At 52.7% G+C, this 67,443-nt stretch overlaps 4 protein-coding genes across 8 annotated transcripts; 2 read left to right on the top strand and 2 right to left on the bottom strand.

Annotated features, from left to right (window-relative positions):
• The first annotated feature begins 10,925 nt into the window (after positions 1–10,925).
• On the top strand, positions 10,926–20,536 carry NAT16 (N-acetyltransferase 16 (putative)). Its single transcript, XM_054560323.2, has 4 exons — positions 10,926–11,867; positions 16,149–16,554; positions 17,521–17,745; positions 18,384–20,536. Exons 1-4 carry the CDS (start codon positions 11,623–11,625, stop codon positions 18,954–18,956), a joined length of 1,449 nt encoding a protein of 482 aa, XP_054416298.2. The 5' UTR covers positions 10,926–11,622; the 3' UTR covers positions 18,957–20,536.
• Positions 20,537–20,852: 316 nt separating this feature from the next.
• Positions 20,853–28,881, top strand: VGF (VGF nerve growth factor inducible). Of its 3 annotated transcripts, XM_024250479.3 has the most exons (6): positions 21,070–21,446; positions 22,052–22,163; positions 22,253–22,391; positions 23,796–23,873; positions 25,425–25,644; positions 26,157–28,881. In XM_024250479.3, exon 6 carries the CDS (start codon positions 26,177–26,179, stop codon positions 28,022–28,024), a length of 1,848 nt encoding a protein of 615 aa, XP_024106247.2. In that variant the 5' UTR covers positions 21,070–21,446; positions 22,052–22,163; positions 22,253–22,391; positions 23,796–23,873; positions 25,425–25,644; positions 26,157–26,176; the 3' UTR covers positions 28,025–28,881. The 3 variants fall into 3 exon arrangements, with proteins under 3 accessions (XP_063581999.1, XP_024106247.2, XP_054416297.1); XM_063725929.1 differs by lacking the exon at positions 25,425–25,644 and having other exon boundaries at positions 20,853–21,446; XM_054560322.2 differs by lacking the exons at positions 21,070–21,446; positions 22,052–22,163; positions 22,253–22,391; positions 23,796–23,873; positions 25,425–25,644 and adding an exon at positions 25,652–26,039.
• An 860-nt stretch (positions 28,882–29,741) lies between these two features.
• Positions 29,742–36,651, bottom strand: AP1S1 (adaptor related protein complex 1 subunit sigma 1). Of its 3 annotated transcripts, none has more exons than XM_024250275.3 (5): positions 36,529–36,651; positions 34,256–34,434; positions 33,544–33,652; positions 31,821–31,958; positions 29,742–30,503 (listed from the first exon to the last, which is right to left on the bottom strand). In XM_024250275.3, exons 1-5 carry the CDS (start codon positions 36,529–36,531, stop codon positions 30,456–30,458), a joined length of 477 nt encoding a protein of 158 aa, XP_024106043.1. In that variant the 5' UTR covers positions 36,532–36,651; the 3' UTR covers positions 29,742–30,455. The 3 variants fall into 3 exon arrangements, with proteins under 3 accessions (XP_024106043.1, XP_054416303.1, XP_063582000.1); XM_054560328.2 differs by lacking the exon at positions 36,529–36,651 and adding an exon at positions 36,389–36,528; XM_063725930.1 differs by having other exon boundaries at positions 29,742–31,958; positions 36,529–36,644.
• Positions 36,652–51,135: 14,484 nt separating this feature from the next.
• Positions 51,136–63,293, bottom strand: SERPINE1 (serpin family E member 1). Its single transcript, XM_002817789.5, has 9 exons — positions 62,432–63,293; positions 61,000–61,271; positions 59,029–59,262; positions 57,322–57,516; positions 55,539–55,737; positions 53,843–53,943; positions 53,636–53,722; positions 52,355–52,438; positions 51,136–52,034 (listed from the first exon to the last, which is right to left on the bottom strand). The coding sequence occupies exons 2-9, from the start codon at positions 61,268–61,270 to the stop codon at positions 51,997–51,999; spliced, it is 1,209 nt and encodes a 402-aa protein (XP_002817835.3). The 5' UTR covers position 61,271; positions 62,432–63,293; the 3' UTR covers positions 51,136–51,996.
• Between the last annotated feature and the right edge of the window lie 4,150 nt (positions 63,294–67,443).

Below are 67,443 nucleotides of genomic sequence, written 5' to 3'. Positions count from 1 at the left end.
ACTGTGCTATTATCTATATATCCATTTATAGATCCTATATATAGGTCCGAGGTTCTTGGCTCATAACTCCCAAAGCCCTTGTTATTTCCTAAGTAACTAAAACAATCGGCCCTTCTCTTGTTAGAGTAGTTGGCCTATGTCCTCAATTCCCGAAGCAACTTCGGAACAGCTTCAGAGCGATAAAAGTGAAAGACGGTCTTTTGTTAGAACATGGGGGCACTTTTGGCCTCAGAAGCAGGCTTCAGAAAACACAATCTCTCTGTCTCTGACCTCCTCCTGGCCTCCTCTCTCCTGCTCCTTTTTCTCACCTAGGCAGGCCATAGAAACTAAAAATATACTGGAATCTTCTTCCCCTGCCGTTCTGTCTGAAGCTGGTTATTAAGAGATGCTCTGACCTACCTTGTCTGCTTGTGGGTCATGAGACCCTCATTTCAGAAGGGGTCCTGCCCCATCCCCTGGAGGAAGGAAAACTACACAGAGAGGCCGAGGGGAATCTGAACAGACAGGACTGGCTGGGCTTCCCCACTCGGTCTGTTAGTATTAGGTGGTACACTTTTTGTCCAATCACATTTCTTTCTTTTTTTTTTGAGACGGAGTTTTGCTCTTGTTGTCCAGGCTGGAGTGCAATGGCACGATCTCGGCTCACCACAACCTCTGCCTCCCAGGTTCAAGCAATTCTGCCTCAGCCTCCCGAGTAGCTGGGATTACAGGCATGCGCCACCACACCCGGCTAATTTTGTACTTTTAGTAGAGACGGGGTTTCTCCATGTTGGTCAGGCTGGTCTCGAACTCCCGACCTCTAGTGATCCGCCCACCTTGGCCTCCCAAAGTGCTGGGATTACAGGCGTGAGCCACCACGCCCCAGCTTCAAATCACACTTCTACACCGGTGTCAATCATCCCTATCCAACGAAGCCCCTGTAAAAGGCCCAAGGACTGGGTTTGGAAAACTTCTGGATAGGTGAGAATGTGGAGGTTCTTGGAGGGTGGCGCACTCTGGGAGGACATGGAGTTCCAAACCCCACTCCCCATGCCTCACCCTAGGCATGTCTTCATCTGTATAGTTTCGTTTTGTTTTCTTTTTTCTGAGACAGGGTCTCGCTCTGTCACCCAGGCTGAAATGCAGCCTCTGCCTCCCAGGTTCAAGCAATCCTCCTGCCTCAGCCTCCCAAGTAGCTGGGATTACAGGCATGTGCCAACATGCCTGGTTAATTTTTGTATTTTTAATACAAAATTTTTAATAGAGGTTTGGGGTTTGGCCATGTTGGCTAGGCTGGTCTTGAACTCCTGGCCTCAAGTGATCTTCCTGTCTTGGTCTCCCAAAGGGCTGGGATTACAGGCATGAGCCCAGCCCTGTTTTTGTTTGTTTGTTTGGTTTTGTTTTTGAGACAGGCTGTCACTCTGTCTCTCAGGCTGGAGTGCAGTGGCACCATCACAGCTCACTGCAACCTCCACCTCCCTGGCCCAGGTGATCCTCCTGCTTCAGCCTCTCAAGTAGCTGGGACTATAGGCTTGCACCACCATGCCCGGCTAATTTTTTTGTATTTTTTGTACAGACAGGGTTTCACCATGTTGTACAAGCTGGTCTCGAACTCCTGAGTTCAAGTAATCCTTCCTCCTTGGCCTCCCAAAGTGCTAGGATTACAGACTTCAGCCACTGCCTCCGACCAATCTGTATCCTTTGTTTTTGTTTGTTTGTTTGTTCATTTTATTTATTTATTTTTAGAGATGGAGTCTTGCTATGTTGCCCAGGCTGGTCTCAAACTCCTAGCCTCAAGCAGTCCTCCCACCTCAGCCTCCCAAAGTGCTGAGATTACAGGCATGAGTCACCACACCTGGCCCATCTGTATCCTTTGTAATATCCTTTATAATAAACAGGTGAATATAAGTGAGTGATTCTCTCTGCGTTCTGTGAGCCGTGCTAGCAAATTAATTGAACCCAACATGGGGTCATAGGACCCCAGTATATAGCCGGTCAGTCAGAAGTGCAGGTAGAATAACCTGAGGCTTGTGAGTGGCATTGGTAGTGGGGGACAGTCTTGTGGGACTGAGCCTCCACCTGTGGGATCTATCACTACCTCCAGGTAGTGTCCAGATTGAACTGGATTGAAAGACACCGGCTGCAGAATTGATTGCTTACTTGGTGTGTGGGGAAAAAAACCCCACACATTTGGCCACAAGATTCTTTTTTTTCTTTCCCTTCCTTCCTTTTTCCTTCCTTCCCTTCTTCCTCTCCCCCTCCCCTCCCTCTCTTTCTCTCTTTTCTTTTTTCCTTTCTTTCTCTCTTTTCACTGAATCTCGCTCTGTTACCCACGTTGGAGTGCAATGGTGGGATCTCGGCTCACTGCAACCTCCTCCTACTGAGTTCAAGCAATTCTTCTGTCTCAATTTCCCGAGTACCTGGGATTACAGTGTATGCCACCACGCCCAGCTAATGTTTTTTTGTTTTGTTTTGTTTTGTTTTGTTTTTGTTTTTGTTTTCTGAGATGGAGTCTCACTCTGTTGCCCAGGCTGGAGTGCAATGGCCCAAACTTGGCTCACTGCAACCTCCACCTCCCGGGTTCAAGCGATTCTCCTGCCTCAGCCTTCCGAGTAGCTGAAGCTATGGGCGCACACCACCACACCCAGCTAAATTTTGTATTTTTAGTAGAGACAGGGTTTCACCATGTTGGCCAAGATAGTCTTGAACTCCTGATCTCGTGATCCACCCGCCTTGGCCTCCCAAAGTGCTGGGATTACAGGTGTAAGCCACTGCACCCAGCCTGGCTAATTTTTGTAATTTTAATAGTGATGGGTTTTCACCATGTTGGCCAGGCTGGTCTCGTATTCTTGATCTCAAGCAATCTGCCTGCCTCAGCCTCCCAAAGTGCTGGGATTACAGGTGTGAGCCACTGTGCCCAGCCTTAATTTTCTTTTAATCTGTACATTTCGTCTCCATCTCTCTCTGTCTCTTCTTCCAACTTATTTGTGAAAGAAATGAGATTGTCCTGTAAATTTTCACTGCAACCTCCACCTCCCAGGTTTAGCTATTCTCCTGCCTCAGCCTCCCAATTAGCTGGGATTACAGGTGTGCCCCACCACGCTCAGCTAATTTTTGTATTTTTAGTAGAGACGGAGTTTTGCCATGTTGGCCAAGCTAGTCTCGAGTGATCCACCCGTCTCAGCCTCCCAAAGTGCTGGGATTACAGACATGAGCCACCACACCTGGCTAAAACTATATATATTTATCATATACGAAGTGATGCTTTGAAATATGTATTCTCGGGCCAGGCAAGGTGGCTCACGCCTGCAATCCCAGCATTTTGGGAGGCCGAGGCGGGCAGATCACAAGGTCAGGAGATCGAGACCATCCTGGCTAACACGGTGAAACCCCGTCTCTACTAAAAATACAAAAAATTAGCCGGGCATGGTGGCGGGCGCCTTGTAGTCCCAGCTACTCGAGAGGCTGAGGCAGGAGAATGGCGTGAACCCAGGAGGCATGAGCCACCGTGCCCAGCCCAAAACAGTGTATTTTTAATAGCCAGCTAAAGTGAGCTACTTGTAAGAAGAAGTGGAATTAACCAGGCCCTGAGAAGATGACAATAATGCTTGCTGAATAAATGAACAGACATTGTAGCTAGTATTGGTTTATGTGCATGAGAAAGAGGAAGCTGACGATTGGGGAGCACAGATGTGAAACTTCACGTACATCTAAGCACGCTAGTCACACTTCTAACCTTCAGAAGTATAGTGTGAGGCTGGGCTATGGATTGGTTTGGGATTAGGATACTAGGAATCAGGGTGCACAGTGGCTCATGCCTGTAATACCAGCATTTTGGGAGGCCCAGGTAGGTGGATCACTTGAGATCAGGTGATGATCAACATGATGAAACCCTGTCTCTACATAAAAAAAAAATAGAAAAAAAAAGCTGGGTGTGGTGGCGGGTGCCTGTAATCCCAGCTACCTGGGAAGCTAAGGCAGGAGAATTGCTTGAACCCGGGAGGCAGAGGTTGCCATGAACTGAGATCCCACCACCATGGCACTCCAGCCTGGGGGACAGAGGGACAGAGGGAGACTCTGTCTCAAAAAAAAAAAAAAAAAAAAAAAACGAAACAGGCCGAGAAGCCAAGGCAGGCAGATCACTTGAGGTCAGGAGTTTGAGACCAGCCTGGCCAACATGGTGAAACCCCATCTCTACTAAAAATACAAAAAAATTAGCTGGATGTGATCTCAGCTACTCAGAAACCTGAGGCAGGAGGATGGCTTGAACCTGGGAGGCAAAGGTTGCAGTGAGCCAAGATGGCACCACTGCACTCCAGCCCGGGCAACAGAGTGAGATTCCGTTTAAAAACAAAAACAAAACAAACAAACAAACAAAAAACAGGGATACCAGGAGTCAGGTTTTAACTTTACCTCAGGTCAACTGGGTGACCTGAGATAAGTGATCGGTCTGGTCTCACTGTCCCCAACTGCAGACATAGGCTGGAGGCATTCATGCATTCATAAATACGAATTGAGCACTTACTATGTGCCAAGAACTGAACTAAGTACCTAAGTACCAGCAGCATAAAAATAACTATGGCATCATCCCTGTTCTTAAAGAGGTTTATATAAAGCCTGGCGTGGTGGCTCACACCTGTAATCCCAGTACTTTGGGAGGTCAAGGTGGCTGGATAATCTGAGGTCAGGAGTTCGAGACCGGACTGACTAACATGGTGAAACCCCTTCTCTACTACAAAATACAAAATTAGCCAGGTGTGGTGGTGTATGCCTGTAATTTCAGCTACTTGGGAGGGTGAGGCAGGAGAATCTCTTGAACCTAGGAGGCAGAGGTTGTAGTGAGTCAAGATCGCGCCTGGGCAACAAGAATGAAGCCCTGTTCAATAAATAAATAAATAAGTAAATAGTTTATAGCCAGGTGTGGTGGCTAACACCTATAATCCCAGCACTTTGGGAGGCCAAGGCGGGAGGATCACTTGAGCCCAGGAGTTCAAGACCAGTCTGGGCAACGTGGTGAGACTCTGCATCTACAAAAAATTTTTTAAAAATTAGCAGGGCCTGGTGGTGCACGTCGGTGCTGCCAACTGCTTGGGAGGCTGAGACGGGAGGATCGCTTGAGCCCAGGAGTTTGAGGTTGCAGTGAGCTGTGTTTGTGCCACTGCATTCCAGCCTGGACAAAAGAGCAAGACCCTGTCTCCAAAAATCAAATAAAACAGTTCATGGTCACGCGTAGTGATTTTCCCTCTTTCTCTTGCCTGATTCCTGAAGTTCCTGTGGGTGTTCCTTGAGCCCTGACAGTCCTGACTGCAGAATAAACAAGAGGCTTCTGTTATGCCTGAATTCCAAAGTACAGGCTGTGATACACCCCATGTGAGGATTGCTGCTCCAGTTGGCTGGATAATAATACCTACCATCAGTTGAAATGTTGTGCCAGGAATGCTCTGCCAGGCACTTTACACACATTACCTTATTTCGTCCTTACTGGAAGTTGGGTGCTATGTCCTCTTTGAGGCTGAGGAAGCCGTGACTTCATGACTCACCAGGAGAGTGTGGCATCTCTGATATCTGCCTTGTGGGATGATCTAGATGATTCCTTTTAGTCTATCATTCTGAGCAAGCCTTTTAGGCGCTCACTGACTCTGTGACTTGGAGCCAATTACTTAACCCTTTCATCTCTGGTCTCCTTCCTCTGTCTGCAAGAGGAGCTGATTGTGAAGGTTGTAAAGCACGCAAGGTATTGGCCAGAGGTGGTGGCTCATGCCTGTTATCCCAGCACTTTGGGAGGCCAAGGTGAGCAGATCACTTGAAGCCAGGAGTTTGAGACCAGCCTGGGCAACGTAGCAAGACGCTGTGTCTACGAAAAATTTAAAAAATACAATAAAAAGAGAAAAAGCATATGAGGGATCCAGGTCACTTCCTGTAAATCATTCACATCTTTTATTTCACTGCTCTCATCACAACACAGATGTTCCATAGATAGTTGGAGACAGCCTGGAAGGTCGAGACTTGATTCATAGATTGGGGAATTGTCCAGATAGGTCAGTGGATGGGGTGTGATAAGGGGGATGGCAGAAGACTTGGCATTGATTTCACAGTGGGACAGGGAGAAGAGGGGTCTAAGAGGGAAACACTCAAAAGCAAAAATCCAGAGGAGGAAGTCTTGGTCACCAGAATCCTGAGATGCCAAGGCTTTCAGCTTGGTGAGTATGAAGATTCAAGGTGGCTTATTATGGCCTGGCGAGGTGGCTCATGTCTGTAATTCCAGCACTTTGGGAGGCCAAGGCAGGAGGATGGCTTGAGACCAGGAGTTCAAGACCAGCCTGGGCAACATAGCAAGACTCTGCCTCTACAAAAAATACAATAATTAGCTGGGTGTGGTGACATGTGCCTGTAGTCTCAGTTACTCAGGGGGTTGAGGTGGGAGATCTCTTGAGCCCAGGAGTTTGAGGTTGCAGCGAGCTATGATTGTGCCACTGCACTCCAATCTAGGCAAAAGAGCAAGACCCTGTCTCTTAAAAAAAAAAAAAAATTTTTTTTTTTGAGACCAAGTCTCGCTCTGTTGCCCAGGCTGGAGTGCAGTGGCACCATCTCGGCTCACTGCAACCTCCACATCCTGGGTTCAAGTGATTCTCTTGCCTCGGCCTCCAGAGTAGCTGGAATTACAGGCACATGCCACCATGCCCAGCTAATTTTTGTATTTTTAGTAAAGAAGGGGTTTTGCTGTGTTGGCCAGGCTGGTCTTGATCTCCGGACCTCAAGTGATCCACCCACCTCGGTCTCTCAAAATGCTGGGATTACATGTGTGAGCCACGGCGCCTGGCCTATCTCCATTATTAATGGCACTAATACTTGATTGGCGCTTTGTTCTCTCTCTCTCTCTCTCTCTCTCTATATATATATATATATATATATATACACACACATATATATGTATGTATATATGTATGTGTATATATACACACACATATATATGTATGTATATATGTATGTGTATATATACACACACATACACACACATAGATACACATATATATACATATATACATATATACATATATGTGTGTGTGTGTGTGTGTGTATAGAGAGAGAGACAAGGTCTCGCTCTGTCACCCAGGCTGGAGCACAGTGGCACCATCAGAACTCGTTGCAACTTCAAACTCCTGGGCTCTAGCAATCCTTCTACCTCCGCCTCCTGAGTAGCTGGGACCACAGGTGCACATCACTGTGCCCGGCCAATTCTTTTATTTTTGTTAGAGACAAGGTCTCACTATGTTGCCCAGACTGGTCTCAAACTCCTGGCCTCAAGAGATCCTCCTGCCTTGGCCTCCCAAAGTGTTGGCATTACAGGCCTGAGCCAGGAGGATCATTTGAGGTCAGGAGTTCGAGATCAGCCTGGCCAATATGGTGAAACCCTGTCTCTACTAAAAATACAAAAATTAGCTGGGCATGGCCGGGTGCGGTGGTTCATGCCTGTAATCACAGCACTTTGGGAGGCCGAGGCGGGTGGATCACCTGAGGTTGGGAGTTCAAAACCAGCCTGACCAACATGGAGAAACTCTGTCTCTAGTAAAAATACAAAAATTAGCTGGGCGTGGTGACACATGCCTGTAATCCCAGCTACTCGGGAGGCTGAGGCAGGAGAATCTCTTGATCCCGGGTGGCGGAGGTTGCGGTGAGCCGAGATCACGCGACCGCACTCCAGCCTGGGCAACAAGAGCGAAACTCCGTCTCAAAAAAAAAAAAAAAAAAATTAGCTGGGCGTGGTGGTGCAGCAGCTACTCAGGAGGCTGAGGCCGGAGAATCCCTTGAACCCGGGAGGCGGAGGCCGCAGGGTGCCGAGATCGCGCCACTGCACTCCAGCCTGGGCGACAGAGAGAGACTCTGTCTCAAAAAAAAAAAAAAAATTCCTATGGGATCTAGTCCATAGCTTTCTCAGAATCTACTTTGCTCTTCTGTAAAATGGCTAAACAATCTGCCCTCCCCTACAGCGTTATGGAGATTAAGCTACAGTGCTTAGTAAACATTGGGTGGTTCAGTGGTTCACACCACATCACCACCAGTACTGGGTAGAGGGTAGTCCTGGAACCTAGGCCAGCCACGCCAGGGTTGTCTCCTCTCAGCCAGATCTCTCCTCCATCCCAGAATAGGCCGCCTCCCTGCAACCTCTGAGCACTCAGGAAGCTGAAAGCCACTTGTTCTCTAGCTGAGAGGAAAACCGGCTCTCCTAGATGTCTGAGAATGAAGCCTGGAACAAGATGGCTTTCCATTGGCCCAGTGAGCGGTTTGGAGGCGGGACTTACAGTGACAACTTGCTTCTGAGTGGCTTGGACATAAGGGGAGGGGGCCGAAACATTGGGATACTTTTAATTCTGATTGGCTGATGGAACTGGAAGTGTGTGAGTGTTGGACCAATCCAAGAGTTTGTGTTGGTGGAAGGTATGGCTTCTGGCGAAAGGGGCGGGATTAGCATATGATGGTCTCTCCCTTTGGCCACTAGTGATTTTTTCCTTGAAACCTGTAACTTTTTGAAGTTCTTTCCCATCATGAGGCATATGGCACCTTAACTGCAATCTGCAGTTTGGTGAGACGCACAGTGTGTTAGCACTTTCAGAAATCAGAAATGGGGGGAAGTCCTATTAAAAAAATGTTGAATAACTTGTCAGTTGCATTTTGCCCTGCCTCAGCCTAGAAGTCCTGATTCTCATCCCTTTAACCCTTGGTGTTATTCCTGTTTAGCCCTTTAACCCTCGGTTAGAATTCCTGTATGTGGGATTCCAGGAACATGACCTTCCTTCTTATTGTATTGGCACATCCAATGGGATCAGTTTGCCTGATTATGAAGTTATCACCTCGGAAAGTAAAAAAAGAAAAAAATGGAATAAGATGGGTGAACAATGAATTTTGGGGTGGGGGAGAGGGTAGGGGGAGCATGAGAGCTGGGCAGCCCCTGGAGAGAGGACTCCAGCAGACCTTGAAAGGCCTTAACATTCATTATTCCCTGCATCGGCCGGGCGCGGTGGCTCACGCCTGTAATCCCAGCACTCTGGGAGGCCGAGGCGGGCAGATCACGAGGTCAGGAGATCGAGACCATCCTGGCTAACACGGTGAAACCCCGTCTCTACTAAAAATACAAAAAATTAGCCGGGTGTGGTGGCAAGCGCCTGTAGTCCCAGCTACTCGGGAGGCTGAGGCAGGAGAATGGCGTGAACCCGGGAGGCGGAGCTTGCAGTGAGCCGAGATCGCGCCACTGCACTCCAGCCTGGGCGACACAGTGAGACTCCTCTAAAAAAAAAAAAAAAAAAAATTATCCCTGCATCTCCAAAGCAGTTTACAGTTACTAAAGGGCTTTGTCCATCACTTTCCTGGCTCCTTACAAGGTAGAACTGAAGGTGTTCTGATCTCACTTTATTTATTATTTTATTTTATTTTGAATTGGATTTTCGCTCTGCCGCGCAGGCTGGAGTGCAGTGGCACGATCTCGGCGCACTGCAACCTCTGCCTCCCCGGTTCAAGCGATTCTCCTGCCTCAGCCTCCCAAGTAGCTGAGATTACAGGCGCAGGCCACTGTGCCTGGCTGATTTTTGTATTTTTAGTAGAAACGGGGCTTCGCCATGTTGGCCATGCTGGTCTTGAACTCCTGACCTCAGGTGATCCTCCCACCTCGGCCTCGAAGAGTGCTGGGATTACAGGCGTGAGCCACCGTGCCCGGCCAGGCCAGGCTAATTGTTGTATTTTTAGTAGAGACGGGGGTTTCACCATTTTGGCCAGGCTGGTCTCGAACTCCTGACCTCAAGTGATTCACCCGCCTCGGCCTCCCAAAGTGCTGGGATCACAGGCGTGAGCCACTACACCCAGCCTTGAGGTCACTTGATAGGTGGGTTGGAGAACCTTGTAGGAGTTAAGAGCCTGGGCCACCGGCTTATTAGAGCAGGGGCAGCGCTGCACCCACCCGGGTCCCAGCTCCACACTTCCCTCTTCCTCCCCAGCCACCAGGATCAGCGTGGGGTGCAGAGCCTCCTGCGTGCAGAGGTCTGTGTGAATGTGCCTGGGTGTGCGCTGTGTACCTGGAGGTCTTTCTGCCTGCTGTCCCGTGGGGTACATTGTGGATTTAGGGGCCTTGTGCACCCGGGGAACCAGGGTGCTCGGGCACCCACGCAGTGGTGAGAAGATGGAGAGGTCTTGGCCTCGCTCTGCCCTTTTTAGCCTTTCAACTTCTGTCTCTTGATGTCTCTTCGCCTTCCCGGTGTTCTAGGATTTCTGATTCCCTCTATCAGTTTCCGGGTACGAAGGCTCGGAGTCCCCTTCCCAGCCGCTCTTACAATGGAGAGAGGAGATTTCATTGAGGGGTGGCTCCTGGAGGAGGGGGACTTCAGGGCAGTGGGGGACCCCGGGACAGAGAACAGAGGTGCTGGGCATGGGGTGGGGAGATAACTAAGCCAGCAACACCAGCATCACCACCACCAAAACCCGAGACACCACCAGCCTCAGTCCCACTCCCCAGCCGGGACACAGGGCGGAGTCTCGCCAGTAGGACTTGAGGCCACCCAGCTGCCCAGGGCACACCCCGACCCCCGGCCCCGCCAGCAGGGCACGAGTCCGCTCCGGATCCGTCCCGGGTTTCTCCCGCGTCGCCGGGGTCTCCGCCCCTCGGAGCTGCCGCCGGAGCGTCGCCGCGGGAGCCACGCGTGCCACCCGAACCCCTGAACCGATGGGCGTCCCGGCCCGCGTCGCCAACGGAGCTGCGGCGCTGCCCCAGCGCTGACCTTCGACGTTCGGATCGGGCTCCGACAGCGCGGCCGAGTCCCCGCGCGTCATCCTCCTTTGACTCTTGGGGGATCCAAAGGGAACTCTCTCTTGGCACCGGGGGTGTCTGCGCCCGCCGCCCGCCCCGCTTGGCTTTGCGGCATCTCGGCCCTGGCTCCAGCTCCGGCTCCGGCGAGGTAGGGGGGCGGCCGGGCCTGGGGACTGGGGAGGGGGCTAGCGTGCTCCTCCACCGCAGAATGGGGCAGCAGAAGGCCACCGCCCCCCAGGGGGACCAAGCGGCTGCGCCCCCTTCTGCCCAGCCCCTCCCAGTCCGAGGACCCAGAAAACTGAGTCAGAGGCTGCGCTTCAGGTGTCCAGAAGCGCTCCCCCGCCCCGCTCTGTTGCCATGTCGCTGCCACCTGTCCCCAGGGTCCGGTGCCCAGGGGAACCCCCGCCAAGCAGATCACTCCCTTCGCAATCTCCCTCTCCCCCAAGCCCAAGCCCGCAATCCGGGATAGAGGCAGAGGGAAGACCCTCACTCGGGAAGACCCTGCAGGACAGCCCCCCTCCTCCACGACTGGCCCTCTGGGGCCATCCCCCCACCCCCTTTGGGTGGGCCATCTTCCTCAGCCCCTGCCTCTGCCCACCGCCTAGGCCTTTCCTCCCGCCCCCACTTCATCGCCTCTCCCCTGTCTCTGTTTCCAAGGTTGTTCTCTTACAGCCTTTTTTCTGACTTTCTTTTCCCCTTGATCCCTTCCCCTCCACGGATCCCCGCCCCCCATACCCCGGGGCGAAGGGGGTGTGTCACGCTCCTTTCTATTTACAGTGTCCAGGGGAGGGGGTGCGTGCTAGGATTTTTTTTTTTTTTTTCATCTGCTGTGCCCGGAGTCACGAGGTGTCATGTCTGTGATTCGGTGTCGAAGCCTCCTCCAGCTTCCCTGCCTGTGTCCCCTGCGGCCGCATCTCCTGTCCGCTTTTGTCTGCTCTCTGCCTCCATTCCCGTCCTTTTCGCTCTCATCTTTGGGCGCTTTGTGCAGCTGCCTTCTTTGTCTCCGCCTCTCCGGCGACTGGGCTCTCCCTTCCCTCCCTCTCCTCCCTCCCCCAGTGTCAAGAAGCCATCAGTCTCAAGGGCATCGATATTTCAGGTGTGTGGGGTGTGGTGGGAGTGGGGTGCGGGTGGGTGGGCTCCTGGCATTCCCAGCTCTGACTCCGATCATGCCCAGCTATGACTCCGATCATGCCCAGCTATGACTCCCATCACCCCCTCCCCAAAGAGATCATTCATATTTATGAGATTTAAAGAATGTCCCCAAGGATGTGGGTGTGGGGATAGGGATGAAGAGAGAAATGTTATTCCTCTTTTTTTTTTGACGGCGTTTCACTCTTGTTGCCCAGGCTGGAGTGCAATAGTGTGATCTCGGCTCACCACAATCTCTGCCTCCCGGGTTCAAGCGATTCTCCTGCCTCAGCCTCCTGAGTAGCTGGGATTACAGGAATGCGCCAGCACGCCCGGCTACTTTTTTTTTTTTTAAGTAGAGAGAGGATTTCTCCATGTTGGTCAGGCTTGTCTCCAACTCCTGACCTCAGATGATCCGCCTCCCTTGGCCTCCCAAAGTGCTGGGATTATAGGCATGAGCCACCATGCCTGGCCAAGAAATGCTGTCCCTCTTTTAGGAGGGCGCTTGGTCCAGGAGATACCTGGACTACATTTCTGACAGTGCCCTGGACTTACCAGCTGCCTCTGCCTCTGCCTAGACATCTGATGAGAGTTAAGAGTTCCATGGAGCCAGGCTGGAGGGTGCTGGACTGGAGGGTAGGAAGTGGTCAGCATGTGAAGCAAGGGTTACAGGCCAGCCCACAGCTTTGGCTTGGCCTGGAATCCCTGACCTGTTTTATTACTCACCTCCTCCAAGGTTTAAGGACCTGGGAACCTTTGTTCATGTCCCCCAAAATGGAACAGGGGTAGAGGTGGTGCCTGGGTTGAAAGATGGGGGATGCATTGGAAAGTTCTTCCTTCCCCGTGACTCTGGGAACTCCCCACGTCCACCCCTACCCTTACCTCCCACCACAAACAACCTTATCTGAGATGTATAAATACCATTTGGAAAGGGTCTCCCCACTGTAAGCAAGGGAAGGAGACTGGAGCCAAATGTCTTGAATGAGTCAGGTGGGTTCCAGTCTACCGGTTGCTCACAACTTCTCACCTTTGCGGGTAGTGAGGGTATTGCTGGAAGCACCACTGAACCACTAGTTTGCATTTTCCTGGGACCCATGAACAGCTGGTTCATGTTGCCTGGAGCTGCAGATGGAGTCAGGAGCTAACTTGCTCTTCTTTGGGACCCATTGTCCTCAGAGCGTGGTGCAAGAGGTCTGGGGCTTGGGCTGGTTCCAGGCATGGAGGCTGATGTGTTAGCATAGGGATTGCTGACAGTGTGGGCCAGACAGTGAGGGAGTTCCTAGCAACCGCATCTCTGGTTCTTCATCAGCTTATCCCACCTGGGCCCTTCAACTCCTGTTCAAGGACCCAGTAGTTCCCCTCCTTGCTCCTCAGGCTGGGTTCAGAGATCCAGATACACTAACAACAGATCTTGGCTGGGCATGGTATCCCAGCACTTTGGGAAGTGGAGGTGGGAGGATCACTTGAGCCCAGGAGTTCAAGACCAGCCTGGGCAAAATAGTGGGACCTCCATCTCTACAAAAAATTAAACATTTTAAAAAGTAGCCAGGTGTGGTGGCACACGCCTGTAGTCCTAGCTACTCGGGAGGCTAAGGTGGGAGGATCGCTTGAGCCCAGGAGGTTGAGGCTGCAGTGAGCTATGATGATGCCATTGCACTCCAGCCTGGGTGACAGAGCGAGACCCTGACTCAAAAGAATAAAATAAAATAAACAAAAAAGCAACAACAATAATAATAAGAGGTCTTCCCCCCCTGGCCTGGAAGCCAAGGAAACTTAACTTTTAGCCTGGCTCTGCCCAGACTGAGTCACCTCGGGCAAGGCTCTTAATCTCCTTGATTGTGAAAAGAATGGGTTGAACCTGATGGTCTCTAATGGCCCCAGCAGGGCATCTAAATCCTCTGAGCCTGTCTTCCTCCTCTCCTCTGATAATTCTGGCTCCATATCCAGGTAATCTCCAGGTGTTGGAATCAGATGAAAAAGAATCAGAAAACAAAGAAGGAGATGGAACTCTTGTCTTGAAGCTTGGTTTGTATAGCAAGCATACTGCATTTAGGCAAGCTCTGTGTATGGCTTGGAAGTGCAAACCACTCCTTGGTCCCACTGCTGGTCAACCTTCCCCAAACCTAGGTCAGACTTTTGTAAAAAAAAAAAAATTCCAGTTAAGTCAATAAGTCAATGTCACCCCCACAGAGTAGCTGGTCTGTGTGCCCTTGGGATGTTGGTTAATGAGGCTTAATGTAGGTTATCTGAGGTGAGCATTATAATTGGCTGAAAGAGTGAGGGGGGATTTGATTGGTTGATTTGGCTGATCTGGAAGAGACAGGCCCAGAAATAGAAGTTGCTGGGACTTGGATAGGGGGCTTTCTCTTTCATTTTGGTGGAGCTCCAACAGAACACTTTTCAAACGGTTCCTAGTCCTGGAGTGGACAGAGCCCAAGTCTCCGTATGGGGAAGGGGGCAGAAGGAAGGAAAGGGGCGGGGGTGGGGGGTGTTGACTGGCTTGGAAAGAATGGCTTGACATTTTCTTCTTCTTCTTTTTTTCTTGAGACAGTCTCACTCTGTTGCCCAGGCTGGAGTGCAGTGGCTCAACCTCGGCTCAGGCTCACTACAACCTCCACCTCCCGGGTTCAAGTGACTCTTGTGCCTCAGCCTCCCTAGTAGCTGGGATTACAGGCGTCCACCACCATGCTTGGCTAATTTTTGTATTTTTGGTAGAGATGGGGTTTCGTCATGCTGGCCAGGCTGGTCTCGAACTCCTGACTTCAGGTGATCTACCCGCCTCGGCTGAGCTGCCGTGCTGGGCTGGCTTGACATTTTCTAGTGGAGCTATCTATCTTGCTTATATTTGAATGCGTATGTCAAGAGGTGGAGGTGGGGGGACGGGGAACTGGGGCAGCAATATGGAGGATATTTGGGGTCTACACCCTTCCCCTTTGCCCTGGCTGGGATTGTAGCTGGTAGTGGCAGGAAATGGGGTGAGGGTGAATCCTCCACTGTTCTCTGGGAACTTTCTTGTGGACCGGGGGGTGACAGTGGGAGTTTCTTTCTCATGTTGTCCTTGCAGAGGTCTTAGAGAGGTGATGGGATCCTTGAAGGAGTGTACCTCTTTTTTTTTTTTTTTTTTTTTGGACACAGGTTCTCTCTCTGTCACACAGGCTGGAGTGCGGTGGTGTGATCACGGCTCACTGCAACCTTTGTCTCCTTGGCTCAAACGATCCTCCCACTTCAGCCTCAGAGCAGCTGGGACTACAGGCCCACTGCACCACCATGCCCGGCTAATTTTTTGTATTTTTTGTAGAGACAGAGTCTCACTATATTGCCCAGGCTGTTCTTAAACTCCATGACTCAACCAATCCGCCTGCCTTGGCCTCCCAAAAGTGCTGGGAGTACAGGCATGAGTTTCCGTGCCCGGCCTTCTTTTTTTTTTTTTTTTAAACTACCCCCAAGTGTCTTTTTTCTTTTGCCTGGGTTCCTGGATCTGGGGCTGGTCTATGGGGATCTCACAGGGTTCTAAGTTTCTGACTGTTAGGGAGCATCCTATAAGAGTGGAGTGGGTAGAGCTGAGATTTCTGGAAGCTGGTGGAAAGAGGGAGGGAGCTGGGAGCCCTCCACTCCCAGGGTCTATGTGGACAGCAGAAAAGAAAGGGTGTGGGCCAGGTACAGTGGCTCACACCTGTAATCCCAGCACTTTGGGAGGCCAAGGTAGGAGGATCTCGAACCCAGGAGTTCGAGACCAGCCTGGGCAACGTAGTGAGATCATTATCTGTATTAAAAAAAGAAGAAGAAGAAATGAAGAAAGGGGCCAATGTGGTGCCTCTCGCCTGTAATCCTAGCACTTTGGGAAGCTGAGGTGGGAGGATCACCTGAAGTCAGGAATTCAAGATCAGCCTGGACAACATGGTGAAACTCTTTCTCTACTAAAAATACAAAAATTAGCCAGGCATGGTGGCCCGTGCCTGTAGTCCCAGCAACTCAGGAGGTGAAGGCAGGAGAATAGTTTGAAGCCGGGAGGCAGAGGTTGCAGTGAGCCGAGATCGCGCCACTGCTCTCCAGCCTGGGCGGCAGAACGAGACTCCGTCTCAAAAAATAAATAAATAAATAAATAAAATAAAAATAAATAAATAAGTAAAAGAAAAGAAAAAGAAAGGATATTTGTGTAGGCAGGGGCATTAGGACCGTTTGTGTGCAGGGGCCCAGATGTGGAAACAAAGGGGCTGATCCAGGTGCTGAATTCTGTTTTTTTCTGCAGAGTCATGAAGCTGGAAGCCAGCTGTGGCACAGCCACCTCAGAGGTCCCTAAGCCGGAGAAGGAGACTGCCCGAGATGCAGAGCCAAGCTCTGAAACCCGGCCGCAGGAGGTGGAGGCTGAGCCCAGGTCGGGATCGGGGCCTGAGGCTGAGGCTGAGCCCCTGGGGGCCGAGTCAGGGCCTGAGGCCAAGGCCGAGTTGTCGGGGGCCGATCCTGGGTCAGGATCGGGGCCTGAGGCTGAGGCCGAGCCATTGGACTTCGTGGTGGCCACGGAACGGGAGTTTGAGGAAGTGCTGGCCATCTCGGGGGGCATCTACGGCGGCCTGGACTACCTTCCTAGCCGCTACCACAGCTGGCTCCGGGACCCCGACCGCACGGTGGTGCTGGCCAAGCGCAACGGAGGCGTGGTGAGCCCGGGGGCAGGGCCCAGGTGACATGGGGTGAAGCCACCTGCGGGTGCGTGGATCTTAGGAAGAGGAGGATGAGAGCTTCTCCCCAATCTTCGTCCGGATGCTGAGGAAATAGAGCCTGCTTTGGGACCAAAGCGCAGGGCGTGCAGTGCGGATCCAGGGGCTATGTCAGTGAGGGTGGTGGGGGGAGGACTCCTAAAGCAGAGGGACCAGAGGGACAGGTGAGCGCTTGAAAGTTTGAGGATCCATTGGAGGAGTTTCTGGGGGTAAAAGCAAAAGAGGTGGAGAGCAGGAGAGAGAGGGGAGGCTGGGGTGGGAGCAGGAAGAGCTTAGAGTTGGGCTGGGGGAGGAGCTAAGAGGAAATGGGGCGTGGCAAACTCCCGGGGGAGGAGCCAAGGAAGGGGCGTGGCGAGCGGTCCGGAACTTGACACACTCGGAGCTGGAGCATCTCAAGAGGTGGAAGGGGCCGGGCGCGTCGGCTCACGCCTGTAACCCCAGCTCTTTGGGAGGCCGAGGCAGGAGGATCACTTGAGGCTAGGAGTTCCAGACCAGCCTGGGCAACATGCGAGACCCCTGTCTCTAAAAAATAAAAATAAATAAAAAGCCGAGAGTAGGGGTGCGTGCCTGTGGTCCCAGCTACTAGGAAGGCTTGGGGGTGGGGGGGATCGCTTGAGCTCAGGAGTTTGAGGCTGCAGTGAGCTGTGATTGCACCACTGCGCTCCAGCCTGGGTGAGGAGACCCTGTCCTAAATTAAAAAAAAAAAAGTGGACGAAGCCCCGGCGAATGACTGTTCTGCCGGCTCTGTAATCTGAGGCCCAAGTGCCGTGCCACCCCAGGCCTGGCCTGGTGCCCGGGTGGTGACGCGGAGTGCTCAGCGTACGGGAAGAGGAGAGCCCAGTGAGCCGACAGCCCTGGCAGGGGCGGAGGCGGGGAGGGCCCCGCGCTAACGGCCTCGGTCCGCAGATCGCGCTGGAGTCGGTGAACGTGATCGACGCCGGGGAGACGGCGCTGGTGGAGGGGCTGCGCGTGGCGCCCTGGGAGCGCGGGAAGGGCGTGGCCGGGCTGCTGCAGCGCTTCTGCTCGCAGCTGGTCAAGCGACAGCACCCGGGGGTCAAGGTGGCACGGCTCACCCGGGACGACCAGCTGGGCCCCCGGGAGCTGAAGAAATACCGCCTAATCACCAAGCAGGTGAGAAGGACGGGGAGCTCGGATGGTTGGGCCTCTCTGCTGGGGCATACGGAGAGACCCTCCCCACACCCAGCAGAACACGGGCTTGCTCTCTCTCTGGGCTTTACCGAGTGGCGCGGCCCATGAGCCTTGCCCTGGGACTCCCAGTCCTTACCAGACCCTTTGACCCAGGGGAAGTCAAACTCCCGACTCCCAGCCTGAAACCCTAGTCCTTACTTCCCAACTTCGGGGACCCTGCCTCCCCTAGGATCCTGCCTCTGTTCAGGGACCCAAGCCTTCTCCTCTGAGCCTTTGTCCTCTGCGCCTCCCCAATCCTACTAACTGATCGGCCTCCCTGGCTTTCACGTCCCTGGAGACCCGGGGACCCGCACCCTCGGTTCCCTGGCTACTCCATAGTGATCCCATCTCTTCTTGGGAATCCACGTACTGGGAGCCCGTGCCCCTGGTCCCTGTCTGCTACCCTTGAAACCCAGACTTTCCCATACCCCACTCGGCCCGGAGCACTCAAGGTCGCTCCTCCAGAGGGACCCAGGTGGGAGCCCGTGGGCGTGAACGCGGGAGTGAAGATGCCTGCCGAGAGGCGCCGGGCTCGCCAGCCCTGCCGCGCCCCACCCCGCGCTCACTCGTGCCCCCCGCAGGGCATCCTTTTGGTCCGATTCAACGCGTCCGCGCTGCTGGCCCGGCTGGGCGCGCGGCTGGCGGCGCTGCGGACCTCTGGCACCTTCTCGCCTCTGCCCACCGAGGCCGTGTCCGAGGCAGGCGGCGACGTGGCACGCCTCCTGCTGTCGCCCTCCGTGCAGCGCGACGTGCTTCCGGGCGGGACCATCATCCAGGACTGGCAGCCCTACCGGCCGAGCGAAAGCAACCTGCGCCTGCTGGCGGCCAAGGGCCTGGAGTGGCGCGTGGACAGCCGCGCGCGCCCGCGCGTGCTCACGCTGTGCACGCGCCCCTTCCCCATCCCGCACGGAGGGGACGGCACTTGGCGCTATCTCAACATCGACGCCTTCGGTAGCGACGGCGCGCAGGTGCAGAGCCAGCTGCTGTGGCACCTGCAGCGCCAGGCCCCGCGCCTCGCCGGCCTCAACGTCATGTGCCAGCTCTTCCTGGAGCCCCAGCTGTGGTCACAGCTGGCTGACTTCTGCCAGGCCGGGCTGGGGCTGGAGCTGGTGAAGGGTTATACTGAACAGTACCTGCTGGAGGCCGACATCTGAGGCCTCTCCTCTGGCGGGGAGGGGGAAAAAGACCCACCCCCTTCCGCAGTTTCCCCAGCCAGCCTCTTTCCTGCCATTTCCGACGCTGCGTCTCCTGGGAAGTCCCCTCTGACTCCTGCCCTCCTGTCCTTACCGGCGCAGGTCCCCCCACTCTGTCCCTTTTCCCCTTACTATCTTGCCTCTAGCTCCCCCAAACACCATTGCCCATTCCCTGACCTGAACTTGCGGACTATTGGGTGGGGGGTGGGGGTGGGGGCCTTGAGCTGCTGTTATCCACCCTCTCTTTTTCCAAAGAACTGGTCCCCGCAGAGGCTTCAGAGTCCTTCCTTCCTTCTCCATCACCTCAGCCCGGGCGTGAACTCCCCCTTTCCTGGCTTCTCCCTTCTGCCCCCTCGTGGGTGGAAGCACTCAGAAGTGTGTGGGATGCCCAGCCTCGTTCCCGAGCGCAGCCGCCCAATCCGCGTTTCCTTTCTTCCTCCTGCCCTTCCTAAAGCCCTAAAAACTGGCCCTGCACTGCCCTCCCCACCCCAACCCCCTCCCCCTGCTCAAGCCTCTAGTGCCAGAGATCAGTGCCCTCTCTCCACTTCTCTCTAGCTCCTCATCCTCATCCTCTCTGGAGCTCTACGACGCTTAACACCGCAGTGCCCATTTTTCTGTCCCTGTTTTCCTTCCCATCACCAGCCCAGTGTGCAATCCAGAGAGAGAGAGAGAGAGAGAGAGAGAGATACTGTAAAATGAAATGTATTTAGAATGCTCCCCCATTTGGGTCCTTGTTCACCTGGCGATGCACTTTCTGAGCCTGCCTCTCTCACTGGGGTTTCCTCCAGCTTTGCACAACGTTGCTATTTCGCAGGCTCCCCCGTGCCCCAGCTCACCCGAGCCGGGGTGGGGTGTGTGTGTGTGGTGTGGTTCTAGCTGGAGAGTTTGGTACAGTGGAGGGCAGGTCCCTCAGCCTGGCATAGGGGCTGTCTCCTGGTTCCAACCAGGCCGCCTTCTAGTGCAACTGGAATTCCCACCTCCTGGTATTTCTGGACACCACTCCCCTTCTCTGGATCATTTATGCTTTTAGAACTTTGAGAGTCTTCTATTTAATTGCAAGTAGTAACAGCTGCATCTGCACAGCGCTGTCTCCAATACTGGTTCCCCACATCAAAGGCAGAGGGAGAAAACAGAAGGCTGGGAAAGATCAAAGTGACTTCTAAGTCATTCAAAGTAGCTAGAAGCCTCCCAGCGAATAGAACCCGGGTGTCCCAAGCCTAGAGCATGACCTAGAACTTCACTCTGTGTGATGATGTTAGCTCGAGCTTCTTGTTGGGCAATGCATAGTTGCTAGGAGAATGTTGACAGTGAGTTCGGGTTCGCTGGGGATGGGATCCGAGATGTGGGCAGAGGTGGACACCAGCTGGTGGAAGAATGTGGACAAGGTGGGGGGTGGGGGCAGCCGCCGCTTCGCCACTTTCCCCAGCTCTGGTTTTGCTACTGTGCTGCTCTCCTTGGCTGCTTCCTGTGCCTGGCCACGCTGCCACCCTCCTTGTCACAGTGACCACGATTGTATGACAATAAAATGGACCTTTTGGCCACCCTCTGTGTCTGTTTCACTTCCCAGTGGGGAGAAATGAGACACATTATCTTCCCCTTTCCCCAGCAGCCTGTATCAGAGAGGATCTCTAAGCCCTGTGGCAATGGGGCTAATGACTTCCCGGGGAGAGGGGGAAGGTGGAGAGGGGTTCTGAGGAGGGCTGCTGGCTGTGCGCCCCTACCCCATCCCTGCCAAGCGGAGGAAAGAAGCCGCTGCTCAGGACCGAGGTGGGCAGCAGCACGGCCTCCTGACTCGCCCCGGGCCTTGCTTTTCCCTGGACCTCGGAGTCGGCTGCTACCCAAATTCTGTGAGTTCTTCTCCCAAGTCCCACTTGGCATCCAAGACCAGCTTCCATCAGCCAGGATCCAGGCATCTAGCCCCCAATTCCAGACTCGCCCGTGGCCAGCCGCGCTCGCTTTCCCCTTTTCTAGGTGGGCAACCCGTGGTGGGTGGAGGAGGTGGAGAGAGCCTGGGCACCGCCCCCGCGGAGCCTGCTCTGGATCGGCGGAGACTGCGATCCCCCAAAGTAACACACGGGGGCGCCAGGACGTGCGCGGACGCGGGCGAGGCAGCACAAGGTGGTTTTCGTCCGTGTGAGTGTGTCCGTGGGCGTCTTTGTGTGTCTGCGTTTCTGTACATGTGTGTACGAGTCAGGGGGTGTCTGGGTGGGATGGATTCGGGACAACGTGCCTGGTGTACCTCAGAATCAGGTACCTCAAGTGGTTTCTTTTCTGTTTTTTTTTTTTGATGAGGACGATGCTTGATATGTTACTATGTACGTGTGGACGGGGAGGCAGGCGACTTGTGTGTATTGTCGAGTGTGCACAGCGCAGCCTGTGAGAACCTGCAACCGCGTCTTGGATTTCTGAAGTCGCATTCCTTGAGGGTTTTGGCGCCCCTCCCTCCACCTGGTAAAAGGAATGAATGAGAACACTTAGAGCACATCTCCATTGCCCTGCACACATCTCCAGCCTAGGTCTGGGTAACTGCTAGGCTAGGTGTGACATTATGTTTGTGTAAGTGGGTGTGTCTCCGCATCTCAGTGTGATTCTGTAGGACAGTATGTTATGTGTGTGACAAGTGGAAGTTGAAGGAGGCTGGTTCAGGATGACAGAAGTGGTTTTCTTTCTCTTGGTGGATACCACCTTGATGGTGTGTGTGTGTCTGTGCGTGTATTTGAGTGTGTGTGTGTGTGTGAGTCTCTCCAGTGAGTCTCTCTTCGTGTCTCTCCCCATCTCTGTCTCTTTCTCTCTCTCTTTCTTCGTGACTCATCTCTGCGGCGTTGCCCTCCCCCGCTTGCTGGGTCTCCCCTCCCCCACTCAGGAGTGGGTGGGGGTCTGAGGGCGAATGGGACCTCGGGACTAAAAATCAGGGTGGGCACCCCCTTCCCATCACTCATCATTCCAGACCCTCCCGTAGCCCCCAGCCCACCCCTCAGTCCCTTCCCCAGGACTCCCCAGCTCTGGGATGGGGAGGGGATAGGGGAAGAGTGTGTTCTAAATGGGGTAATTTTCAGGGGGCCTTCAGCATCTTCTGTAAGTTCAAAGTGGAGACCCCTTCCCCTCTCATAAAGTGTCCCCTCCCTGCCTGCCCCTCCACCATGGCTGACGCAGTTAAAGGCTGCAGAGGTGAGTCACCGGTTGGGGGGAGGGGGAGGAGAAGAGGGGAACGGTGAGCTTCGGGGTCCACAAGCCCCTGCTCTCTCTTTCTCTCCCAGACCTTCTCAGGGAAAAGACCCAGTGCTCTTCCCCACTCTCCTGGTTTTCCAAATCTTCAGCTTGGAACCCTACGATGCTGGACCCCATCTTCTCCAGCTACCCTCTTGGAGGGAGATTCAGAAACAAATACAAAGAGAGGTGATGGATTCACACAAACAAGTCAGAGCCAATACCAGGCATCCCCAACTAGGTTCCCATATCGGCTCTGCCTTTTCCAGCACTCTGTCTCTCCCAGTCTCTTCAGTTCTCTTTCTTTTTCTACTATCTCCCTCCTTTCCCCATCCCAAGAACCTGTGCCCAGTCCAGAAGCCCCTAGAGGCAGCAGGGTATGAAGGGCACAGCTCACCCCCAGTAGAGGGGAGTAGTGTGTGAATGAGCTGACCCAGGTAGGGAACTGGGATGGAGAGAGGCAGAAACAGATGGAGTCCAGAGACCATGCAGACAGAGTCAAGACCCAGATTGTGGAATCTCCAAGCCTTTGGTGCCCCAGGCATTCATATCCACCCCGCTCCCTCACGACAGGACGACTAGAGCCTTGGGGATGCTGATTTCTGAGAAACTCTGCTGGGCTTGTGAGCTTAAGTGGAGGAAGGGAGGGATGTGGAGTGGGGGCATGTGTGTGCTTACACACACATTGTTGTGTACCACCAAGCCAGGCACACTTTTTGGACGCCAGCGGATGCCCAGAACTGGGTGTGCTCAAAGACTCCAAACTGCATGGGCATACAGGCATGCAGAAGAGATTAAAAAAAAAAACAAAAAACCCAACACACACGCTCGCGTGCACACACAGCCACACCTGGAAGCAAACACAAACACAGCCACACAGGCTGGAATAGAACATCACATAGTTAAATTGGAAACACTTCCATGCCCAACCACTCTTGATCTGATTAAATACACAATTGCTTCCCTCCATTCCCTTTCTTTTTCTCCCGGCCCCGGCCATTTATCTCCTTCACCTCCATACACACATAAACACACATGCACAAGCCATGTACATGTACACGCAGGTGTGTGTGCATACACACACACGCCCACAGGCAAATACAGTTTCTCCAGGTGCCTGTCTCCTCTCATCTTGCAACTTGGTCTCTAATCCCCATCAGCCACTCAGTCAGCCCCCTTGGCTCCCTCCCCCCCCCTTCTCCCTTGGATGGCTTCCCCTCCCCCTCTCCAGATGTCTGAGCCATCTCTCTCTGATTCATCCTCCTCAGGAAGGTAACGTGACCCCCTCCCCATCCCACTGCTCTCTGTATCCAGGCTGGGAAGATGAAGGGGAGATGGGGGGCGGGGAGAGGAAGAAGGGGAGGCCGTGGTTAGTTGTGCGTGGGGATGGGAGGCATTGCCTCGGGGTCTCCTACCCCCTCTTTTCCCTCCTTTCTTTGGAATCTCCACTGTTACCTTGGTTCTCAGTTTTTTTTTTCTCCTTTAGCCTGCTCCTTCTACCTGTTCCAGATCCCTTCATTCCTTCCTCCTCCCCTGCCCCCATCTCTTCTCTCTTTTCTCCCTCTCCACTCCTCCCCATTTCTTTCCCCGCAGAGCTGATGGGCTTTCTTCTGGGAAAGTCGAGCCACTGATGGAAGCGAGAAGCCACTGCTGGTTATAGAGAGAAAGCACGTGAGTGTGTGTGTAGGGAGGGGGAGGTTAGAAGGAGGGTCAGTGCCAGGAAGAGGTGAGGAGGGGGGCGAGGACCGTTTCTGAAAGAGTCTCTAAGACCCTGACAGACAGCCCTGACCTCGGTTTCCAGAGTCTCAGGGTGCGGGTGCCCTGCGTGTGCCCACGAGCACCCCTGTGTCCGCAGTTCGTGTGTGTCTAGCGTGTGTCATTGTCATTCCCCCCTTCCCTGCCCACGCCCCCGCACCGCTCTCTGCCAGCACCGCAGCCCCCTCCAGGCTTCCTCCCTCCCTCCCCTTCATTCCTGCAGTGGCTGCCCCCCTTGCCACCCTCTCCTCTCCCCTGCCCCCTCCCCATTTCCGTCCTCCCCCCCACCCCCGCCCACGGCTGGTCTCCCTTCACCGGACCCAGCTCGCTGATGGATTCTCTTTGCGCAAATCTGTGCGTCATCGCCCCCCACCCCCGGAACCTCTAGCTGTCCAAGCCCCCAGCCCCAACCTCTCTGGCAGGAGATACGGTCGAAGGGGCTGGTGGCAGAGAGGGGCTATCTCTGACGTTGCAGGTCCCCCTCCCATCGCGTTCAAACCTTCCCTTTAAGCGGTGGAGAGAGCTGGAGTTGAGTCACCCCCCCCACCTGCGCAACCCCCTCCCCACCTGCTCTGGTCTCGCCCTCCAAACGTCCTTGGGGGAGGGGAGCGGCAGGAGGGAAAGCGACTGGGGGAGGGTGGGAAGAGATGGGCCGAAGGGGGCACAGCGGGGGGCCTTGACACAAGCGGCAGTCAGGGGACAGAAGGACAGACACCCCTTTTTCTCCAGACACAGCACGGGTCGTGAAACAGACACGACCCAGAGGCACACACATCCTCATTCTTTCCCCCTTCTCTTCCGACTGGGACCCTTCCCGATGGGATTACCAAAACCGCAAGATCCACCCATCTGCCCCTGTCAGGGGGCTGCCACCCGCACTGCCGATCCGCGGACAGCGCCCGCAGGCGTGCAGATCTGTCCCTCTGCACTCAGGTTCACGCCGTCCTTGGGCGCGTGGTCTCGGGGTGGGGAGCCCGGCCCCCTGCTCGGCTCTTGAATCTTTATCCTTCCCCTCCCCAGTACTGATCTCCCACTGGTGCCCAGTCAGACGCTGGGACTACCCTTTTTCTATTCCACTCAGCAACGCGGGCTCCATCCAGCAGCTCCAAGTTGCTCTGCAACCCACCCTCCCACCTTCCAGCGCCTCTGCATCCACCCTTCCATTCATTCTCCCATTCATTCATTCATCCTTTTCTCCTCGTCCCTCCTTCATTCATTCATAGCCCCCCGCCCTGCCCGCTTCAGCATTTCATTCATTCATTCATTCATTCATTTCCCGGAGCTCCGCTAGCGCACACCCCTTCTGCCGAAGGCCCCAGCGCGCAGGCGCAGGCCGGGAGAGGCAGGCACCCTCCAATCGTCGGGCGTCCTTCCTCCTCCGGGCGGCCGCCCGCTTCCCCATGAATGAACATTGACGTCAATGGGGCGGGGCGCGCCCACGTGACCCCGCGCGCTCCTCTTTATAAGGCGGTGGAGGCGCGGGCGCTGTCCAGCGTGCTGAAGCCGGAGCGAGCTAGCCGCCCGGAGCCGCGCCGACCCAGCTGAGCCCAGCCCACGGGACGCCAGACCTCGACCGTCGCTCGTACCCCGGCCACCGCTCGGAGCCGAGGCGGACGCGTCCCGATCTTCCCCTGTCCCCACCCTGCCCCGACCCTCCTCTCCACCTCTCGCGTCGTGACACCAGCTGGTAAATACTCCGCTGTTCGTCCCTCAAACCCTCGGCAGCCAGCCGTGGGTGTGAGGGAGGGTTCTCTCTCCTCTCGATGGGGGTGTTGCAAACACAGCGGGGAGCCCCCTGGTAAGGGTCCCCGGTAAACGGGGGAGTCGCAGCTTTTTCTCTTGCTGCTGAAGTCGCCCACGCACCATCCGGGGAGTCCTACGGGGAGGGAGCAGAGTTTTTTTTTTCCCCCATATTGCTGCCGCTTAGTACGTGGGCGATGGCAGTGAGATGGCTCAGGGAAGGGGGCGAGGAGGCCCTGGGTTTAAGCGAGGGCTTCGGGGGTTATTTTCCCATTTACACGGCTCCAGAGATCGGCACAACATCTTCCTCCTTTGCTCCTAAGCATTCCTCTTCTGGATAAGGTTTGGGGGATCAGGGAAGCCCCGGGTTTCCTGCTGAAAGGTGGGGGAAGGGAACGTAGACCTAGAGAGGAGAATTCTTACAGAAATCTTCTTTTTTTGGTCCCTTCTATTTTTCAGTCTCCGGCAGCCCCTTGGTCATGAAAGCCCTCAGATTGTCGGCTTCCGCCCTCTTCTGCCTTCTGCTGATCAACGGGTTAGGGGCAGCACCCCCGGGTCGCCCTGAGGCGCAGCCTCCTCCTCTCAGCTCTGAGCATAAAGAGCCGGTAGCCGGGGACGCAGTGCCTGGGCCAAAGGATGGCAGCGCCCCAGAGGTCCGAGGCGCTCGGAATTCCGAGCCGCAGGACGAGGGAGAGCTTTTCCAGGGCGTGGATCCCCGGGCGCTGGCCGCGGTGCTGCTGCAGGCACTCGACCGCCCCGCCTCGCCCCCGGCACCAAGCGTCTCCCAGCAGGGGCCGGCGGAAGAAGCAGCTGAAGCTCTGCTGACCGAGACCGTGCGCAGCCAGACCCACACCCTCCCAGCGCCGGAGAGCCTGGAGCCCGCGGCTCCGCCTCGCCCTCAGACTTCGGAGAATGGGCCCGAGGCGAGCGATCCCTCCGAGGAGCTCGAGGCGCTAGCGTCCCTGCTCCAGGAACTGCGAGATTTCAGTCCAAGTAGCGCCAAGCGCCAGCAGGAGACGGCGGCAGCAGAGACGGAAACCCGCACGCACACGCTGACCCGAGTGAATCTGGAGAGCCCGGGGCCAGAGCGCGTATGGCGCGCTTCCTGGGGAGAGTTCCAGGCGCGTGTCCCGGAGCGCGCGCCCCTGCCGCCCCCCGCCCCCTCGCAATTCCAGGCGCGTATGCCCGACAGCGGGCCCCTTCCCGAAACCCACAAGTTCGGGGAAGGAGTGTCCTCCCCCAAAACACACCTAGGCGAGGCATTGGCACCCCTGTCCAAGGCGTACCAAGGCCTGGCCGCCCCGTTCCCCAAGGCGCGCCGGCCGGAGAGCGCACTCCTGGGCGGCTCCGAGGCGGGCGAGCGCCTTCTCCAGCAAGGGCTGGCGCAGGTGGAGGCCGGGCGGCGGCAGGCGGAGGCCACGCGGCAGGCCGCGGCGCAGGAAGAGCGGCTGGCCGACCTCGCCTCGGACCTGCTGCTCCAGTATTTGCTGCAGGGCGGGGCCCGGCAGCGCGGCCTCGGGGGTCGGGGGCTGCAGGAGGCGGCGGAGGAGCGAGAGAGTGCAAGGGAGGAGGAGGAGGCGGAGCAGGAGAGACGCGGCGGGGAGGAGAGGGTGGGGGAAGAGGATGAGGAGGCGGCGGAGGCGGAGGCAGAGGCGGAGGAGGCGGAGAGGGCGCGGCAGAACGCGCTCCTGTTCGCGGAGGAGGAGGACGGGGAAGCCGGCGCCGAAGACAAGCGCTCCCAGGAGGAGACGCCGGGCCACCAGCGGAAGGAGGCCGAGGGGGCAGAGGAGGGCGGGGAGGACGAGGACGACGAGGAGATGGACCCGCAGACGATCGACAGCCTCATTGAGCTGTCCACCAAACTCCACCTGCCAGCGGACGACGTGGTCAGCATCATCGAGGAGGTGGAGGAGAAGCGGAAGCGGAAGAAGAACGCCCCTCCCGAGCCCGTGCCGCCCCCCCGTGCCGCCCCCGCCCCCACCCACGTCCGCTCCCCGCAGCCCCCGCCCCCCGCCCCCGCTCCCGCACGAGACGAGCTGCCGGACTGGAACGAGGTGCTCCCGCCCTGGGATCGGGAGGAGGACGAGGTGTACCCGCCAGGGCCGTACCACCCTTTCCCCAACTACATCCGGCCGCGGACACTGCAGCCGCCCTCGGCCTTGCGCCGCCGCCACTACCACCACTCCTTGCCGCCTTCGCGCCACTATCCCGGCCGGGAGGCCCAGGCGCGGCGCGCGCAGAAGGAGGCGGAGGCGGAGGAGCGCCGGCTCCAGGAGCAGGAGGAGCTGGAGAATTACATCGAGCACGTGCTGCTCCGGCGCCCGTGACTGCCCTCCCCGGCCCCGCCCCCGCGCGCCCCCGCCGCGCGCGCGCTCGCCACCGCCCCCCTCCGTGTTGCCCGCCTCCCCCTCGGTGTTTGCATGCGCCCCGGCCCTGCCCCTTTGCCCTTCCCCCGTCCCCGGGCTGCGTCGGGACCTGCCAGACCTCCCTCCCGGGTCCTGAGCCCGAACTCCCAGAGCTCACCCGCGGGTGACCGGGGGCCAGCCCAGGAGGGCGGGTGGTTTGTGCGAGTTCTCTTCACACGCAGGGCCCCGGCCCCATCAAGTCCCTCTAGGGACGTCCCCGTCCGAAACCGGAAAAAGCAGTTCCAGTTAATTGTGTGAAGTGTGTCTGTCTCCAGCCCTTCAGGCCTCCCACAATCCCCTCCAACCTCTCCAAGTCGCTGTGAATTGACCCCTTCTTTCCTTTCTCTGTTGTAAATACCCCTCACGGAGGAAATAGTTTTGCTAAGAAATAAAAGTGACTATTTTATTAGGACTTTGTTCTCGGTTATTCACCCGTCCCCTTGGGCCTGTGTGGTCCTTCCCAAGGGGCGGTGAGGGAAGCGCCAGCCACAGTCCCCATCTCCTGCTTCCTGCCCCCAAACTAAGGCGAGGGGTAAGTGGGGAAAGTCCTGAAACTGTTTTTAGAGGAGGAGAATATGGCTCGCACCCATTAAGAAACCCGAAATTCCACTTCCAGCTTGGGGGCTGGTGGTAAAGTCATCTTTCCCCAGGGCTTGACAGAGAGAGGCCCAGCGGAATGCAATAAAAAAGTCGATTGTCTGCGATGAGTCCAGCGACCTCTGGTTCAAAAGAAAAAGGTGACCCGCAGAAGGTGCGGCAGCTCTGGGCGCCAGTGGGCTCCTTTTTCCCAAGACCCTGGGGCCGCACGGGTAATGCCGGAGTTTCCTGTGTTCACCCACCCACCTCCCTCCACTGCTTCTTAAATTCCTGGTCCTAGGTACTTTGCAAGAAATGCGGGGAGGAGGGAGTGGCAGCCACAGAGACACCCTGGCTAAAGTCACTTCTTAACTCTTTTTTTTTTTTTTTTTTTGAGACAGGGTCTCACTCTGTTGTCCAGGCTGGAGTGCAGTGGTGCAATCACAGCTCACTGCAACCTCGACTTCCTGGGCTCAGGTGGTCCTCCTACCTCAACCTCCTGAGTAGCTGGGACTACAGGTGTGCACCACTATGCCCAGCTAATTTTTGCATTTTTTGTAGGGATGGGGTTTTGCCAGGTTGCTCAGCTGGTCTGGAACTCCTGGGCTCAAGCGACCTGCCCACCTTGGCCTCCCATCTTAAGCCTTTTCTAATCGCAGGTTCTTGTGAACTGATTCAAGTAAAACTAAACTGGGCAAATGAAATCCCCCACAACAGACCCGCATCCTGAAGAGTTGTTCCTCCTTCCATAAAGGCAGCTCAGGGAGTTGGGGGCAGCCTGTTTGGAGACACATTGGGCATGAAAATCCGTTTAAGGTAGGGTGGCCAGATAAAATACAGGAAACGGAAATCTGCAATTCCAGATACACAACAGATGCAGTTTCAGAGTTAAGTGTGTCCCAAACACTGCATGGAACACATTTATCCCTAAAATGATTTGTGTATCTGGAATTCTCATTTAACTGCGTGCTCTCCGTTTCTTCCCAAGGCTGGCAGGATCCCCTTGGCCTCCTGATGATGCCAGCAGCCCTGCCTTCCTTCACAGAGCCTGAGGCCAGCAAAGTCCAGAAATGCTTTTCCTTTTATTTCAGAAGAAAGGAAATAAAGGCAGACACTTCCCCCTCCCCCTCCCCGCCCCTCCTAGCTCCTGCCTCACCCAGACTTGGACTGAAAGAGGGCCAGGGCCAGGACCAGGGTCCCATAAAGCTCGCCCTTCCCCCAACCCTTCCTTCCCTCAAAGTGGCAAGGTTAGAAAAAAATTAACTATGTTGTTCCTCCCTGGCACTGGATAAAGGCCCCACTGCAGCCAAGGAGAAAGAGGGGGGCCAGGCTCCCCTCCCAGGCAGAGAAGCTGCCTGGCTGGCTAGGGGGAGGGTGGAGGTAGGTTATGGGACAGAGAGGAAGAGAAGTGCCCTGAAAACCTTTTCCCTTTAACCTGACATATTTATATATTTACAGTTATTAGGGAGGGAAGGATGTCTGGGGTGACATCAGTTCTGCAAAGGCAGGGAATAAAAGCCAAATAGCACCCCCATCTGGGTCACATTTTCCTGCCTCCTAGCTTCTAAAACCTTCAGTGGGAAAAGGGGAAAGTGGAGGTAGGGGGTGGAGGGAGGGAATGTTTGAAGGGCCTGAGCCCACAGCTCACTCCGAAAGAAGGTGAGGCAGCAGAGGAGGGGCAGCCGAGTCCCACCAAGAATAGGGCCCTGGGCAGAGGAGAAGCAGCCGTTCCGCCACGCTGCCAGGACCCCATCGCCACGCCCTGGCCCAGCAGGGGCTATGCCAAACCCATCTCCTCCAGCACACTCCGCGGCGACTCATCCTCCTAAGGCAGAGACAGACAGAGGGTGACGCAGAGACACCAGGGTGGGCAAGACAGCAGTCACGAGGAAAAGTCAGACGGGGGAGGCACAGACACGGGGGAGGGGGAGAGAAGCCAATGTGAGCCCAAGGCCGGACCAGCGAGCCCTTCAGGGGGCGCCCACCAGCCTCCCAGGGCCAGCCCCAGAGCCAGCCAACAGTGGCAGGTGGGGTCCAGGTTGAGTCCGTCACCACCCAGAGAACCCAAAGCCAGGACCTTGGTAAGCAGGGGCCCGGCCTTGACACCTGGGGGTAAAGGGAGTACAGCCGGGACAAAGAGGTGGGGGATCTTTCTGGGGCCCTGGGGGGTACAACTGACTGGGTCCTGTTTTTCAGAGTGGGGAAAGGCAGTGGGAGGTGAGTGCCAGGTCCCTGAGGGGAGGTGAACCAGGCTGCAGGGAGATGCGTCATTAGGGTCTGAGTGCAACACTGGTGACATGGTGGGTGTGTGTGCCAGGGTGTGTGTGTGTGTGTGTGTGTGCGCGCCAGGGTGTGTGTGTGCGTGCGTGTGGGAAGGTGAAGCTCGACCAGTGAGGTGGCAAGTTCAGTTCTGCCCTCTCTCTCACTGCAGAGATGAACCCCCCCTCGCCCCCCATCTCTCCCCCTCCTCAGAGCCAGCTCAGGCCGGGCTCGCTCATCACTGCAGATTCCGGTGACTCATCTCCCTGCACCAGGGCTCGGTGATGGCACAGCAGAGAGGGGGCAGGCAGTAATGGGGTGAGGGCGGGGGCGCCAGGGAGCAGGGAGAACCAACATCCAGGTGCTCTCTGCCAGCCCCCAAATCCCCATAGCCTTTTCCTCCTGAGACGCAGAGGCTTTGTAGTATGTGTGTGTTTAAAAAAAAAAAAAAGAAAGAAAAAAGCCAAAAAAAAGAGGGGTGGGGGAAGAAATCAGGGAAGAAAAGAATGACCTACCAGGTGCCCCTTCTCCAATTCTCCAAGCAACTCTTAACTCCAGAGCAAACCCTTAACCCTTTGGCGTTAAGCCTTGCTCAGAGAATTGGACAAAGGAGACTGGGTGGCCATGAGACATCTGGGGGCTTGGGGGAAGGACAGAGCTTGGAATGAGGGGTGCACAGGTGGGCTATCTGCCACCCTACCTCCCACCCCGTGGGGTCAGGGCTTGAGGGTAAGCTGGAGAGCTGGGCGTGGTGGGGGTCAGATACCACGGGGGGGGGGGCCCCTTGGCGACAGTGGGCAGGGCAGGCAGGGCGTCCAGGGGAGGGAGGACCCTGTCCGCCACTGTGTGCTTCCTCTTCCTCCTCACTGTGCCTGGCCCGTACCTCCTGCAGTAGGTCAGCCTGCTCGATGGCTTTCAGCACACTCTTCTTGGAGGTGTCCTGGACATCCCCCCCCATCAAAAACTCATCCAGGATGAAGTAGGCCTTCTCAAAGTTGAAGATGATGTCCAGCTCACACACCTGGGAGGGCGGGGAGAGGCTGAGTTGAGCGTGGAGGGGCAACTGGAGCTACTTCCTTTTCAACACCATGCCTCCCACCTTGGGTTCTGCCCCCAACTTCCAAGCCTTAGTAGTTGATTCACCTTTTTCAGTTTTTTTGTTTCGTTATTTTGTTAGAAACAGGGTCTCTTGCTCTGTCGTCCAGGCTGCAGTGCAGTGGCATGATCACAGCTCACTGCAGCCTCAAATTCCTGGGCTCAAGTGATCCTCCTGCCTCAGCTTCCTGAGTAGCTGGGACTACAGGTGCATGCTATCACGCCCACCTAATTTTTAAAATATTTTGTAGAGATAGGGTCTTGCCATGTTGGCCAGGCTGGTCTCGAACTTCTGGCCTCAAGTGACCCACCTGCCTCAGCTTCCCAAAATGCTGGGATCACAGGCGTGAGCCACCACGCCTTGCCTTGGATCAGTTTTTTCCCTCTTCCTCTTGCCTCTTTCCGCCTGATCATGAAACATTAGTTGCCTTATCTACCTTTGTCTATGGTTCCCCTTGCCTTCCCCCCAAAATCTGTGATGTTCTTCCCACCAAAGGCTGCAGTAGCCCCGCTTCCTGGACACTGTGGGGCAGGGAAGGAGGGAATTCCGGACCATGGGGTGGAAGACTTGAGTTCCAAGCAGGGCTCTGCCACTAACCATCTAGCTAAACATGTCATGAAACATCTCTAAGTCTCAGTTTTCTGGCCTCAAAAATGGGGATACCAACACCTACTGCTAGGATGGGATAAGGAGCAAACAGGAGGACCCAAAAGCACTTTATAATACAAAGTATGGAGTTACTACTACGCCCCATCTAAGATCTGAGCTGTCCCTCAGATAAGTTAATTCAGAATCTCTGGGAGTGGAACCTGGATATTGCTATTCAAAAAAATTCTCCAGAAAATTCCAATGCAAATCCAAGATCAGGAACCAGTGATAAAAATCTGAATATGGGGCTGGGTACAGTGGCTCACACCTATAATCCCAGACTTTGGGAGGCTGAGGTGGGAGGATCACTTGAGCCCCAGAGTTACAGACCCAGCCTGGGCAACATAGCAAGACCCCATCTCTAAAAAAAAAAAAAAAAACAAAAAAAACAAAAATTAGCTGGGCATAGTGGTGTGCACCTGCAGTCCCAGCTCCTCAGGGGACTGAGGCAGGAGGATGGCTTGAGCCCAGAGGTTAAGGCTGCAGTGAGCTATGATTGTGCCACTGCACTCCAGCCATAGAAGGCATTCCTCCAGGTGACAGGGTGAGGCTGTGTCTCTAAAAAAATAAAAATTTGAACTAAACAAAACATCTGAACTTGTTCTCTGTGTGAAAAGTCCGAGCTAAGCTCTAAGTGGAGATTAAGTGCCTGATCCTGCCCCCACTTTCCCCACTCAGGGACGATTATGGGACATGGTTAATAGGCTTAAAGCTTAAAAAGGGAAATTAATTACTGTTCTTACTGCTCCAACTTCACCTCTCCCCTGAGACTTCCAGGGCAGAGACTGGAGGGGCCTCAAAGTTTGGTGGATTACCAAAGGGGATTGCTGGGAATGGAAACTGGTGGGCAGAGGAGACTTACACTGCCAAAGTATTTGTCTAAGAGCTCCACGTATCGGTGGATCAGCTCCAGTGTGATGAGCTCATTGTCTTGGCCCTCGATGGCGCAGCAGAAGTAGAGGCTGGCATATCTGCGGAGAGGAGCGCATGAGACATCGCTACAAGCTTGCTTCAGGACCCAGGCATTCTGGGCTCAAACCTCCCACCAGCCTGGGGGTGGTCTGTGCCCTGGCTGGCCACAGGTGAGGTGGCCCTAGGGCATGTAAAGAGTAACTCACCTGCCTCTTTGTGCTGTCTTAAAAACATGCAAAGAACGCATGCTTTTTCCTTCCTGCCCTCTGACCTCCTAAGTTTGACTCAGCAAGAACCTGAGCCAAGTAATTTACCTGCTCCGAGGAGAAGGAACCGGAAAGGGTGTGTGTGTGCGTGTGTGTTAGGAAAAGTAGGGCAGGACCTTCGACTGCAAGGGACATGCGCAGTGGGGCAAGACAGGGCCCAAAGGGACACGTGAGTGAGACAGGTGTTTCGCGTGAGCAAAACCAAGTGGTAAACAAGAACTTCTTTAAGAAGGGTTTGGGGAGAAAAAAAAAAAAAAGGACGCTGACATTCATTACTGTCCTCCAGATGTCCTCAGCTCCCAGGTCTCCCTGACCTAAGGGACGACCATTTCTCAGCCATTTTAACCCACTGCCCAACTTGAATCTAGGCAGGTCTGAAAGTAGGTGGGGAGTCACCTCTTATAGACAACTTTGAGGTCCCTCCACTCCAGGAAGCTGCACATCTTGGGCTTGCGAGCCAGGACAACCTGCATAAGCTCACGCACCATCTTCTTCCGTTCCTTGTCCGAAGTGGCTAGGTACCATTTTTGCAGCCGCAGTTTTCCCTGCCGGCTGAATAATAACATGAACCGCATCTGTGGGGGATGGGAGGGCAGAACCGAGGGTAAACACACATTCCCCAAACTCATCTCCGGCTAATTCTTCTCTACTTTCTTCCAACCTCCAGCCCCTTGCTCTCAACGCTGGGTGTTTCCACCAGCAGGGGGAAGTCAGAGCTTCTAAGTCTGTCAGCTGGGTTCAAATCCTGGCTCTACTAGTTATGCAAGGCCTTGGGCCAATTACTACTGTAAGTCTCTGGGCCTCAGTTTCCTTATCTGTAAAATGGACATCGTACCTGCTTTGCATAGTTGTTAGGTGAGACTAAATGAGTTGATATATGCAAGTCCCTAGCACAGGCAGGCAGTATAACATGTTAGCTATTATTATTATTATTTTTGAGACACAGTCTCTCTCTGTCGCCCAGGCTGGAGTGCAGTGGCACAATCACTGCTCAGTGCAATTTCCGCCTCCCAAGTTCCAGCGATTCTCCTGCCTCAGCCTCCTGAGTAGCTGGGATTACAGTCACGTGCCACCACGCCCAGCTAATTTTTGTGTTTTTAGTAGAGACAGGGTTTCACCATGTTGGCCAGGCCCTGGTCTCGAACTCCCAACCTCAGGTGATCCACCCACCTCGGCCTCCCAAAGTGCTGGCATTACAGGCATGAGCCACCGCACCTGGCCATTAATTATTATACTATTACCATGATTCCCTGACGTCTTGCTTTCTGGTGTGCTTTCTAAAGGTAAGTAAAATGCCTAGCACAGTGACAAGACGACGGTAACCAACGCCAAAGAAATGCCTGTTCTCTTCCACCCTCTCTCTATCCATCACCATGCTGAAATCTGGTATTTTGTCCCTGGAGAAGCTACCTCAATTTTCCACCCCATCATAGCCATAAGATCTTAATGATCTCCCAAACATATCACCCTCCAGTGCCAGGCCTATGCCCAGGGGTATCCTCCTCTGTAGTATGTATCTCCAACACCACACAGGGTAGGGAGACGCCGAAATCCCATCTTCCTCTCTGCAGGCATCCAGGCATTTGGTCTTTGACATTTCTCTTTAACTTTTCTTCCTTTTAGGGTGCCTCCTGCTAAGCTCCCACTCCTCCCCAGACACCAGGTAACCAATCTCCCTCAGTTAGGGCCCCGCCACCTAACTGAGGTGTTTAGGGGGTTCCCCCAAAGAACGTCTGCAGAACAGACAGCAAGCTGGGTCAAGTGGGATGGAAGACTGAACCCTCACTGCCCAGTGTACCCCAGCTTCCCAGTTCCAGGGGGTCTGGGCCACATCCTGGAGTCTTCTCCTTCCCCCAGTAGCTCTTCTATTCATGGACATGCCCAGGCTTGGAATCGCTGGGTATGTGGCACTGTACTAGCTTAGTAAGTGAAAAATCAGAATTCAGGAGAACTGATTTTTTTGGTGGAGGGGAAAAGAGGGGCGCTGGGGAGCCTCGTGCGGCGCTCAGATAGGGGGGTGGGGAGCAAGCAGGAAGACGGAAGGCCTGGGTTCCGGAAAGAGAGTGGGATGGGGGGCAGAGAGCCCCGGAGCCCGGGATCCCAAAGCCTGGGTCCCTCGGAGCAAAACCACGAGTCCACTTCGCTTCTCTACCTGGGCCCAGCCTCTAGGCAAGCACGGCCACGAACCCAGTAGGGCGCTCCCTTTTCCGACCCGGAAACTCCCCTCCCACACCCCTCTCCCCACCCGGGTCCCCGCTCCCGCCTGTGCAGCCCGGGAGGGGGGTCTCGGTGACCGGTGACCCCCGCTCCCTCTCTCTGCAAAGAGACCCCCGCAACCCTCTGCTTCGGGCGGTTTCCCTGCAGCGGGGATCGAGGGACCCCCAGGGGCCAAGACCCGAGCGCCCCTCCCGGCTCGGGACGGCCCCGCCGCCCCTTCGTCAGCCCCCGCTCGCCCTGCAAATGCGCCCCCTCCCCGCCCCTCTCCCGAATGCCACCTCCCCCTCTTCCTCCCGAGCCCTGCTCGCCCACCCGCCGAGGCAAGGGAGGCCTCTGAGGACCAGAGGGAAGACAGGGCGGCTCACCCCGAGGGCGGCCCCCGAGGACCCCCGCAGGTGCAGCCCACGCCCCTAGCTTCCCCCTCCCCTCCCCTCCCTCTTCGCACAGCCTACCATCCTGCAGCCTCCGGCTCGGCGCGTCCCACTTCGGCCACCGTAGGCGCCAGTCCCACTCCCTTTCTTATCCTTTCTCCGGTTTCCCTCCCTCTCGCCCGAAGCCCCGCCCCGTCCCGCCCAGGCTCTGACTCCCGGCGCGCCACGCACTGCGCAGGCGCGACGCCGCGGGGAGCGCGGGCGGGGCTGGAGGCGGAGAAGCGGAAACCATGGCAACCAGGTCCTTGACTGCAGCTTCTAGGAGCCCGGTCGTCATGGTAACGCGGCTGTCCTGTGGGCTGGTTGGAGGATGGGGGAGGAGGACAATGAGGTCCTCGCGCTTTGGAGCCTTGTGGGGCAAAAAGGCGGGAAAAGGGGTGAGAGGTGAATGAGACGATCATTGGAGTTGGAAGCAGCAGGCAGGACTCCTGGAAGGGGAGTGGGCCGTGAAAAGGGAGCAGGGTGGGAATTAAGTGTAGGGGAGGAGGAGTGACCTGGAAAACAGAAAGACAAACGGTCATGAGAAAAGTATAGAACTCAAGCTAAATATCTATTGAAAGCGTGATAGACACACCCCTCTAGTTTTTTTCTTTTTAGAGACAGGGTCTGGCCGCGTCACCCAGGTTGGAGTGCAGTGGTAGGATCGTGACTCTGCAGCCTTGAACTCCTGGCCTCAAGCGATCCTCCCGCCTCAGCCTCCTGAGTAGCTGGGACTAATTTTTAATTTTTTTTAGTAGAGACGGGGTTCTTACTATGTTGCCCAGGCTGGTCTCGAACTCTTGGGTTCAAGAGACCCTCCCGCCTCGGTTTCCCAAACTGCTGGGATTACAGGCGTGAGCCACCGCACCTGGCTTCTGATCTTACAGTAAGACAAATGTGTAGAAAAAGAATAAAAGAGAAAAGGAGAGGCTGCTATAAAAGGCGTGTAAGGAGAAGGGGGAGGAATGTGAATTGAGGCAAAAGGGGAAGAAATAAAGAGCGTCTTAAAAGGTTAACTTGGGTCAAAACTCAAAAAGGGACAGATGTAACCCAAATCTCAGTGTGAAGATGAGGTGGATGTACGTTGTAATATGGGCTTTTAAACTGAATGTGTGTGTGTGTCTACGTGTTACTGGAAAAAGGGGTCCCGATCCAGACCCCAAGAGAGAATTCTTGGATCTCATGCAGGAAGGAACCCAAAACAAGTCCCAGAGTGTGGTGAGAAGAGAGAGTTTATTGAAAGCTACACCCTTACGGAGTAGGGCATCCTCAGAAAGCAAACAGAGGAACACACTGTCTTAAGTTTTTCTTTTCTTTCTTTCTTTTTTTTTTTCTTCTTTTTTTGAGACAGGGTCTTACTCTGTTGCCCAGGCTGGAGTGTAGTAGCATGACCATAGTTTACTGCAGCCTCCACCTCCTGAGCTCAAGCGATCCTCCCACCTCAGTCTCCCAAGTAGCTAGGACTACAGGCATGCACCACCACAGCCAGTTAATCGTTGCATGTTTTGTAGAGACAGGGTATTGTCATGCTACCCAAGCTGGTCTGGGACTCCTGGGCTCAAGGTATCCACACTCCTCGGCCTCCCAAAGTGTTGGGATTACAGGCATGAGCCACCGCCCCGACCTTTAAGTTTTTCTTATATAGGGGTCTTGTTTTTGTAGAGACTCAACTAAGCTGAGTCAATGTGCAGATGGGCCAATGGCATGACAAAATTTATTATTCTGTTAATTTAACTATCCTTGACATTCTAGTAGGTAAGTACATTAAAGCAAAACTATAATTATCTTTCTTCCTTTCTTTTTTTTTTTTTTTTTTTTTTTTTGAGACAGAGTCTTGATCTGTCACCCAGGCTGGAGTGCAGTGGCGTGATCTCAGCTCACTGCAACCTCCACCTCCTGGGTTCAAGCCATTCTTGTGTCTCAGCATCCCTAGTAGCTGGATTACAGCTACATCCTTCCATCTCAGCCTCCCAAGTAGCTGTGACTGCAGGCATGAACCAGTGCATCCAGTTAATTAAAAAAATATTTTGTTGTGGAGATGGGGTCTCACTACTGGGATTGTAGGCATGTGCTACCACGCCCAGCTAATTTTTGTATTTTTAGTGGAGAGGGGGTTTCACTATGTTGGCCAGGCTGGTCTCAAACTCCTGGCCTCAAGCAATCCTCCTGCCTAAGCCTCCACACCCAACCAGAACTATACTTATCTTAAAATCACATATTGTTATGGGTATTGGGGCATCTGGATTTTCTGTTGTTGGAGGAGTCTGTCCTTGCAGGTATCTTTAAGCTGTTTCCCCAACTGTAAACAGCTATGGGTTGTGACTGACAAGGAATGTGCCTTGTTAGTTTCAAGATGGAGCTGAACTTAAAATGGCTTTATGCTGGCTCTCTGAGGCTCCTGCTTCCCTAGCACAAGTGATAAAGTAAAGAGGTCTGGATAGAAGGATAAGAGAAAATCTTAAATTTTGTCATGCAGAAAAGTTAATGATAGATAATTGTTGGCAACTAATGTGCTATTATTTTTGAGTAGCACATGATGCAATTGTTGGTAAGGCCTCACCTCCTGTCTCCACTTTATTTATTTATTTATTTTATGTATTTATTTTTTTGAGATGGAGTCTCGCTGTGTTGCCCAGGCTGGAGTGCAGTGGCGCAATCTCGGCTCACTGCAACCTCCACCTCCCGGGTTCAAGTGATTCTCCTGATTCAGCCTCCTGACTCAGCCTTCTGTCTCAAAAAAAAAAAAAAAGAGGACAGTAGTACATATCTTGCAAGGTGGTTCTGAGGATTAGAGGTAATGTATAGAAAGTATCTATAAACACTTCATAATGGTACGTATCATTTCCTCTCCCCAGCCTCTTCCTTTTTTTGTTGTTGTTGTTGAGACAGAGTCTCGTTCTTGTTGCCCACGCTGGAATGCAGTGGCACGATCTCGGCTCACTGTAGCCTCCACCTCCCCAGATCAAGCAATTCTCCTTCCTCAGCCTCTCAAGTAGCTGGGACTACAGATACCTACCACCACACCCCACTAAGTTTTATATTTTTAGTAGAGATGGGGTTTCACTATGTTGGCCAGGCTGGTCTCAAACTCCTGACCTCGAGTGATCTGCCTGCCTTGGCCTCCCAAAAGTTCTGGGATTACAGGTGTGAGCCACTGCGCCCGGGCCCAACTTCTTTCTTCTTTTACTTTTTCTTCTTCCTTTTGCTTTTGTTTTGTTTTCTCCTCTGCCTCCACCTTAGGCTTTTCAACACCATCGTCTAAGATATATGACATATACTAGTGGAATATCTTACCAGTGGCATAGATCGTTGGCTGCCTGAACTATTGTGGTGCTACTTATTTATTTATTTATTTATTTATTTAATTTTGTTTTTTTGAGACAGACTCTTGCACTGTCGCTCAGGCTGGACTGCAATGGCGTGATCTCGGCTCACTGCAACCTCTGCCTCCTCGGCTCAAGTGATTCTCCTGCCTCAGCCTCCCAAGTAGCTGGGATTATAGGTGCATGCCACCATGCCCAGCTAATTTTTGTATTTTCAGTAGAGACGGGGTTTCACTATGTTGGCCAGGCTGGTCTCGAACTCCTGACCTCGTGATCCACCCGCCTCGGCCTCCCAAAATGCTGGGATTACAGATGTGAGCCACCAAGCTCAGCAGCTATTTATTAGGTCAAGAATAAGATGGCACAGATAGTTAGCTGGCTGGACTATCCTGGTATCATTTATTAGGTCAAGAATAAGATCAATAAAGCAAGTTGTTAGGGTTAGAAAGGATGAATCATATGGAATGAAAGCAAGGACTAGAAGTATGGCCTGGCGCGGTGGCTCATGCCTGTAATCTCAGTACTTTGGGAGGTGGAGGCGGGTGGATAACCTGAGGTCAGGAGTTCAAGACCAGCCTGGCCAACGTGGTGAAACCCTGCCTCTACAAAATACCAAAAAATTAGCTGGGCATGATGGCGGGTGCCTATAATCCGAGCTACTCGGGAGGCTGAGGCTAGGGAATCGCTTGAACCCATGAGGCGGAGGTTGCAGTGAGCCTAGATCGTGTCACTGTACTCCACTCCAGACAGAGCAAGACTCTGTCTCAAAAAAAAAGAAAAAAGAAAAAAAGGAAACGTGCTTAGGAGAGAGATGAGAAGGTATAAGGAAGGAATGAGCGGTATGAGTGGTGAGATAAATAAATAAAGCAGGCTAGGTGTGGTGGCTCACGCCTGTAATCCCAGCACTTTGGGAGGCCGAGGTGGGCAGATCACCTGAGGTCAGGAGTTCGAGACTAGCCTGGCCAACATGGTGAAACCCATCTCTACTAAAAATACAGGCGCCTGTAATCCCAGCTACCCAGGAGGCTGAGGCAGGAGAATTGCTGGAACTCAGGAAGCAGAGGCTGCAGTGAGCAGAGATCGCGCCACTGCACTCCAGCCTGGGCTACAGAGCAAGACTCTGCCTCAAAAAAAAAAAAAAAAAAAAAAAAAAGAAAGAAAAGAAAAAGAAATAAAGCAGAGGGCCAGGCAGCAGCTTGCAGAAGTTTGGAAGCTCGAGAGATATCAACTCCTACACTTCTTGGAAAGCCGACACTCTTTAAAATTCCTTGCTCAATGTGATATGCCGAACTGCAGAAAAGATAGGCTTCACGAGAGGATTGTTAGAAATGTGGGTTTTGCAGCCAGGCACAGTGGCTCACGCCTGTAATCCTAGCACTTTGGGGGGCTGAGGTGGGAGGATTGCAGGAGCCCAAGAATTCAAGACCAGCATGGGCAACCTGGCAAAACCCTGTCTCTACAAAAGATAGAAAAATTAGTCAGGCATGGTGGCACACACCTGTGGTCCCAGCTACTCAGGAGGCTGAGGTGGGAGGATCGCTTGAGCCTGGCAGGTGGAGGTTGCAGTGAGCCGATATCTTACCACTGCACTCCAACCTGGATGACAGAGCAAGAACCTGTCTCAAAAAATTAAAGAAATTACAAATGAAAAGAAATATGGGTTTTGTTTGTAGGGAGTCATAGAATTCCAGTGGTTGAAACTAGAGTCTTGCCCTGTCTCCCAGGCTGGAGTGCAGTGGTGTGATCTCGGTTCACTGCAACCTCTGCCTGCCAGGTTCAAGCGATTCTCCTGCCTCAGCCTCCTGAGTAGCTGGGACTATAGGCGTGCATCACCACACCCAGCTAATTTTTTTGTATTTTTAGTAGAGATAGGGTTTCACCATATTGGCCAGGCTGGTCTCGAACTCTTGACCTCAAGTGATCCACCTGCTTCAGCCTCCCAAAGTGCTGGGATTACAGGCGTGAGCCACCACACCCAACTTGGATTTCTTCATTGTTAGCGAATGATGAATGTGGAGGATCTACGAGTTAGTTGATCCGATACAGCTTGTGCATGGAGATGAATTGAGATTTGATGCAGTTGGCAGTTGAGAGTCGTTATGGTTGTGTGAACCAGTGAATAACTTGGTGAAAACAGTGTTAAGAAAGTTAATCTTGGCCAGGCCCGTGGTGGCTCATGCTCGTAAGCCCAGCACTTTGGGAGGCTGAGGTGGCAGGATTGCTTGAGCTCAGGAGTTTGAGACCAGCCTGGGCAACATAGACCCTGTTTCTAGAAAAAATAAAAAAAATTAGCCAGGCATGGTGGCACGTGCCTGTGGTCCCAGCTACTTAGGAGGCTGAGGTGGGAGGATCGCTTGAGCACAGGAGGTAGAGGCTGCAGTGAGTCTTGATTTTTCCACTGCACTCCAGCCTGGGTGACAGAGCGATACCCTGTCTCAGAGAAAAAAAAATTAATCTTATAGTCATACGTGGGAGAATTTGAGAGGAAAACTGGAAAGCTGAAAGATTGTCTGAGAGTTTTGGGAATCCTGGCTCCAGGATGAAATGGGAGGGACAAATCAGGAGAGATGCCTCAAAGGAGCTGGTGATCTGAAGTTGATCATCATCTAAGTAGAGAGGAAGCGAGAAAAATCCTGGAGGGTTAGTGGTGCCACTTGTATAAATGGAAACATGGAAGAGGTGAGATTCTTCTTCTTCTTCTTCTTCTTTTTTTTTTTTTTTTTTTTGAGATGAAGTCTCGCTCTGTCACCCAGGCTGGAGTGCAATGGCGTGATCTCAGCTCACTGCAACCTCCGCCTCCTGGATGCAAGCAATTCTCCTGCCTCAGCCTCTCGAGTAGCTGGGATTACAGGTGCATGCCACCACCCCTGGCTAACTTTTGTATTTTTAGTAGAGACGGGGTTTCACCACGTTGGCCAGGCTGGTTTTGAACTCCTGACCTCAAGTGATCCACCCGCCTCGGCCTCCCAAAGTGCCGGGATTACAGGCCTGAGCCACCGCACCTAGCTGAAGAGGTGAGATTCTTCTTCATCATTAGGAATGGTGTTTGTACTGTCATCCTACAAACCACAATGACACCTCCCCATGCCTTTTCTCATGTGATTGTAGAGGTGGTTCCTGTGGTGATTGAGAGGGTGGCCAGATGGCTTCTGGAGCCTCTCATCTTTGTGAGTCTGTGATCAGTGTTCCTCCCCACCTTTTTTTTTTTTTTTTTTTTTTCAATTTTTTTAGAGTCAGGGTCTCACTCTATTGCCCAGGCTGGAGTACAGTGGTGTGAACATGATCACTGCACCCTCAAACTCATGGGCTCAAGTGATCCTCCTGCCTCAGCCTTCCAAGTAACTGAGACTGTAGCCATGCACCACCATACCTAGCTATTTTTAAAAATTTGTTTGTAGGGCCAGGTGCGGTGGTTCACGCCTATAATTCCAGCATTTTGGGAGGCCGAGGTGGGTGGATCCCTTGAGGTCAGGAGTTCAAGACCAGCCTGGCCAACATGGTGAAACCCTGTCTCTACTAAAAATACAAAAATTAGCCGGGCGTGATGGCACACACCTGCAATCCCAGCTATTTGGTAGGCTGAGGCAGGAGAATTGCTTGAACCCGGGAGGCAGAGGTTGCAATGATTTGAGATCTCGACACTGCACTCCAGCCTGGGCGATAGAGTGAGACTCTGTCTCAAAAAAAAAAAAAAATTGTTTGTAGACATCAGATCTCACTATGTTGCCCAGGCTGGTCTCAAACTCCTGGGCTCAAGTGATCTTCCTGCCTTGGCCTCCCAAAGTGCTGAGATTACAGGCGTAATCCTACACATCACACCCAGCTGGAACACTCTCCGTGGTTGATGTTTGTCATTCTTTTCAGCACTCAGGTTCTAACCCCCCTTCTTTGAGTGTGGGAATCCCGTGTCTTATGAATCTAGGGAGGAGATAGACCAACCTCCCAGAGTAGCATTTGCAATTTCCAGATATTCGCTTTTGCAGCGTTGTTTCTGGGCATAGCATGGGCATGTCAGCTGGACTCTGCCCATCTGTGCACCTGCCAGACTTTGCTCCAGGAGAGACTGGGGTGGGCGTGAGGAGATGGAAGGTAGTTAAGACCCTGGCAGAAGGACAGAGGATCAAGTTCCTAGGGTGGCAGTGGAGTGGCGCTAATAGCAGTGTCTTGCGTCCACAGGACAGGCAAAGGCACAGGTTTGCTGTAGGGCATTGTTCCTAGTGCGATAGTGTGAGATCTCCCTCCAATTTGGTTCTCTGGCTGCCCCAGTGATTCCCTGAATTGCCCAATTTCCTTCCTTCCTTCCTTCCTTTCCTTCCCTTCTCCTCCTTTTTTTTTTTTTTTTTTTTTTGGAGCCTCACTGTGTTGCCCAGGCTGGAGTGCAATGGTGTGATCTCAGCTCACTGCAGCCTCCGCCTCCAGGGTTCAAGCAATTCTCCTGCCTCAGCCTCCCGAGTAGCTGGGTTTACAGGTGCCCACCACCATGCCCGGCTAATTTTTGTATTTTTAGTAAAGACGGGGTTTCATCATGTCGGCCAGGCTGGTCTCAAACTCCTGACCTCATGTGATCCACCTGCTCGGACTCCCAAAGTGCTGGGATTACAGGTGTGAGCCACTGCACCCAGCCGGTTTCCATTTTTTAAAAATAAAATGAAATAAAGTAAGTATTCCATTGTCATCTCAAACTTCACTTTGCCAAAAACGTGTTGCCACTTCCTTCCCCCAAAATTATCCCCTCTTGGTTTCCCATTGTGGTTGATGTTACTGCCTTTTTCTAGCCTTGCGAGCTGTAAGCCTAGGACATGAGGGGGGTAACACAAAATTGTGGCTTATTCAAGGGCCCTAGGGAAGACTTGCTGGACTAGATTAGGAGAGGACCTAGAGAGGAATGGCTGGGATATCAGAGGAGGGAGGAGGGGACAGGCTGAAACCAGCTGGAGATCTGAGAGTTCATTCTCACGTGTCCCTTGCATCTGCCCTGCTATACGTTTTCCTTCGTGATTTTGTTCATGCTGTTTTCTGGAATGCCCTGCCGTTCCCTCCCTATAGACCCCAAACCCATCTGATTTATCCTTTATGGTTTCAAACAGCCCCTCCTCTGATGAGTCTACACTCTAGTCCGGACTATAGCGATCATTTATACAGTGTTCAATTATTTTTGCAGTGACTTGCATAGCTTTTCTTCCTTTTCTTTTCTTTTTTCTTTTTCAAGACAGGGTCTCGCTCTGTTGCCCCAGCTGGAATGTAGTGGTGCAATCACAGCTTACTGCAGCCTCGACTTCCCAGGGCTCAAGTGATCCTCCGGCCTCAGCCTCCACAGTAACTGGCATGCACCACCACGCCTGGCTAAGTTTTTTGATTTTTAGTTGAGACAGTGTTTCGCCATGTTGTCCAGGCTGGTCTCAAACTCCTGGCTGCCTCAAGTGATCCTCCCACCTTGGCCTCTCAAAATGTTGGGATTACACGCATGAGCCACTGCACCTGGCCAGCATAGCTCTTTTTCCCCAGTTTTTTGATGTCCCTTGTCCTTAGATATCTGCTATTAAGAAGAATAGCTGTCACTTTCTTTTTATTGCTTCACAGTACCCGGTCTAAAGGTCAGCTTTTAAATAAATACTCGTTAAATTGAATGGAGTCCCAACTTGGCAAGATTTTGGTGGAAGCCACAGCTGCTTTGCTTCAGGGAAGAGCTTTCCACTAGAGCGAAAGCGACCTCTGGTGGCAAGGAGATCAAAGACCTGGTTCAGGAAGCGAGTGTTCAGGCTGGCCCTGCAGCTGGTGGCAACACAGAAGCTGCTGATGACTGGCACGTGAGGACAGCACTTTTTTTTTTTTTTTTTTTGAGCCGGGGTCTTGCTCTGTCACCTCAGACTGGAGTGCAGTGGCTTGATCTTGGCTCCCTGCAACCTTGACCTCCCTGGCTCAGGCGATCCTCCCACCTCAGCCTCCAGAGTAGCTGGGACTACTGGCGCCTGCCACCACGCCCGGCTCATTTTTGTATTTTTTTTTTTGTGGAGACGAGGTTTCGCCATGTTGCCCAGGCTGGTCTCGAACTCCTGGACTCAGGTGATTCACTTGCCTCGGCCTTCCAAAGTGCTGGAATTACAGGCATGAGCCACTGCCTGGCCAGCACCTTTATACTCGACCACGTCTGAGCCCTTCTTTTCTCTTTTTCTTTCTTTCTTTCTCTTCTTTCTTTCCCTTCCTTCCCTTCCTTTTATCTTTCTTTCTTTCTTTCTCTTTCTCTCTTTCTCTTTCTTTCTCTCTTTCTCTTTCCTTCCTTCCTTCCTTCTTTCTTTCTTTCCTTTTTTTTTCTCTCTTGATGTCTTGTTCTATTGCCCAGGCTGGAGTGCAGCGGTGTGATCTCAGTTCACTGCAGCCTCCATCTCCTGGATTCAAGTGATTCTCCTGCCTCAGCCTCTTGAGCAGCTGGGACCACAGTTGTGCGCCACCATGCCTGGCTAATTTTTTTTGTATTTTTAATGGAGATGGGGTTGTACCATTTTGGCCAGACTGGTCTCAAACTACTGACCTCAAGTGATTCGCCACCGTGTCCTGCCTACGTCTGAGCCCTTCTTGGTGTTTGGGGAGACCTGTTCCTGTTCACACGTGCCACAGAGAGAGGCAATACAGTGTAGAGGCAGGGAACACAGGATGCCCAACTGCCTGTGGCTGTTAAGTAATAATAATGATAGCAGCAGCTGGGCACAGTAGCTCATGCCTGTAATCCCAGCACTTTGGGAGGCTGAGCCCCGGAGTTCAAGACCAGCTCGGACAACATAGTGAGACCCTGTCTCTACAAAAAATAAAATTAAAAAATTAGCTGGGGCAGGGTGCAGTGGCTCATGCCTGTAATCCCAGCACTTTGGGAGGCCGAGGCAGGTGGATTACCTGAGGTCAGAAGCTCGAGACCAGCCTGGCCAACATGGCAAAACCCCATCTCTACTAAAAATACAAAAATTAACCAGGCATGGTGGCACATGCCTGTAATCCCAGCTACTCAGGAGGCTGAGACAGGGGAATTACTTGAACCTGGGAGGCGGATGTTGTAGTGAGCAGAGATCAAGCCGTTGCACTCCAGCCTGGGCAACAGAGCAAGACTCCATTTCAAAAAAAAAAAGAAAAACAAATTAGCTAGGTAGTGGTGCACACTTGTAGTCCCAGCTGCTTGGGAGGCTGAGACAGGATTGTTTGAGCCCAGGAGTTCAAGGCTGCAGTGAGCTGTGATTGCACCACTGCACTCCAGCCTAAACAACAGAGACCCTCTCTCTAAAATAATAATAATTATGAGATCAAGTTACTCAACCTCTCTGTGTCTCAGTTTTCCTGAGTGCTGGCTACTTTTTTTTTTTTTTTTTTTTTTTTGAGATGGAGTCTCGCTCTGTTGCCCAGGCTGGAGTCCAGTGGCGTGATCTCGGCTCGTTGCAAGCACCACCTCCTGGTTTCACGCCATTCTCCTGCCTCAGCCTCCCGAGTAGCTGGGACTACACGCGCCCACCACTGCACCTGGCTAATTTTTTATGTGTCTCACCAACCTGGCCAGGCTGGTCTTGAACTCCTGACCTCGTGATCCACCCGCCTTGGCCTCCCAAAGTGCTGGGATTACAGGCACCTGCCACCACACCTGGCTAATTTTTGCATTTTTAGTAGAGACAGGGTTTCACCTTGTTGGCCAGGCTGGTCTCAAACTCCTGACCTCAGGCGATCCGCCCACCTTGGCCTCCTAAAGTGCTGGGATTACAGGCCTGAGCCACCGCGCCCAGCCGCTTGCTACTATTATTTCAACAAACCTTACTTGAGAAACCACCTAAAAAAATGATTTCAAAAACAGATGGTGTCTCCTTGACAAATTTCCTTTTGACAGAATATTTTTACCATCAAGGGATTTACAACATTCATACTCTTTGCCCACAGATGAGCAGATAAATAATTCCACTGTTTGTGGTTTACAAGAAATCTACAATAACCGTAGCTGGAGGCAGATCTTGTTAATTTCTCATCCCTAAAGAGCAGCGGGCCAGGCATGGTGGCCCAGCACTTTGTGATCACAGCACTTTGGGAGGCCGAGACAGGTGGGTTGCTTGAGCCTAGGAATTCGAGACCAGCCTGGGCAATATAGTGAGACACGATCTCTCCAAAAAATGCAAAGATTAGCAGGGCTTGGCTGCGCACATCTGTGGTCCCAGCTACTTGGGAGGCTGAGGTGCGAGGATGGCTTGGGCCCAGGAGATGGAGGCTGTAATAGGCTAAGATTGTGCCACTGCACTTTTGCCTCAGCAACAAAGCGAGACCCTGTCTTAGAAGAAAAAAATTAGAGAAGGGAAGACAAACTTAGAACAGGCAAGGGACAGAGCCAGGCAAAGTCAAACACGGCTGGGCAGGTCTCGTGCTGTGAGTCTACATCATTTTTGTCCTCACAATAGCTGAGAGTCTGTTAAATGGGGCATTTCCTGGAACAAGCCTCCTCTGTGGTGAGGGGGCTTTTTGAAGAACTCTTTTTCCTCTAGAGCCATCTCAGCATGGGTGGGCAGTTTTTGAACTGTATACTGCAGAGTTAGGGCTAATTTGTTCTGCTTTTTGAAGCATTTTGTGCAAAAAGAGGCTGTTTAGCTTTCCAAGCAAATCTGTTACAGACAGGTAACTTTTCAGCCACTAGCCTGGGGCCTGGAATTAGTCATACTTTCAGGGTATAAGGAGGTTGAAAGATATACCTGGGCCAAGCTGGGCATGGTGGCTCACACCTGTAATCCCAGCAATTTGGGAGGCCGAGGCAGGAGGATTGTTTGAGCCCAGAAGTTCAAAACCTGGTGCAACCCCGTCTCTACAAAAAATTGTTTAAAAAGCAATAGAAATGAGCTGGGTGTTCAGGGGGTGCATCTCTGAATCCTATCTTCAGGGTTCTGGAGTTAGACAATATACAAGTTCGACAGATGGTTATTGGTCTTTTTTCAGTTTAAAAAATTATTTTTGAATATTTGAACAGAAACTAATGGAGGGAAGTGTGCCCTCTGCCAAAAGCCTTCGAGATGCTGGAGGAAGATAATAAAAGACTTTTCAGGGAGCCATTTTCAGGAAGATGCTAGAGTATATATAACAAGAGAGCCTTGTTTTCAAGAAACGTGATACCTCGATGGGTTTGGGGAGGGTAAGACACACACACACAAAGCTAAAGAACACTCGAGAATCCAAGCACTGTTACAGACCAGGGAGAAGAAAACTCAGTCAGTGTCGAGTTGAGAGTGATGATGTTTTGATCCCCTTCCTTCCTTCCCTCCTTCCCTCCCTCCTTCCCTCCCTCCGTCCCTCCTTCCCTCCCTCCCTCCCTCCCTCCTTTCTTTCTTTCTTTCTTTCTCCTTCTTTCTTTCTTTCTTTCTTTTCTTTTCTTTCTTTCTTTCTCTCTCTCTCTTTCTTTCTCTTTCTCTTTCTTTCTCTCTCTCTTTCTTTCCTCTGTCTCTCTCTCTCTCTCTCTCTCTTTCTCTTTCTTTTCTTAGAGGAAGAGTCTCACTATGTTGTCCAGGCTGGTCTGAAACTCCTGGCCTCAAGCAAACTTTCTGCCCTGGCCTCCCAAAGTGCTGAGATTACAGGCGTGGGCCACTGCGCCGGACCTGAGAGTGATATTGGCTGGATCCATGGGAAGTCCTAGGTGGAGGAACTGGAACTTGAGCTGGGTTTGAAGAATGGAGAGTGGAAGTAGAGGGGTGGGAAGCATTTGGTGCTGGAAGGAAGTGTCATGAACAGAGTTGGGAACCCACAGGGACAGTGACTTACGAGCAGGCCTGTCTGGGTAAGTGGAAAGTTTACGGTGGGGGAACATTTTTTTCCTTTCTGAGGATGATTCCCAGGGGCAGAATCAACTTATCCTTGGGGCTTGTGGCAGAGCTGAGGTGACCGTTTCATGGACTCCCCCATGTTGGGCCAACCTGGATGTAGGAAGGTCCCTTCCTACATAAGGTCTATGGACCAACAGGATTTTGATTTCTGGGTTTGTTGTTGTTGTTGTAGTTGTCGTTTGTTTTTTGAGAGGGAGTCTCGCTCTGTCACCCAGCCTGGAGTTCAGTGGTGCAATCTCGGTTCACTGCAACCTCTGCCTCCTGGCTTCAAGTGATTCCCCTGCCTCAGCCTCCCAAGTAGCTGAGATTACAGGCGCCAGCCACCACACCCAGCTAATTTTTGTATTTTTGGTAGAGACGGGATTTCACCATGTTGTCCAGGCTGGTCTCAAACTCCTGACCTTAGGTGATCCACCCAGCTCGGCTTCCCAAAGTGCTGGGATTATAGGCATGAACTACCACGCCTGGCCTAGGCTTCTGATTTCTTGTACCACCGGTGTGAAATGGAGAAGGTGAAGGCAGTGACTGTCCTGACATATTCTTCGTATTTATTTATTTTATTATTTTTTTGAAACATTTTTACATGTTTATTTATCAAAAGTGAAAAAGCATACAATTCAACACAATTTCAATAGCATTTGACACCATCCCTGTGGATCCTGTATATGGCTGACGTCACTGTCCAGTGCAAAATCAAAAAAGAAAGAAAGAAAGAAAAACCCCAAAGAAAGGATTTTTCAGTGGAGAACACGGTGGGCTGATCAGGCTTCTACTAGATTACATTCATTTCACATCTGTGTGCAATTCTCCCATAAATTGGTGTTTAAAAATATATATATATATATTTAAAGATATTAGAAATATATATTTAAATATATTTAAAATATATATATTTTTAAAGAGGGGGGGGTCTTGGTATGTTGCCCAGGCTGGTCTTGAACTCCTGGGCTCAAGCAATCCTCCCGCCTTGGCCTCCCAAAGTGCATTACATCCGCCTTTGTGCCCTACCCTCTGGCTGGTAGGTTTTCAGAAATATTATCTCAGGTAGTTGAATCTGAGCTGCCTGTCTCTCTCACCCACCCCCCCTCACGTGTCCACTGCTCACACACAGCAGCCGGAAATGACACATTGAAGTGAGTCACCAATGCGGCTGTGAGTCACCCTGTAATTGGGGAAAGTTCTGTCCTGGTAGGTCATGCAGCCCCTTGCATTTCTGCTCTTAAATCTGTTGAACACATTGGAAACCACTCTGTCCTCGTCTGAGTCTCTGTCCCCGACTCCGTCCTTTTGATCCCCTGAAGGAGGCTGAAATTGGATGGTCAATTTCCATCAAGGGGAAAAAGACGAGAACAAGAGGGGCGCGAGGGGCGCGAGGGGCTTGGGCGGCCACAAGGTGGCAGTGTGGGCTCCGTCACGCTGGATGTCCGGAGGGGTGTGTGCCAGACAAGTGGCCGGACTTCCTGAGATACAGTGACACAGACCACAAAGAAACACTAGGAGCGAGTTTAAATAATATTATTTTCCTTAGTAGTCCTCTTTCTCTCTAACAAGCACACAAGGGCAAGGATATGATAAATGTTTAGGTACACCCCTCCCCACCAAGAGATTGGGGGGTGAAGAGCTGGGCACGCATCTGACCTTTCTTCCTCTATTCCTATAAAAATAAAAGGAAGCAGAAATCTGCTTCAATGAGTAAACAATTCACCTGCACTCCAAAATAACCCATGCACACTGTTTCTGGGGAGGGAGATGGCCAGGCCAGGAGAGTTGGGCCACGTGATGGGGGACATTCACTCTGCCACCTGCAGCACCCCTGTACTGGGGAGGGGTGGCCAGTGCCACAATGGACTTTGAGATGAAAGGGTGTTTCTTCCACTGGCCTTTGGCCTGTCACCAGCCTCCTCCGCGGTGGCAGACAGTACAAGAGTGATGGCAATGTGACTGGAACAGAAATAGTTTCTACCAGGCACACAAAAGCTCCTGTAAGCCCCGTAGTTCCGTCCTGCAAAGGGCCTCAGTGGGAACCAGGGCTGCAGACCCGAGTGGGCAGAGAGACGGGTGGAAGCAGGTGTCCCAGATGGTCCCGCAGGCGTCACTGTCTGGTTTGGAGACCTTAAGGGAGTTGTGCTTCAAACTTCTCTCCCAGGGTCTCAGGTGGAGACTAGGGAGTTTGACCTAAAGGTCCTCCGAGGAGAGGCCGAGGTCTTGGAGACAGATCTGGTTTACCATCTTTTAACAAAAGGCAAATGTCTTCTCTTCCTTCAGAAAGAGTCATTAACACTAAAATTCTTTTCTTCGGAGTTTCTTCTTTCCCGATGTATCTCCAGTTTTGTCCCAGATGAAGGCGTCTTTCCCCAGGGTCAGGGTTCCATCACTTGGCCCATGAAAAGGACTGTTCCTGAGGATGGAAGAACCATGGGGGTTGAGAAGCGGAAGGAGTGGGACAGCTCATCGGGCTGGATGTGGGTAGAAGGACTGAGATCTAGGCAGATGAGTGAGCTGTCTGGAGTCGCAGCTGCCTGAGTGACAGAGCAGGGACCCGGCACTGTCTGTGGGTGATAGAAGGTGGCCTCCTCTTGGGACAGGAAGCAGGGTAGGGTTATGGGTTCCCTGCCCAGAGCCCTCTTAGGGGTAGAGAGATGTCTACATCTGTCGGGACTAGTTCCTGAGAGAAAGAATGGGTGGGAGGATGTGGAACGTGATGGGTTCCAGGCTCACCTGTGGGGTTGTGCCGGACCACAAAGAGGAAGGGTCTGTCCATGATGATCTCCTCGGGGGCCATGCGGGCTGAGACTATGACAGCTGCAAGAGAAGGGACAGTGTCTTAGAACAGAGGGATGCTGGCACTGGCACCACCCCCGCCCCCGCCGTTTTTGTTAGAGACAGGGTCTCCCTCTGTCGCCCAGGCTGGAGTGCAGTGGTGCCTTCGTGGCTCACCGCAGCCTCGAACTCCTGGGCTCAAGTGATCCTCCCACCTCAGTCTCCCAAGTAGCTGGGGCTACAGGTGCATGCCACCACGCCTGGCTAATTTTTCTCTAATTTTTGTAGAGACACAGTCCCATTATATTGCCCAGGCTGGTCTCAAACTCCTGGGCTCAAGCGATCCTCCTGCCTCGGCCTCCCAAAATGCTGGGATTACAGGTGTGAGCCACTAAGCCCAGCTGGAAGTTGTTTGTTTTCCTGAATATGAACCTTAAAAGTTTAGAGACATCCTCTGAGACCTGGTTTCCTCCAGGAGCTTGGTAGCAATGGATCAGCTCTTCCCTTACACACATTTATCTAAATCCTTTAAGGGCTTATTGATAAGCTCTTTGTTTTCTTTCTTTCTTTCTTTCTTTCTTTCTTTCTTTCTTTCTTTTTCTTTCCTTCTTTCTTTCTTTTTCTTTCTTTCCTTCCTTCCTTCCTTTTCCTTCTTTCCTTCTTCCTTTTCTTCAGAGTCGTGCTCTATTGCCCAGGCTGGAGTGCAGCAGCGTGATCTTGGCTCACTGCAACCTCTGCCTCCTGGATTCAAGTGATTCTCCTGCCTCAGCCTCCCAAGCAGCTGGGACTACAGGCACCTACCACCACACCTGGCTAATTTTTGTATTTTTAGTAGAGACAGGGTTTTGCCATGTTGCCTAGGCTGGTCTCGAATTCCTGACCTCAAGTGATCCACCGCCTTGGTCCCCCAAAGCGCTGGGATTACAGGTGTGAGCCACCACGCCTGGCCTGATAAGCATGTTTCTTAAGTTTACTTCCCACTGTGGGAACAACTTGGGTTTTCCTTTAGGAGGCCTTTTCACAGTCAGGGAACTTAGAAGCCATCAGATGAGGAAACGGTTCCATGGTCCCAAGCCTGTTTTCCAAGCTGAGAAACAGGTGGGGAGCGGGTGGTGGCTGAGCACAGACAGAGCTGCTCTGTGTGGAGAGGGCTGCGGGGTCCTTTCCGGGTCTGGGGACCAGTTATCCTGAAGGGCGATGGAGGCGACACCCGTGGAGCCTCACCTGAGCCAGACTCACCTGTGGATGAGGAGGCCACCGTGCCACTCTCGTTCACCTCGATCTTCACTTTCTGCAGCGCCTGCGCGACGTGGAGAGGCTCTTGGTCTGAAACAGATGTGGATACAGGATTAGATCAGCTGCCGCTCTCAAGGAGAGGTTCCTTTTTCCTCTTAGGGGCCCCCGCACTCCACTGGGATGAGAAAATGCAAAGGAAAGTCCTCTTACCTGAAAGACTCGTGAAGTCAGCCTGAAACTGTCTGAACATGTCGGTCATTCCCAGGTTCTCTAGGGGCTTCCTGAGGTCGACTTCAGTCTCCAGGGAGAATCTGCGGATAGCAGCAAGAGGCTGCTCAAGCCGGGGTCCCCTCTGGCTGGCAGCTCCCACATTTCCCCGTCCCCTACCAGATGTCCCCCGAATCAAGTGGCCAGAATATGAATGGAGGTGAAGGTTGGAGAGGGAGGCCTGGTTCTTTCTTTCTTTCTTTCTTTCCCTTTCTTTCTTTTTCTTTCTCTCTCTCTCTCTCTCTCTCTCTCTCTCCTCTCTCTCTCTCCTCTTCTTTCCTTTCCTTTCCTTCCTTCCTTCCTTCCTATTTTTCTTTTCTTTTTTTTTTTTGAAACAGATTCTTGCTCTGTCCCCCAGGCTGGAGTGCAGTGGCACCATCTCGGCTCACTGCAGCCTCCGCCTTGCAGGTTCATGTGATTCCCTGGCCTCAGCCTCCCGAGTAGCTGGGATCACAGGTGCTCACCACCACGGCCGGCTAATTTTTGTATTTTTAGTAGAGACAGGGTTTCACCGTGTTGGCCAGGCTGGTCTTGTACTCCTGACCTCAAGTGATCTGCCCGCCTTGGCCTCCCCAAATGCTGAGATTACAGGCATAAGCCACCACACCCAGCTGGCCTGGTTCTTTTTCTAAAGCTGTTTACAAAGTCCCCCTTAGAGCTGGAAATCCTAATATTCATGAACATTCTTCTGCAATCTCCCCACCCCCTCCCACCTATGACTAATTACTTTCCTCAAATAAGACAGTAGTTTCAGCATAATTTTATTCAGCCTGGCTGGGGCGGGGGAAGCTAAGGGCAAATTCTCCTGCAAGGATGTTGGAACAAAAATCTGTTCTGCAGATTGTGTGTCTGAGAGCTAACCCTGAAGAGGACTCAAGCAGGGGGCCTTTGTGCACTCTCTGCTTCTCACCAGGGAATTACTAATTACCTCGATTTTTATGAGCCAGAGAGAGAGGGGGGAAAAAAAAAGAGGAAGAGAGAGAGAGGATGCAAGTGAGAGCACGCACCAGCTAACCAACTCAATTCTCCTCTTTCCCCAAGCCTGGCATTATAGCATCCGGAAATTTGGGATGAGCGTGGTGGGAGGCTTCCCTATAATTCTGGAGTTCCCCAGCTCCAGCCTTCTCCTTCTGCAGAAGGATTTCGAAAAATCTCTTTGCCTCCTTCTGCAGAAGGATTTCGAAAAATCTGCTTTCTTGGAACCCCAGCTAGAAGCTGCGCTTTGAGCTGCTCCGTCCTTGGAAGTGATTTCTTTTGTTTGGATGTTGACTTGAAAGGGTTGGGGATGGAAGTGGTGATGGGGCGACCCTAAGTAGATGTGGACTGATTGGGCCCCCACCTCCCTCATGTCTCTGGCTCTCCTTTTGGGGGCTTTTGCTGGGTATTCTGGGGGTAGTCAATGTGGGGGTGTGGTCAAGAAGAGCTGTCCCCTGCCCTCCAGCAGAAACACGGGGAGGGATGATTGCAAGACTCATAATCAAACCCAGGCCACAGTTTCCCATCAGCCTCCCACACATGCATGTCCCTGCCCTGCGAGCGTCACAGATCTGGGAAATTCAACCTGGGGGTGGTGACTTTAGGGAGTCAGGAGAGAGGGGTGGGTAGGTGGGGGAGATAGTGGGGGGCGGGGGTGGCTTACTTGGGCAGAACCAGGAGGCGGGGCAGCCTGGTCATGTTGCCTTTCCAGTGGCTGATGAGCTGGGCACTCAGAATGTTGGTGAGGGCAGAGAGAGGCACCTCTTTTTCATAAGGGGCAGCAATGAACATGCTGAGGGTGTCCCCATGGTAGGGCAGTTCCAGGATGTCGTAGTAATGGCCATCGGGCGTGGTGAACTCAGCTGTGAAGACAACAAGATGGTTCGTTGGAAATGGCTCCAGCTCTCGCTGATGGCAACCCAGCACTGGGTTTTCACCTAGTTCTCCTGGCTTCTCCACTCTTTCTGGAAGCCAAGCTCTCTCTCGCTCTTGACTTTTGGGGATCCCCTGTTCACTGCTCCCCTATTCAGTATTTTAATTTCTATTTCCCTTCTCTTCTGCCAATTCAGTATCTTCTAATTTCTCTGTGTGTGTGTGTGTGTTTTTTAAGAGACAGGGTCTCACTCTGTCACACAGACTGGAGTGCAGTGCAGTGGTGCAATCATAGCTCACTGCAGCCTCCGAATCCTGGTTCAAATATTCCTCCCGCCTCAGCTTCTGTTTTTTGTTTGTTTGTTTTGAGAAGGAGTCTCACTTTGTCGCCCAGGCTGGAGTGCGATGGCGTGATCTCAGCTCACTGCAACCTCCCCCTCCCGGGTTCAATAGATTCTCCCACCTCAGCCTCCTGAGTAGCTGGAATTACAGGCACCTGCCATCATGCCCAGCTGATTTTTGTATTTTTATACAGACGGGGTTTCACCATGTTGGCCAGGCTGGTCTTGAACTCCTGACCTCAGGTCATCCACCCACCTTGACCTCCCAAAGTGCTGGGAATACAGGCGTGAGCCACCGCGCCTGGCCTCACCTCAGCTTCTTGAGTAGACTACAGATGCATGTCACCAAGCCTGGCTAATTAAAACAATTTTTTTTTTTTTTTGTAGAGGCAGAGTCTTGCTATATTGCCCAGACTGGTATTCAACTTCTGGCCTCAAGCAATCCCCCTTCTCAGCCTCCCAAAGTGCTGGGATTATAGGCGTGAGCCACCGCGCCAGGCCTTCTCTGTCTCTTTTGGCCTTCCTTCACTTCCATTTTCCCCACACCTAGCCACCAATTCATCCCAGTCCTCATCCTTTTTTTTTTTTTTTGAAATGGAGTTTCACTCTTTCACCCAGGCTGGGGTGAAGTGGCTCAATTTCGTTCGGCTCACTGCAACCTCCACCTCCCGGGCTCAAGTGATTCTCCTGCCTCAGCCTCCCAAGTAGCTGGGATTACAGGCACCTGCCACCACACCTGGCTAATTTTTGCATTTTTAGTAGAGACGTGGTTTCACCATGTTGGCCAGGCTGGTCTCAAACTCCCGACCTCAAACTCCTGATCCGCCCACCTTGGCCTCCCAAAGTGCTGGGATTACAGGTGTGAGCCACAGCACCTGGAATCCTCATCCTCTTAACCTCAACTCCCCCAGCAGGATTTCTCATCCCCAGGTAATCACACTAGCAACACACGAAGATGAGACCCTGGAGTCAGGTGGACACATGTGGCCCTGAGGGAATCTCTGGATTTCAGCTTCATCCTTTATGGGATAAACCTCAGACATTATCCTGATGTCTCCTGCTTGGGAAATCTTTGTCAAAGCTGGAGTATATTCTAGGGCCTCTCCTCCCTTAAAGGGGAGCGTTCCCTGTGGTCTTCCTCCCTCAGAGGGCGACATTTTGGGTATTCCTTGGGAGGCCCCAGGAATGAGATGCAGTTGCTGTGGGCTGTGGGGAAGGGGCTCTTGGACTTACTGTAGTTGAACTTGTTGGTCTGAGCTATCATGGGGACAGAGACAGTGCTGCCATCTGATTTGTGGAAGAGGCGGCGGTGGGTGCTGGAGTCGGGGAAGGGAGTCTTCCACTGGCCATTGAAGTAGAGGGCATTCACCAGCACCAGCCGTGTCAGCTGGTCCACGGCTCCTTTCCCAAGCAAGTCGCTGATCATACCTATGGGAAAACCAATGACCAGGAAGATGAGGAAGTTAGACAATTTTGTTGTTGTTGTTGTTTTGAGACGGAGTCTCGCTCTGTTGCCAGGCTGGAGTGCAGTGGCACGATCTCGGCTCGCTGCAACCTCCGTCTCCTGGGTTCAAGCGATTCTCCTGCCTCAGCCTCCTGAATAGCTGGGATTACAGGCGCCCGCTGCCATTCCTGGCTAATTTTTGTATTTTTAGTAGAGACGGGGTTTCACCATGTTGGTCAGGCTGGTCTTGAACTCCTGACCTTGTGATCCACCTGCCTCGGCCTCCCAAAGTGTTGGGATTAGAGGTGTGATTCACCATGCCCAGCTGAAGTTAGACAAAGTTTTTAAGCCTTTTAGATGTGGCCGGGCACGGTGGCTCAAGCCTGTAATCCCAGCACTTTGGAAGGCCGAGGCGGGTGGATCACGAGATCGAGACCATCCTGGCTAACACGGTGAAACCCCGTCTCTACTAAAAAATACAAAAAAAATTAGCCGGGTGTGGTGGCAAGCGCCTGTAGTCCCAGCTACTCGGGAGGCTGAGGCAGGAGAATGGCGTGAACCTGGGAGGCGGAGCTTGCAGTGAGCCGAGATCGCGCCACTGCACTCCAGCCTGGGGGACAGAGCGAGATTCCGTCTCAAAAAAAAAAAAAAAATGTTTCCCAGAGTTCCCAGTCCTCAACTGGATGTATGTCAAAGGGCTGCGTGCAGTCAGGGGTTTGAACGAACCTGTCTAGTTCCTTTGTTTTGGAGAAAAGTCTTGCTCTGTCACCCAGGCTGGAGTGCAGTGGCACGATCTCAGCTCACTGCAGCCTCTGCCTCCCGGGTTCAAGTGATTCTTTGAGCCTCATCCTCCTGAGCAACTGGGATTATAGGCACGCGCCGACACACCTGGCTAATTTTTTGTATTTTGACAGAGACAGAGTTTCACCATGTTGGCCAGGCTGGTCTCGAACTCCTGTGCTCAGGCAATCTGCCCGCCTTGGCCTCTCAAAGTGCTAGGATTAGAGGCGTGAGCCACCGTGCCCAGCCTAAGATTTGGTTCTTAAAGCATCCAGCCCTCTGTCCATAGAGAAGAGAATGCTGAAAAGGAGCATTGTTTAGGATATGTGGATTTGGTTTTTGTTTGTTTTTTAGAGATGAGGTCTTGTTCTGTGACCCAGGCTGGAGTGCAGTGGTGCAAACATAGCTCACTGCAGCCTTGAACTGCTGGACTCAAGTGATCCTCCCACCTCAGCCTCCCAAGTAGCTGGGACTACAGGTGTGCACCACCATGCCCAGCTGGTTTTTAAATTTTTTGAAGAGATGAGGTCTTGTTATGTTGGCCAGGCTGGTCTCAAACTCCAGGCCTCAAGCCATCCTCTCGCCTAGACCTCCCAAAGTGTTGGGCTGGGATTACAGGTGTGAACAACTGCACCCAACTGGGATATGTGGATTTGTTTCCAAATTCCCTTTCTCTTGAGGCCCAGGGAACGGGCTTCCTTTCCCTGCCTGCTCACCTTTTGTGTGTGTCTTCACCCAGTCATTGATGATGAATCTGGCTCTCTCCACCTCTGAAAAGTCCACTTGCTTGACTGTGCTCCGGAACAGCCTGAAGAAGTGGGGCATGAAGCCCTGGACCAGCTTCAGATCCCGCTGGACGAAGATCGCGTCTGTGGTGCTGATCTCATCCTTGTTCCATGGTCCCATGAGCTCCTTGTACAGGTGCCGGAAGGCAGGGGCCATGCCCTTGTCTGCAACGGGGCAGAGAGGACAGGACATGTGAGGCTCATGTTGAATTGAGGGTTCCCCGCCGAGCCCACTTCCCCCACAAGGGGCTCCACCCTGATGGATGGGGGCTACCGTGCCTTCCCAGGGCTCTCTGGAGGGAGATTTCATTCCAGGACAAAATCTCTTTTCTGTATCTTCTTCCTTTCTTCAAAAGTCTCAGATCCCAACCCTTTCTTTGGGCTAGAATATTTTTCTCTGTTCTTAAGTTATGAACCCTAAATATTTTCTTCCTGTTTTTTTTTGAGATGGAGTTTTGCTCTTGTCTCCCAGGCTGGAGTGCAATGGCGCGCAATCTCGGCTCACTGCAACCTCCGCCTCCTGGATGAACCCTAAATATTTTCTTTCTTCTTCTTTTTTTTTTTTTTTTTCCACACAGGGCCTCCCTTTGTTGCCCAGGCTGAAGTGCAGTGGTGCAATCATAGCTCACTGCAGCCTCCAGCTCCTGGGCTCAAGCCATCCTCCCACCTCAGCCTCCTGAGTAGCTGGGACTACAGGTATGTGTCACCACATCTGGCTAATTTGTAAATTTTTTTGTAGAGGCAGGGGTCTCCCTGTTGCTCAGTCTAGTCTCGAACTTCTGGCCTCAAGTGATCCTCCTGCCTCAGTCTTCCAAAATGCTGAAATTACAGTCATAAGCCACCTTGCCTGGCCTTAGATTTTTTTTTCTTTTCTCTTTCTTTCTTCCTTTCTCTCTTTCCCTTTCTTTCTTTCTCTTTCTTTCTTTCTCTCTCTCTCTTTCTTTCTTTCTTTCTTCTTCTTTCTTTCTCTCTCTCTCTTTTTTTTTTTTTTTTTTGATAGGTCTCACTCTGTCACCCAGGCTGGAGTGCAATGGTGTGATCTCAGCTCACTGCAACCTCCACCTCCCGGGTTAAAGCGATTCTTGTGTCTCAGCTTCCTGAGTAGCTGGGATTACAGGTGCACCACCTCATCAGACTAATTTTTATATTTTTATTAGAGACAGGGTTTCACCGTATTGCCCAGGCTAGCCTTGAACTCTTAGCCTCAAGTGATCCTCCTGCCTCAAACTCCAAAAGTGCTGAGATTACAGGCATGAGGCACTATGCCTGCCCTTAGATTTTTTTCCTATAGTGATGGCTATGCTAAGTATTTCACAAATGTAATTCCATGAATTCTTTTTTTTTTGAGACAGAGTCTCTCTCTGTCGCCCAGGCTGGAGTGCAGCGGCGCGATCTCAGCTCACTGCAAGCTCTGCCTCCTGGGTTCACGCCATTCTCCTGCCTCAGCCTCCCGAGTAGCTGGGACTACAGGCGCCTGCCACCACGCCTGGCTAATTTTTTTGTATTTTTAGTAGAGATGGAGTTTCACTGTGTTAGCCGGGATGGTCTTGATCTCCTGACCTCATGATCCGCCCGCGTCGGCCTCCCAAAGTGCTGGGATTACAGGCGTGAGCCACCGTGCCCGGCCCATGAATTCTTTAGGACAGCAAATAATCCTCATTTTGTAGATGGGCAAGCTTAATGAGGTTAAGATCACACGGTGGTGAATAAGCGGTAAATCTACTTATTTAGATATGGAGATTCAAGGGTCCAGTGACTTGGGGTGTAGTGGGAAGAAGATGGGGTGGCCCCTGCAGCACAGCTGTATGGGGCTTGGCTCGGCTAAGCCAGAGCCAGCGTTTCCTTGGCTTCTGGTAGGTCTGTTCTGCATGCCACCCCCTCCCCTGGTGTCCCGTGGCTCACCATCAATCTTGAATCCCATGGCCGCTTGGATCTGCTGCTGGGTTTCTCCTCCTGTTGTCAGCTGGAGCATGGCCAACACCGAGGCCACCCCATAGGGTGAGAAAACCACGTTGCGGTCCTTGGAGGCCTGCGCCACCTGCTGAAACACCCTCACCCCGAAGTCTGAGGCCAGGTGGGCCACGTAGGATGGGGGATGGTGCACAGCAGACCCTTCACCAAAGACGAGGGCCAGACCCAGGACTAGGCAGGCGAGGGCTGGAGACATCTGCATCCTAGAGCAATGGAAAGAGGGCTGGTGAAGGAATCGTTCTGGAAGACAGGCGGGAGGGGAGGGGAGCTGGCCAGCTGTGGGCCCTGCTCTTCTTGTTTCCTGCAAGCAGGTGGTGAGTGAACACTAGGGCAAGGTGCAGGAAGAGACCATGACACGTTGAGGTTCTAAGCCCATCCCACTCCGTCTCACTCAGACTGACTTATCCCCGGGCAGTGGCAGGGAGTCTTCGCCCATCTTGCCCTGTGGGAATCTTGGAATCCAGTCCATCTCCCTTCCCTCTGTGTACCGTAAAAAAGCCTTAGAAGAAAAGCAGGTGAGAAGTCATTACCACTCTCTGCCTTTGCAGCCCAGGGGGAATTTAGCCCAGGCTCAATTATCAACTATCACAACATCTTTGATTTGCATAAGCCTTTAAATTTGCTTTCTTTTCTTTTCTTTTCTTTCTTTTCTTTCTTTCTTCCTCTTTCCTCTTTCTTTCTCTTTCTTTCTTTCTTCCTCTTTCTTTCTTTCTTCCTTCCTTCCTTCTTTCCTTTCTCTCTTTCTCTCTCTTTCTTCCTTCCTTTCATTCATTTTTAGAGACAGGGTCTTGCTCTGTCACCCAGGCTGGGTGCGATGGCTCAGTCTTGGCTCCCTGCAGCCTCCGCCTCCCCAGCTCAAGCAATCCTCCCACCTCAGCCTCTCAAGTAGCTGGGAGTACAGGCACACCAGCATGCCCAGCTAATTTTTGTATTTTTTTGGGAGAGCAGGGTTTTGCCATGTTGCCCAGGCTGGTCTCAAACTCCTGGGCTCAAGTTATCTGCCTGCCTCAGCCTCACAAAGTGCTGGGATTACAGGCATGAGCCACAGTGCTCAGCCTTAATTCTCTTAATGCTTTCCCAGCGATTGTTTCATTCAAGTTAGCAGGCATGAGGTGGGAAATGGGTGAGTGTCTTGATGCAGAGGGACCGAGAGAGTCAAGGTTCTTGTTACTGAGTGATATGGTTTTTGGTGGGGCCTGACCATCCTCCCTGCTCTCCTGCAGTCACCCCTAGGGCAGGGTCGACCCAAGGCTGCAGGTCGGAGGAAAAGAAAATAGAGGAATAGCGGGGGATCATGGAGGGAGGCGAGTTCTCTGCCTTAAGCCCCAAGTAAGAGGTTGGAGGGAGTTTGCTTTTCTCCTACCTGAAGTTCTCAGAGGTGCCTTGCGATTGGCAGTTCGTCCTGCTCTGGCTGGCGGCGGCTGCTGAGGGGCAGGAATTCAGCTGCTGGAGGGGGGCGTGTGGCTCTTCTTGACAGCGCTCTTGGCCCCGCAGCCAAACACAGCTGTGCTCCTCCGTGGGCCGCTACCTCCTTTTATACCAGATGTAGGCAGGAAATAGATGAACTCATGTTCCAGCCCCACCCACTCACTGGCTCTGGGAGTCCGTCTGAACAGCCAGCGGGGCCCCCTCGACACCTCCCTCTCTGGGACTTGCTGAGGCATGTGTGTGTGTGTGTGTGTGTGTGTGTGTGTGTGTGTGCGTGCTGCTCTGTGTGTGTACGTGTTTAAGAGCGTTCAGGAACAATTGAGCAAACCCCAATAGCCTTGGCCTGAGAACCTCCCTTGACCTTTCTGCCCTCTGCCTGTGTCTGTCTCTCCCGGATGTCCTGCCAGGTTGACCGTCTGCCATACCGGGTGACCCAAAAAGCCCAGGACCCCTAGTGTTCAGCTTGGAGAAAAAAAAAAAACAGCTCATGTTGCCTGCTTTTCCTTTGGAGAACCAGGTCACTGTGGAGTTATCAAAGATAACCTCCATCAAAACGTGGAAGTTTTTCCCCCATGGCTGTCCACCCGGTGCCCTGGGCCACCTCCAGGAAAGAGCGCCCTCCCTCCTCCTGGGCCCAGCCCAACAGCCACAGGGCATGCAGCCAGCCACGTGATTGTCTAGGTTTTGTCTGTCTAGGACTTGGGCCCAACAGAGGACTCTTGGTCTTTCCCTCATCCCTACCATGTGCCCGGCCGCCTCTGATGATACACGGCTGACTCCCACACGTGTCCAGACTCTCTCTGTGCCCCTGAGAGCTCTCTCGTGTCAACAGCCTTGCCTGGCTGAGGTTGGAGGTGTGCTGGGTGGGGCGGTGGTGGCTGAACGGGACCAGGGGTTACCATGGTAAAAGCTTGGTAAGGAAACAGGAGACCAACGTGTAAGTTTCACTTCTTTGAGCTGCCCGCTAGGACTTGGGGCAGCTTGTCCTTTATCCTCTTCCTCCAGACACAGACGCAAGGGGAAAAGGGATAGAAAGAGAGTGTCAATTCATGGTGGGTTTGCAGGGTGTGCTTTTAGGGCAAGGGGGTGAGGGGAGGAAGAGTGACCGATAGATTCTGTGGAGCAGTGGTCCTCAACGTTTTTGGCACCAGGGACTGGTTTCATGGAAGACAATTTTTTCACAGACCAGGGTGGGTTGGTCTCGGGATGATTCAAGTGCATTACATTTATTGTGTGCTCTATTTCTATTATTATTACATTGTAATATATATAATGAAATAATTCCACAATTCACCAACGTGTAGAATCAGTGGGAGCCCTGAGCTTATTTTCCTGCAACTAGATGCTCCCATCTAGGGGTGATGGGAGACAGTGACAGATCATCAGGCATTAGATTCTCATAGGGAGCTTGCAACCTAGATCCCTCACATGAACAGTTTAGAATAGGGTTTGAGTTCCTATGAGAATCTAATGCCGCCACTGATCTGACAGGGAGTGGAGCTCGGGTGGTAATGCGAGTGATGGGGAGTGGCTGTAACTACAGATGAAATTTCACTCACCTGCCACTCACCTCCTGTTATGCAGCCTGGTTCCTAACAGGCTATGGACCAGTACCGGCCCCTGGCCCAAAGGTTGGGGACCTCTGCTGTAGTGGGTGGAAACTGGCTAGTGGTGGGTGAGCATGTAGGACTAGACTAGTGGATTTTGTTGTTGTTGTTTTTTGTTTTTTTGTTTTTCTGTTTTGAGATGGAGTCTTATATTGTTGCCCAGGCTGAATGTAGTAGCACTATCTTGGCTCACTGCAATCTCCGCCTCCCAGCTTCAAGCAGTTCTCCTGCCTCAGCCTCCCGAGTAGCTGGGATTACAGGTGTGCACCACCACGCCTGGCTAATTTTTGTATTTTAGTAGAGACAGGGTTTCACCATGTTGGTCAGGCTGGTCTTGAACTCCTGACCTCGTGATCCAGCTGCCTCAGCCTCCCAAAATGCTGGGATTACAGGTGTAAGCCACCATGCCCAGCTGGATTTGGGGTTTTGACAGGGTCAGGTGCCCTTGGCCGTGTGGTCTGGATGCTGTGGATGGAAGGGTGGCCAGGGTGCTGCCCAGGGGGTCCTGTATTGGAGAGATGGCATACTTGGGGTCCACGCACTGTTGGGTCTTGTGTAGGTGGTGGGCTTCAATTAGGAGAATCCATGGTGACAGCTGATAGCAGAGTCACAGGAAGTTTCAGTGGGTGGAAGCATCAGATGTTTGTTTTGGATTTTTTCAGTAAACAGATACCAAGGGCAACCACACTGAGCAGCCCTCCTACTTTTTAATCTGCCTTAGGCTTTGTTTTCTCACAGCTGGCAGGGAAAGAGAGGAGAACCTCAGTCGGAAAGTTAGGCTCACAGACACATTAAGAGAACTCTTCCTGTGAAACTGCCTCTTGTTTATGTCTTTTTCCTTTTCTTAGTTGTGGTTTGGAGTCCCTGAGAGTGTGGTTAGCGGTGAGGAAGAAGCAACTGTCCTGACCTCTTGGAAGAAGACAAGTCTGGCCTCAAACCCATCTCTTTTATTTTTTGGAGACAGGGTCTCACTCTGTCACCAATGCTGGAGTGCAGTGGTGTGATCATAGCTCACTGCAGACTTGAACTCCTGGGCTCAAGCAAGTATCAGGGACTACAGGCAAGCACCACCACGCCCAGCTAATTATTATTTTTTCTTATAGAAACAGAGTCTTGCTATGTTGACCAGGCTGGTCTCGAATTCCTGGGCTGGAACAATCCTCTCACCTTTGCCTCCCAAAGTGTATAAGCCACCATGCCCAGTCCCAGACTTATCTCTTGTCCTCAAAAGTACCCCAGGACTGGGCATGGTGGCTCACACCTGTAATCCTAGCATTTCGGGAGGCCAAGGCGGGTGGATCACTTGAGGCCAGGAGTTCAAGACCAGCCCGGCCAATATGATGAAACCCCATCTCTACTAAAAATACAAAAATTAGCTAGGGATGGTTGTGCGTGCCTGTAATCCTAGCTGCTTGGGAGGTTGAGGCAGGAGAATCGCTTGAACCTGGGAGGTGGAGGTTGCAGTGAGCCGAGATCATGCTATTGCACTCCAGCCTGGGTGACAGAGCAAGAATCTGTCTCAAAAAAAAAAAAGTACCTCCCAAAGCTTTGCTCTCTGACCTTAAGGATCAGAGGGAACAGGGATCAGGGAGTACCAAGCCTCAAAGACTTGAAAGTTCAATGCGTCTAGACATAGCTAGATGTGGCCTCCTCAGGTGTCTGACGCCAGCCTCTCCAGCCTGCAGCTTAGCCTCCATCCCTTCCTCTGCCTGTCATACCAGGAGCCATTGTCCCATACTTTGCCAGTTCTCTGTTGTTTTCTGTAGACAGCCAGAGCTCTGCAGGAGCAGTCACCAATTTAGTCCCCACTCATAGATTGGGTGGATGATCCTGATGCCAATCCAAAACAGACACCCCTGCTGGGTGTGGTGGCTCACACCTGTAATCCCAGTCTTTGAGGAGGCTGAGGCAGGAGGATCACTTGAGCCCAGGAATTTGAGCCAGCCTGGGCAACACAGTGAGATCCCATCTCTACCAAAAAAAAAAAAAAAATTAGCCCAGTGTGGTGGCATGTACCTATGGTCCCAGCTACATGGGAAGCTGAGGTAGGAGGATAACTTGAGCCTAGGAGCTCAAGGCTGCAGTGAGCTATGATTGCACCACTGCACTCCAGCATGGGTGACAAAGAGAAACCCTGTCTCAAAGGACAAAGCAAAGAGCAAAAGGGACATTCCATCCTTGGGCACGGGAGAACTGGGGAGCAGCTCTAGTCCTGATTGGGGTGGAGGGTGGGGAGCGTTTTACTTTGGACTCAGAAGTGGCTGACTTACTAAGGGGTCTTTTCCCAAATCGGTGGAAACTTGTAGGCATAGGGAGGATGTGTATTAGAAACTGAGGCAAAACCTGTGTTATCGGGTCCATGTGAAGTTTCCAATTTCTCCATTGATTCTGATGAGCTGGGGCTGCCTAGCTGCTCTAGAACCCGGACTTGGAGTGAAACCCCGTCTCTACTAAAAAAAAAAAAAAAAAATACAAAAATTAGCCGGGCATGGTGGCACATACCTGTAGTCCCAGCTACTCGGGAGCCTTAGGTGGGAGAATCTCTTGATCCCGAGAGGTGGAGGTTGCAGTGAGCTGAGATTGCACCACTGCACTCCAGCTTGAGCGACACAGCAAGATTGTCTCAAAAAAATAAATAAATAAAAAGAACCCAGACTTGGCCCATGACCCCTGCCTCTACTTCATGCACGTGGCCCTGCCTTCTCTCGCCTGCCTTAGGAGCCAAGCCCTTCCATACCAGGGTCCAGCTGCCTGGGAGCTGCTCCCCACCTGACCTCTCAGAGAAACCCTCTTCTCAGAATCTGACTCAAGGGGTTATCACTTTCCCCTTTTCCCCTGAATCCTAAGTTCTCTCTTTCTTGATCCAATCCTCTGTTTCCAGCTTGAGCTCTTTTGTAAGGGGTCACACGGGCACAGAGAGAAAAGTCCGTGCTGTTGAAATAGCTAGATCTCTGGCTTCCGGAGAGTCAGAGATAAGAGAGTGAGTTACCGGGCTGTGGATTTCAGGGGAAAGTTCTGATTCCAGCCTACTGGGAAAGATGTCTCCATCTGTCCCTGAGCAGGTGGTTCATGACTGTAGATCACACTCAGATTTTCCATGACTGTCCCTCTGTCTCCCACCCACTGGTGGGCCCTGGGTGGACGCTGGCCTTCCCACCACCCATCACCCCCTGACCTCCTGCCTTCTGGTCCGATCTCTGCTCTTCCTCTTTGCTTCTGTCTTCCCCACTCTCTTTTTCACTTTCCCTTTCTCTCTCTGAGCCTCCCACTTCCTGCTCCCTTCTCTCTGACCTCCTACCTACCCTTTCTTCCCTGAGCCTTCCGTCCTGTCCCCTCTCCT

The sequence above is a fragment of the Pongo abelii genome, chromosome 6 (genome assembly GCF_028885655.2).
Source record: "Pongo abelii isolate AG06213 chromosome 6, NHGRI_mPonAbe1-v2.0_pri, whole genome shotgun sequence".
Classification (NCBI taxonomy): Eukaryota; Metazoa; Chordata; class Mammalia; order Primates; family Hominidae; genus Pongo; species Pongo abelii.
This window is presented reverse-complemented; position numbering and strand designations above follow the sequence as displayed.

What these genes read in the sequence shown, in the direction of transcription:
- NAT16 (XM_054560323.2), top strand. Translation starts at nt 11,623, where the DNA reads ATGTCTGTGATTCGGTGTCGAAGCCTCCTCCAGCTTCCCTGCCTGTGT. An exon ending in CAAGGGCATCGATATTTCAG is followed by an intron (nt 11,868 to 16,148) that starts GTGTGTGGGGTG and finishes TTTTTTCTGCAG; the next exon opens with AGTCATGAAGCTGGAAGCCA. An exon ending in ACCGCCTAATCACCAAGCAG is followed by an intron (nt 17,746 to 18,383) that starts GTGAGAAGGACG and finishes TGCCCCCCGCAG; the next exon opens with GGCATCCTTTTGGTCCGATT.
- SERPINE1 (XM_002817789.5), bottom strand. Translation starts at nt 61,270, where the DNA reads ATGCAGATGTCTCCAGCCCTCGCCTGCCTAGTCCTGGGTCTGGCCCTC. An exon ending in CATGGGATTCAAGATTGATG is followed by an intron (nt 59,263 to 60,999) that starts GTGAGCCACGGG and finishes GCCCCGTTGCAG; the next exon opens with ACAAGGGCATGGCCCCTGCC. An exon ending in CGCCTCCTGGTTCTGCCCAA is followed by an intron (nt 53,944 to 55,538) that starts GTAAGCCACCCC and finishes TGCTATCCGCAG; the next exon opens with ATTCTCCCTGGAGACTGAAG.
- AP1S1 (XM_063725930.1), bottom strand. An exon ending in CTCAAAGTTGTCTATAAGAG is followed by an intron (nt 33,653 to 34,255) that starts GTGACTCCCCAC and finishes TCCTCTCCGCAG; the next exon opens with ATATGCCAGCCTCTACTTCT. An exon ending in TAGACAAATACTTTGGCAGT is followed by an intron (nt 31,959 to 33,543) that starts GTAAGTCTCCTC and finishes CCGCCCTCCCAG; the next exon opens with GTGTGTGAGCTGGACATCAT.
- VGF (XM_063725929.1), top strand. Translation starts at nt 26,177, where the DNA reads ATGAAAGCCCTCAGATTGTCGGCTTCCGCCCTCTTCTGCCTTCTGCTG.